We start from the raw sequence: 72089 nt of genomic DNA, 5'->3' as shown, positions 1-72089 counted from the left end.
TAATCAGAGAACAGACTTAATCGCTGTAAGACTTTTACATGAAGTAAATCTGGTATTCGCTAAGAATTGTGTTTAGTTTTATTGCCATTATTCAGATACTCCAAATCACAGCACAAATGATGAACTCTCATACAGTAGTTGTGTTACTGGCCACTGTTTTAATCTACTTCCATCAAATGCAAAACACATTTATATGGATGTATTGAATTTTTTGGTGCCTAAGTGCCTAAAACGTCTTCATTTTGATGTTTTCGACTATCAATATACTCCATTACATTCATGTCACGAAACGTTGTCAACATGAACTCAGTTTCTTCAGCACGCCAAAAATGTGATGCCTTCTTTATCACTGTGTTTACAAATCTGCATTCAAAATCACACACTCTCTTGAGTAGGTAAATATTTTGAATCAAGTAATTACTTGGTGACCACTAAAAAAGTACATTCTATATAGCATGAATCTGTTGTATGAATGTAATCTAGGACATAGGGAATCATTTGTTTCGAACCAGCGATATGGAGTGTGTATTCAACTAGCAAAGTCACATGACTTCAGTAAACAAAGCTTCATAACGCCAACAACTGCCTCGAAATGTTGCAAAACTTCAATGGTTTGCTGCTAGAGGTGATCTCTGTGAACCCATGAACCAGTGTCTACATATGATTTTTACCTGATCACGGATCAATTTAATAAGTTTGTTGTTGTTTGTTGTAATAATGTTGACATTTAATGACGCATATGCATAATATAAAAGAAGAGTTGTAGTTAAAAAGTATCTTATTGATCTGATTAACCAAGCTTTCCATAAAACAAACAAAACAGACCCTACAATTTAATAAAATAACACATATTATAAAGACACTTCATATTTAATATTATTAGATAATTCGTTAATTGTATGTAATAGGACTTTGAAAAAAACATTTGCAGTTGGTTTGTAAAAGGTTTTTTTATGCATGTTTGGGCTAGGTTTTCACTGTATTAATGCTGTTCTGATCCGCTGTCACCAACATGTTGCATTTTGAGAGCTCCGAAACAAACAGTGAATAATTTTGTATAGCAATTGACCTATCGGTAAGCCCCGTCCCCCTTAGTTACTGCTGCGAACTCGGACAAACAAATGGAGTTGTTAACTGTCATTCAATGACAGCTGTCAGTGTGAAAACCTTGTCCCAAGATGTTTTTGATAAATTTTGGACACAGAAGGACTACCTCTCGTCGAGGACCATTCATGTGGGACTTAAATATGCCATGGAGGGACATATAAAAGATTCTAAAATAAATGTGGTGGGTAACAAGATTCATTTGGAAGCGAGGGTTTACAGATCACAATGCAAGAGGGAGAAGCCTCATGTTACGGTCGTCACGATCGCAGATGACAACATCCAGGATCAACACTGTTCATATACCGCAAGGTAAGATTAAATTAATTTACATTTAATCAGTTTAATTAGCCTGGATGCCAGCCGAACTTAGCCCCGACCACAAAATGTTTAGGTCGGGAAGTTCGGTCTGGACTCGATCCGTTGAGGAGCTATTATGCCCGAACAAAAATTGTTCGGACCAAGCAAATTGTCAGGCGCGGGCTTTATACGATGATGGACAGATGAGCAACGGTAACATAATCATCCACGTCATCAACGAGCGCTTGGGTTGAATTCAAATGACTGCCGCTGGAGAATTGAGATTTCACGAGTTCACGCTTACAAATAAGTCAGATAGAATAAATGCATATTTGGCGTATTTGCCTGTCCGAGGAGATGGAGGAGGTATTTGGCCCGAACCCTAGGCTACTCCCCCCGTATTCCAGGCTGTGGAAGAACAAGCCGAGAGTGAGTGGAGGGATGCTGAAAACTGTCAAGGAATGTTAGGTGAGTTGACAGTGAATAAATATATGCTTCCTCTCATGCTGATAGTGTAGACCGTAGACGGTAATTGTTTGATGACAAGTTGATTGGATTGATTATTTGAACGTGCTCCGACCGAACTTTGTTTATAAAACATCATGTGTAGATTCATCGCGTCTGCCATCGCGTCTGTTATAGAAGATATCGACAGCGCATTAATTTTAAAAGAGGGACAGACAACTGCGATCAAGGCATTTGTTGATCGGAAACATGAATGAAAAACATATGTCACTTACTCCGTTGCACTGATTGGTTGTAGGTCTATCCAATTGAGTGCAGAGGCATTTTCCTTCCTGGTTCGGTTGAAACACGCCCCATAATCACAGCCCAATGGAGCAGTATCAGACTCATATTCTGACTAGAATCTGAGTATGACGACGTCAGGCTACAGTTTAATATGAAGAGACACTGAATTGTAGACCAGTCTGTACATGACGTGAGAACAGTTAGATATGTTTGTACGTTAGCATGGACTCACTAACTTTAATTGTAACTTAATGAGAATATGACAACCAGAAAATGAACATATTCATCTTCATTGGGATTGGGGTTGAATCCTTAGGGAACCAGGTTACTGCACCTACATCAAAAGCAGACATTTTGCTTATATGGGTTTAGGAAATGGAATAAAATAAATTCCATTACCAATCATCTCAGCATAGGGAATCAGTGTTACAAGTATAATGGATGCCAGCTAGTTGTTGCTGTGCGAGTAAACCTCATTCCTCTGATCTCAAGAGGTGCTCTAGTGACTGACGCTAGAGGCTGTAGTCTTTAGCCTCCTACATTGGTTACATTGGTGCCATGACCCTGATGGGAGTGAGGTTTAGGGGTGAGTGTAATGGAGGGTACAGTCTTTATCCTCCTTGTTAGAGCGCCAGAGACCCGGGTTTGAGGCCCGCGCAGAGCGGGGTGAGTAGGACCTGGGTGAGGGGTTACATTGGTGCCGTGACCCAGATGGGAGTGAGGTTTAGGGGCATGAGTGTAACGAAGGCTGCAGTCTTTATCCTCATTGTTAGAGTGCCAGAGAACGGGGTTCAAGGCCCTCGCAGAGCGGGGCAAGTACGACCTGGGTGAGGGGTTACACAAGTAGCAAATCGTTTTACCATTTTTGTAGCATAAACACCATCAAACCGATAAGAGCTTTGGATCTTCCAATGTTTCTCTATGGCGCTGAAACCTAAAGATTTCCAAGTTCCGGTCCTCGTGCAACTGATACTCAACTGCCAGTGGCTCATCTGCATTCGAGTGGAGGGGCTTACTGATAGGTCAGTTGGTTTAATTTATTCAAAGTTTCAAAAAGCTTTGTTTCTCCCATTCCTATTGTGATTTAAAATGTTTATATGTCTGTTTATGAATAAAATAGCCACATATTTTACTACTAATATGATTACTAAGATGTTGAGCTTAAATCAATTTGATCGAAGTTTTGCGCTTACATGAGGTAAAATTAAATTTCAAAATTGCCAAAATCTCGTTATAATCACATTATGAGGATGCATGTAAATGTAGTCAATGATTTTGTTATCATCGTTAACATAGCTAACATTGGCAGAAGCTCAATGCTTATCTATCAAGACTTTCTGGGCTTTAAAGTCTCCATCTCTCAAACACAAGTATTCATCCGCATTTTAATATTCCTCTGGGTCAATGAGCTTTTATGATGGATGCTGAGGTTTTTAGATCGGATAAAATCTACGATCTCTGAACCAGTTCGTTTCCTGCCATCCATCGCTGTAATACACTGTCTTTTCCACCGTTTCCATACTATTGGGTAAATTGGCAGTAGGCGGCATCACACAGACCAAAACAAAAAGAAACATTCCGATCCGGAACGGATTCAAAAGTAGGATACAAAAAACTGAAGGTTGTGAAGATGTGCAACATATACATAAAATATATATTCACCATTCTTTACAGTTACTTCTGTAAGTTTGTCCAGGTTTGTATATTATTCCATTGTGGATGCAGGGACACTGATTATTGGCAATACAGCCTCTACCAGTGAGGTCATCAAGCAGGTATCCTATAACACAACATATCATGCTGCCATTTGCTTAATGTGGAAATAATTTTGCATTTGCATGAAAAAATTGTAAAAGCTGACAACTGTACATTTAAAATCAGATTATACCTGCAGGACAGAAACACCCATCGATACAATGGTCCTTACAAATATGACCTCTGTCAGGGTTTGAACAAGTGTTAATACAAGGGTTTCCACATTCTTGGTGCACCATATTGTGGTAAGGACATGATTTACCTAAAGAGATATATAATGTTAATGCCATTCACACTTCAACTTAAAACAGAGTTGGAACAGGCTGCTGAAAAGTTTTAACTTACCACAGAACTGCTGAGTCCTCCACGAGTCAAGCTTTCCACCTGCCTGTTTACATTGGCGAGAGTATTCTGAGATGGTTCTGCAAAAACAAAAGGATCTGGTCCTGTTGGTGCAGTAGCACATGTCCAATTCACAGGCTTTGATGAAGACATCGAGAGATACAAGGTCCTTACAGCTATTGAAAGATGGGCCTGAGAGCAGCTGCTCACATACTGATGTCTAGAAAAAGCATGAAGCAAGATATGTTGAAATACATAATAAGCAACATAAACACCTGGGCTAAGCATTTGGTAAAGACTGGGTATCAGAAATAGTGATGCTCAACTTCATAGAGATTAATTGTGCTTATCTACAACACAATTTCATCCTTTCAATTAACATTTTTTAGATGTTATTACATACTTCTTGTTTCAGACCGTTCAGAGAACATTCAAAAGTAACACTCCCATAATGTTGGCAAAATGTTCAAACAAAACATTCCCTTATTGTCTCTAACGTTCACATAACTAAGAAAAAATATTTTTAAACATTAAATAAGAGAATGGGAGGCTCTTATTTTACACACTTTTAATCCTTGTTGTCAAACACATGTTGTCAAAGTGTTGGCCAAACATAGAAAATTAGGCTTTTAACATTTCTCATTGCTAAACATGCAAAATCATCTCTTTATGTTTTAATAAGTTCCTCAAACAAAACTCTTGAATGTCTCCAATTGTTTATAACGCGCTTCGCATTAGCAATGGTAGATAACTGAATTTCAAATTTGTGAGATACAGCACTCGTTTTGGGTCACTATCGTTCCGTTTGCAATGTATGGAAGCTTGTGTCTGCCACAGAATAATAAATAAAAAAGGTAATTGCTACTTTTTATCTCATAATTCATAATTCTCATAAAAGATATAAACTTGCAATTGCAAGTTATAAAGTCAGAATTGCAAGATATAAAGTCAGAATTGTGAGATATAAATTTGCAATTGAGAGTTATAAAGCCAGTAGTGTGAGATATAAACTCACAATTGTGAATTATAAAGTCAGAATTTAGGTATAAATGTAACAGATGTAAGCCAGTAAGAGCTGTGTGTGTAAACATCACTTCCCTGGCCTCAAGATGTGCGCTAGCAACTGATGCTAGCTGCTGCTGTCTTTAGCATCCTTGTTAGCGCACCCACCTCCCACGCTCAGAACGGGTCAAGTAGGACCGGTTCCATTTAGTGCTGTGACCCAGATGGGAGTGAGGAATAGGGGGGTGAGTGTAACAGACGTAGGCCAGTGAGAGCAGTGCATGTAAACCTCACTCCCCTGGCCTCAAGAGGCAATCTAGTGGCTGTGTTGTCCTTGTTAGCGCGCCTGCCTCCCACTCCAGAGACCCCGGTTCGAATCCTGCTCAGAGCAGGTCAAGTAGGACCAGTTACATTAACTCGCATTTCTGAGATAAAAGTATTTTTTCCCTCAGAATTTAACTTTATATCTTACAATTCTGACTTTATAACTCTCACAATTGTGACTTTTTATCATGCATTTCTGACTTTATAACTCACCATACCGGCCTGATGACTCCAATCTTCAACCAGATGGAACTAGATAATTATCCAGTCTGACTTCTGACCTGTAATACTGCCTAAATCATAATCATACACTGTTCGTTCGTTCGCCAGAGGAGAACTGGCGCCCCGACAGAGCCTGGTTTCTTCTGTCACCTGATGGAGTTTTGGTTCCTTGCTACTGTCACCTTATAATCAGCCAATAATACCTTGGTTTGCTTAGTTGGGGACACTTAAAGGCAGGGTAGGCAGGATTTTTCTAAAAAACTTTTTCCCAAATTTGTTTAAACTGTCTTTATATACCAATACATAATTAAAATGTAAGTACTCTGAAAAAGAGAGTATAAAAAAAGTGTCTCTAGAATCGTGAGATAAAAAGTCTCAATTACCGTTTTGATTTTTTATTCAGTGGTGGAAACAAGCTTCCATAGCAATGCCATAAGTTCTAAACAACAGCAAAAATCTAAATTCTGTTCTGTGTGGCTTGGTCTGGAAATTATCTGAGCCACTGACCAGATTTGCAGGAAAAACTTGAAGAAAAAATATTAATGTCAGATTCAAATGCTGTGGACAGTGTAACGGGCAAAGTTTAAATATAATAAAATAAATCTAGATTTTGCATCTAGCTTTGCTTGAAATTATTAACAATTATAACCAGAATAAAAGTGTTTTTTTTGTTTGTTTTTTTTTTTTTTTTTACTGGTGCTATAGGGTCACGTTTCAGTATGCCATGTTTCAGTACTTTCCTATGTATGGCAAATATAGCTGCCATTGGGGAAGAAAAAATGGCATGAACAAAGACAATAACGAAACAAAAATAAAGTAACAAAAAAACATTACGTTTTCTAATAGTGAAGACACACACACAAAGAACTTACCATTTTTTTGCATGCCTTTGTTGAACTGATCTGTTCCATACAACTCTCTGTTGAACTATCCATCTTTACGAAGTGTCCATAGTCATTTACAGATCTGTCTGAGTTTCATATAATTATGCATATAAAACATATTTTAGGCTTGTTGTTTTGTGATGAATATATATATATATATATATATATATATATATATATATATATATATATATATATATATATATATATATATATATATATACATAACTAAATAAGTATGTATGTATTTATTAGTTACCATATTTTATGAACTCATTGTGTATCTGGATGCCATTGAAGTCTCCACACAAACCGCAGGTCTTATTTTGGTACATCATGTCCAGTTCAACCTGAAAATAAGCAATTACAGCTTCTTTCTTGCTAAACATCTGGAATTTTGCATATTGATATTCTACTCACTGTGAAAGAGTCATCCTCATTCCATTTGGCCACTAGTCCGAGCTTAGCAGTGACTTTGATGTAAGAGGAACTCTTATCAATAAGAACACCAGAGTGGCTAAAGGGTAGAGTCATCCTAACACAAAACATATATTGAATCACAGCCTTTCAAAAAAGTTGCTGTAACTTTCACCCTCATAAATAACTTTTACTTACATTGATCCATTTATTCTGACAGAGTTTTTGGTGAGCTCCACTACGGTGCTGTTCAACTTCATTGTGATGTTAGTGATAGTTGGTTGGTCATTTACCACTTTTCGTCTCAGCTGAATGTTGAAATCCTCATAGGTGCTCCCACACATTGCACACATGATATAATTACAAGTGGATGGTAGGTGGAAAATGTCTCCATCAAATTTCTTGATGTGGTAGTTACCCCATGTGCTACAGACTTGTTTGTCTAAGAGGTGGGATGACACATTTGTTTTGTGTTTAGCAGTTACATTGAATAACCATTCCTGTGTTAATATGTTTATGTATATTAGGGTTGGGAATCTTTTGGAATCTCACAATTCAATTTTTAATTTTTAACTTGTTTTTTATTTTTTTATTATTGTCCTTGAGGCCTCCCTCCAAGAAAACCTGCCCCAATTGATTGGTATTGAATATAACTCATAGGTGTAATTAAACTTTAATTGACGTTTTGTTGAATTGTTATTTTTCAACCTCATGTTATTGTTTTACTTCATCCAATCAATTTATAGGCTAATATCTAGTAAATATGTTATATTGAACTATTTTATTTATAATAAATTACATGTCCTGTCTATATGGTAATACTAGGCTACTTTATATTGTTTACATTTGTTACCCTGGTACAGTTTGGCCATGTCTAGGTTTTTTTTTTTTTTTTTTTTAAGGAGCTTTTGCTTTTTTGTGATATCAACCAAACTGGAGCTTTAATGAAGAGAGGAAAAAGTTCTGAACAAACACACCTTGTAACCACATTATTATTATTTTACTCAAGCCCGGTGGATACTGAGATGCCGTCGCTGCTCAGCCTTTCATATTCGCCTCTGACGGCCTGAGAACACACGCGTCTTTTGCATTAGCAAAATGTGTGATCAGCTGGTTCCGATCATTGACCGATCGTTTGGAGTTAGAAAAATATAATATGCGTTGTTGCATTCTCAACATTTAGTGATTTAGCCTCAGACAGGATATGTTCTTTTACGAGCAGGTATTGCACCTGCACGTCCATGTTGAACGTGCTTCTCGTGTGTAAAAAGCACAAACTTGTGCCGGATATTATTGAATTATTTAATATTATACATTATTTAAGGCTATTTACTATTCGTTAAAATATTGATATGGAACTGTTTTAAGGCCTTTCTGCTGTCTGTGCGCTCTCTGTCCAGGATAGGGTTGCACCGGCCGTTCATAAGTTCTTTCTTAAATTGGAATGTAAAGTAAAGGCTTAGTAACTACTAGCTAGTTTGTAACTAACGCTGTACTTTATTCAGTTGCATTATTTGTTCTTTAGGCAGTAGCTACCCAGCAAACACAGAACTTTGGCACATCGTACCCAACCTTCAAACAACGTTTTAACAACATGGCCAAAAGGTTGCTATAACTACGTTCGTGTGGTGAAGGTTGTTACAGCGTTGTCACAGTGTTGACATTAAACCCCGTTCAGGGCCATTGCTTAAGGTTGTGCCTAGGGTGTCTGGACAACCACTGGACGACATATGTACTCGTCACTGCCTTGAAGCGCGAAAATCCAGGGCTGCCAACTCTCACGCATTGAGCGTGAGACTCACGCAATTGACACTTTTCACACGCTCTCACGCCACACATCCATTTTCTCACGCACAGAAAAATTGCGGAGCAAAGAGGTACTTTTAATATTAAACTAATTCTCAGCTCTTAGATTCCGTCAATTTTATTACGAAATTCAGACAAAAATACGTTTGGCGCTTGGAAATGTGACGTGACGGATCGCTGAGCGCCTCAGTTCAAGTGCACGTTGAAGTCAAGTGCTCGGTTCGATCATCTGTTACTTTTTTATTTAAAGATGCAGTACAACTTACCGAAAGTATACATAATATCGACCAATTAGTGTTTTTCAACCACGGAAAGAGGTCAATATAACAGCAGGAGAACAATTATCTCACATAACGTTACATTTAGCTCAGGAAAGCCATTTAATGACCATAGCATGTTAATTGAATAGAAAAAAATAGCTAGAGAGGAGATTTTGCTGAGCACTATATTACATATTTATTATATTTTTACTTATGTCATTAAATAATGGTTATTATAACAAAAACTGCATTATATTTAATTTAATTTGTTATTTTTAACCTTTAATAATACCAGCAGATTGGGCCCTCTATGTTTACAGCATTAGGTGAGATTATTTTTTTTTATTAATTTTAGATTAATTTTTGTCAAGCAATAATAAAAACTGTATCCTACCAGTCATTGTACAATGTAAACATTGTAACATGTTGTCACTAAACTTCATAAAATTCTATTTAGTTACCAAATGTTTTGACAATCACAATTACACTTATTGTGATGCAATATTTGTTTTTACATACCCCCCCCCCCCCCCCCCCCCCCCCCCCCCGCCAAAAAAAAAAAAAAAAAAAATCTCACTCCAAGCTAAACTCAAAAGTTGGCAGCCCTGAAATCAGCCTTTTAAATTTCAACTGGCCGTTGGGCTGTCTCATTCTTCATCAAGCAAGGATACATGAGAATTGCGTTTAATTTTCCTCAGCTAAATAAGATACGTAATTGTTCAAACACAACCTACAACTTCCTTGTCTAATGTGACATTTATTTGAACATCTTCTGGTCAGGTATGACAAATATTTAACTTTATGCCAAAAGTATGAAGCCAAAATGACTTAGGGGAGAGCTGGAACGATTGTAACATGGGACGGATGAACCATTGAGATTTCCTTGAAAACCACTCACCTCATGTACATCAAATTTTAAGAAATTTCAAAAAACCTTTAAGAATTGAAGGATATCTTAATACTAAAAGAAATATAGCTAACGTTAGCATACACTGGTAGGTTACTGTAATTTACACAAGATCGCAAACTCCATGAATTATCAGCCAACGTTATTCTGTCCCTTCAGTTAGACTGACTGAACAAATACATGTCACATTAGACAAGGGAGTTGTAGGTTGTTTGAATAATTACGTATCTTATTTATCTGAGGTCAGTTAAATGAAATACTCAAGTATCCTTGCTCCATGAAGAATGAGACGGTCCAATGATCGGTTGAAATTTAAAAGGCTGATATTCGCGCTTCAGGGCAGTGACGAGTACATATGTCGTCCAGTGGTTGTCCAGACCATAGACATAATATATACGTAGACGCATATATTATTCTACGAAGACGTAGAAACTTGCTGCGATACGTCAACGCGTCCGCCATATTGCTGAGGGCAAGACTGCGCTGTAAACAAATGCAAGAAAACAGGTGAGCTGCGGTTTTTCAGGATAAAAACAAAAATAACGTTTATATTTATCAACCAGTTTCAGTGGTTTGTGTGTGGTGTACAAAAAGTTCCATCTCTAGTTATTTAAAATCTCGATAGATAGACTTATAAAATATTTTTTAATAAGGAATTGTCAAAGCTCAGGCTTTTCATGTATTTGGCTTTTTATTCTTGGATAAGAATTGTGAAGACCCCATACTGAGATATAATTAAATTTTCACATTAAATGAAATTAAAGTTTTCTTATTGTGGAAAAAGCATTTTCTGTCTTTAACCCGATTTTAGCTTTCCTTTTGCTTAGAATTGACCGCCATTGAGAAAATGAAACAAATCGGCAAATACAAATTACACCGGCAAGCTACTTTCTGTATTTTTATAGCACCAAAATGATAGATATTTATAGATAGATACTCCAAATATACAATAACAAAGATAACTGATGGATCCTTTATGGCAGGGGTGTCAAACTGTTCCTGGAGGGCCACAACCTTGCAGAGTTTAGCTTCAACCCTAATTAAAATCACCTGATCCAGCTAATCAAGGTCTTCAGGATTACTAGAAACTTCCAGGCAAGTGTTTTTGGAGCTGGTTGGAGCTAAACTCTACAGTGGCCCTCCAGGAACTGAGTTTGCCACCCCTACCATAAAGGATCCATCAGTTATCTTTGTTATTGTATATTTGGAGTATCTATCTGTAAATATGTTTGACACCCCTGCTTTATGGTAATACATATGATATGGTACAACTACAGTGCAATGCAAATAGTAAATATAAGATAAAGTGAGAAGTAATAGTAAATAGTTTAGTGATAGTCAATAAAATAAACAAACAGTATACAGCAAATAAAATAGTAATGAATAGCATAATTATATAATATCATAAGTAAAATAATATAATAATATAATAATATACTGATAATAACATATAGTTTATGTATAAACTATAATAATAGCAATATAATATGAAATATCAATTACATATAGACAATAAAAAATAATAAGTTAAATAGTGACTAGTGAATAGTACAATAATTTAACTGCATAACGTCTCGGTTACGTATGTAACCCTCGTTCCCTTTCAATGAGGTCTCTCCTATTGCATAGCTATACGCTATGGGAAAATCCTTATCTCGAGAATATTGAAAGCTAACTTTTAAAACGCAGTGCAGCTGCACGGCTAGCACAGTGAACACGAGCGTGGTCATTGGCTGTGCTGCGGCAACTGCATGAACCTATGGCGTGGCGGCACGGGCGCACCAGCCAATCAGCGTCATAACCCGCCAAGATGGGCGTGGCTTACGGCTATATTAGCCCATGACTCGCCATAGGAAATCAGATCAAATTCCTTTCAGCGAGGACTTCACTTCTCTTCGCTGGACTCCGGAACAGAAAGCTTTACCGTCGTAGAAAAGCACCATCAGCAGGACGAGCCACAGTTCTGAGGACGCTGGCCCCCGCCGCCTTCAGCCTGCCATCTTGCTGCGCCATCCGGTGTGCTATAAATATCCTTTCTAAACGCACAACTAGCATGTTCGCCGTCGTGTTCACGTTTGTTTTTTCTCTAAAGAGCAAATTGAGGCGTTGTAATGCCTTGCTCCACCTGCGCCTCGTGTAGAGGCCCGTCGTCGCCGAGGATCGTCACATCCTGTGCTCCTCCTGCCTTGGTCGCGACCACGCGGAGGCCGCGCTGACCATCACGTGCTGGCCCGTACGGACAATAGAGCTGTGGTGTCGTACTTGAATCGCCAGGGCGGTGTCAGGTCCAGAAACCTGCGCTCGCTCAGGGCAGCTCACGTACCTGGCATCCTGAACCAGGGCGCGGACATGCTGTCCAGAGACAAAGTACTCCCAGGGGAGTGGTCTCTCCACCCGCAGGGCAGGGCAGAGGTCGACCTCTTCGCCTCAGAAGACAACGCTCAGTGCCCAGTGTACTTCATGAAGAGCAGGGATGCGTTCGCCCACGTATGGCCAGAATGCCCGCTCTATGCTTTTCCGCCGGTGTCTATGATACCGCAGGCCATCGAGCGAATCAGGGAACACCAGAGTATGGTGCTGTTCATAGCTCCGCTCTGGAAAAATCAGTCATGGTTTCCCGAGCTGATTCAGATGGCGGCCTCAGCCCCCCGGCCGATTCCGCTGAGGAGGGATCTCCTCTCTCAGGCGAACGGCACGATTTGGCACCCTCGTCCTGATTTGTGGGCCCTGCATGCATGGCCACTGAACAGATATCAGGGGATCTTTCCAACAGGGTGTTGAGGACCTTAACTGAGACCAGAGCGCCGTCGACCAGGCGCCTATATGCCCAGAAATGGGCTACGTTTTCTAGCTGGTGCACAGCACGGGAGCTAGACCCACAGTCATGCGAGGTACCATCGGTGCTCGCCTTCCTACAAGATCTGCTGGACGCGGGACACACCCCGTCCACGCTCAAAGTGTATACGGCAGCCATAGCGGCTTTTCATGCTGGGGTAGCTGGTAAATCACTGGAAAGGAACGACCTGGTAGTTCGATTTCTAAAGGGCGCTAGGAGGTTGAACCCTCCACAGCCCCCCTCTGTCCCTAGTTGGGACCTGTCACTGGTACTAGAGGCTCTGAAAGGCCCCCCATTTGAGCCACTTCAGTCTGCGGACTTAAAGTCGCTTTCGCTCAAGACCGCTTTGCTTATGGCAATCGCGTCAGTCAAGCGTGTGGGTGACCTACAAGCATTATCTACCAATGCTTCTTGCCTTGAGTTCAGACCTAATGACTCCAGGGTCGTCCTTAGACCGAGGCATGGCTATGTTCCCAAAGTGGATTATCTCCTTAACGGCCCTTCCTTCGCCGGACGGAGAAAGTGATGTGAGTCTGCTCTGTCCTGTCAGGGCACTCAGAACCTATCTGGAACGTTCCGCTTCATTCAGACGATTGGAACAGCTATTTGTGTGCTTTGGCGGCCGCTCAAAAGGGTTAGCCTTCTCTAAGCATAGTCTGTCACGTTGGATAGTGGACGCTATCGCGCTGGCTTACGAATCAAGGGGCATGCAGTGCCCTTTGGGGGTTAGAGCGCACTCCACGAGAGGCATGGCCTCTTCCTGGGCATGGTCTAGTGGAGTCCCCCTTGAAGATATTTGTGCGGCGGCAGGCTGGGCCTCACCGTCCACATTTATGAAATTTTACAAGTTGGAAGTTCCCGCTTTGCAAACTAAGGTTCTTTCCGTCTAAGTGCAAGCACTACCCTATTCTTAGATCCAACCTAGATTGATCTGCCATACTTGGCTTATTCTGCCCCACATAAAGCCTGTCAGTGACTGGCTGTGAATATATACACTAGGGATGGTAAGATTCACCGATTCGCATCGGTGCATCGGCATAAAAGCTAACGATGCGATGCATCGATTTAAATAAGTGTGCATCGGATAAGTTGGCATTTGTATCGCGATGCATCGTTTCTAACATATTTGCATCTGTAAAAAACAATTTATTCATTTATATTTATTAGTAGATGCGCTATACTTCTACTATTTAGAAAGTGATCAATCATTTGTGACCAATATTTTATTATGTAACTGCTGCGTCCACCACAACGAACACGAATAGAGCGTCTGGAGCTAGTGGTTTCCATGTTAAAAAGACGCGTTGACGCGCGTCTGGTGGTCTTGCGGCAGGATGGACACGTTTAGCACGGCGCGATGGACGCGAATTCCCCTCATTCGCGTCTCATCACCATCACTCAACTGTTGCTCAAGCGCGTTCTCTCATCACCACTGCTGCAGCTGCTACGTGAATATGACGCATCACAACACTACGGAGTGCGAGGCGCGTCATGAGAGTCACCTACAACCTTAAAGTAGGATATATATATATTTGCATTTGAATACAGTTATGAACGTTTATTTTTTATTATTGTTTGTTAAAACAGAATCTTCTTTCAGCTGAAAAAAAAAAAATTTTTTTTTTTTTGTGAAAACCAAATCTTTTGTTTGTGAAAGAGCCATTAAAAGTCAGGCACTTAAGCTACTTTATGATTTGCTGTATGTCTGATATTTATTTTAAAATAAATAAAAGTTAACTATCTATAATTTCATAGCATCATATTACATTGAATCGCATCGCGCTGAATCGCATCGAAATCGTATCGCACTGCATCGTAATAGTAGTGAATCGTATCGCATCGCATCGGTAGCTGCTATGTATCTTTAATGTATCGTATCGTTGGCTATGCATCGAGATACGTATCGTAACGGCCTTAGTTATGGAGATGCCCATCCCTAATATACACATATATACCATACCATACCATATATATATACATGTGTGTACACATATGGGCTTATTCTCTCCTATCGGGTATCAAGCTTTGCTTTGGGCTGCACAGGAGCGAAGAGAGCACGCACGGCGTTTTGCAGGGGTTATCCCATAACGTATAGCTACGCAATAGGAGAGACCTCATTGAAAGGGAACTACTCGGTTACTCGCGTAACCTTAGTTCCCGTAAATGAGGGAACGAGTATTGCGTACTATGCCGTGCTTGTGCTGCGATCAGTGGTCGCTTCAGGAATTTCTAATCTGATTTCCTATGGCGAGTCTTGGGCTAATATAGCCGTAAGCCACGCCCATCTTGGCGGGTTATGGCCCTGATTGGCTGGTGCGCCCGCGCCGCCACGCCATAGGTTCATGCAGTTGCTGCAGCACAGCCAATGACCGCGCTCGCGTTCACTGTGCTAGCCGTGCAGCTGCACTGCGTTTTAAAAGTTAGCTTTCAATATTCTCGAGAAAAGGATTTTCCCATAGCGTATAGCTACGCAATACTCGTTCCCTCATTTCAGGGAACTGAGGTTACGTTAGTAACCGAGTAGTTTCCTGAGTAGCGAATGGGGTTTCGCTTAGAAAGCCTCTCACCTTCGAGAATACAAAATGAGCCAATGGCAAGAAAATGAAATGGGTCTGCGGAATTTGCATAGCGTAACTCCGCCCCACCTCGTGGGTATATAAGGAAGTACGCTGGCAACATGCAGATATGTTTCTTCGCTGAGGAACCGAGACTGAACTCCGGCGTTCCAGTGGTACAGCGGAAGTGGTAGGGAGACGTAACCTCTCTGTTCCCTACTCAGGGAACAAGGGTTACATACGTAACCGAGACGTTCCCTTTCGTGGTCACTATGAGCTACGTCCTGACGATGAATGGGGTTCCCAGTCTAATCACGCCACCTCGGCTGTCTTCCAGTGCCCTGCGTAAGTCTGAGCTCCCTGTCATGATACTGGCACGGACGAAGGACTCCTACTTAACACAGGAATACCAAGGTACACTGGGAAGCATATCTCAGTGGAAATATGCAATTATTGCCTGCCCGAAGGCGGGGGATTTACAAAATACACATATGACCCGAGAGGGGGCTGCATATGGAGAAACACTGTGGTGTCCAGCCCCCAGGGTGGGATGTTTCAACCCCGGGGGGGCAAGGTGGCTTGCCAAGGGAAAGACACATGCTCGGAGAGGCTTACAGTGGAAATACACATGTGGGGGTCGCCCAGAGGGGGAACCATGCACATGGTGGCACCTAGCCAATCGCGAAAGCTGCCGGTGGCATAACTCTGGCATTGACGTCAACAGTGCTGGAGGAACTCAGGGCCTCTCGGGAAGGCTCACCTGAGGAGAAAATCGCACGTATCCAGTCCGTGGAGTGGAATGGCGAGCAAGCGAAGACACCTGAGCAGATCCTAGTACCGGCTGGTTGAAGCGAGTACATGAGAGGACAGTGGCTCCACTCGGAGATTGTAGAATCTCGCGAAAGTGTTGCGTGTCGCCCAGCCTTCAGCTCTGCAAATGTCTGTTAGCGAGGCGCCATGCGCTAGAGCCCAAGAGGAGGCCACACTCCGGGTGGAGTGGTCCTTCACACCAAGGGGGCACGGTCGACCTTGCTGCTGGTATGCCAAAGCAATGGCGTCCACTATCCAGTGAGACAACCTTTGCTTGGAGAGAGCCTTTCCCTTCAGCTTCCCACCATAACAGACAAAGAGCTGGTCTGAGGTCCTGAAACACTGTGTTCTGTCTACGTAAGCACGGAGGGCTGTACTGGACAGAGCAGTGCCAAGGCTGGGTCTGCCTCCTCCAAGGGCAGCGCTTACAGGTTCACCACCTGATCTCGAAAGGGAGTGGTGGGAACCTTGGGCACATATCCAGCACTCTGCAGGGCAGTTAAAACCACTGAGAGGTCCCAAGAGAGAACAAGAGGAGGGCGAGGAGGATTCAGAGAATCCTCCTCGCTCCTCTCAGGAACCTGATGACCAGGTCGTGCTTTCCCACGGACTTACCCTCGACTGCGTCGTGATGTGCGGCAATAGCGGCAACATACACTTTCAAGGTGGAGGGAGACAGCCTTCGCTCCAACCCTTCTTGCAGGAAGGAAAGCACGACACTGATCAGGCATTTTCTGGGGTCTTCTCGGCAAGAAAAGCACCAGGTGACGAAGAGGTTCCACTTCAACGCATAGGCATGTCTCATGGACGATGCTCTAGCGGAAGTGATGGTAGCCACCACCGCTAGTGGTAGGGTACTCAAACCTGCCCTGTCCCGTCCAGGAGCCACACATGGAGGTTCCAAAGATCGGGACGAGGGTGCCATAGGGTGCCCCGTCTCTGAGAAAGGAGTTCCTTCCTCAGAGAAATTGGCTAGGGAGGTGCTGTCGCGAGGAGTAAAAGTTCGGAGAACCAGGTCCGGTTGTGCCAATGAGGGGCAACTAAAATGACCTGCTCCTCGTCCTCCCTGGGGGAAATGCATACTTGCGGAGGCCAGTTGTGTGTCAGGGAGTAAAACAGGTCGCAATGGGACGAGTCATGGGAGGCAAACAGGTCTACCTGCGCATCCCCGAACTGATCCCAAATCAGCTGAACCGTCTGGGGATGGAGTCTCCATTCTCCAGGGAGAGGCTGAAGCCATGAGAGCTCGTCGGCTGCACAGTTTAGGTCTCCCGGGATATAAATGGCTCGAAGCGACCTCAGATGCTTCTGACTCCATAGGAGGAGGTGGTGAGCGAGTTGCGACATACGGCGGGAGCATAGACCACCTTGTCGGTTGATGTACGCTACTGTCGCGGTATTTTCTGATCGGACTAGTACGTGCTGGTTCTTGAGCAATGCATGGAAGCGGTGCAGAGCGAGACGTACTGCCAGCAACTCGAGGCAATTTACATGCCAAAGTCGCTGGGGTCCTGTCCAGGAGCCCGCAGCAGCATGTCCATTGCACATGGCACCCCAGCCCATGGTGGAGACATCTATTGAGACAACAACATGCCTGGAAACTCGTTCTAAGGGCAACTGGTACTCAGAGCGTGCTGTGTTGCCATGCCCACCTCAGGACTCGATCGCAAAGCCAGAGCTGAAGCGGTCTCATGTGAAGCAGTCCGAGCGGCGTTACTGCGGATGCGGATGCCATATGCCCCAGGAGCCTCTGAAATAACTTCAGTGGAGCCGCACTCTTGCCCTTGAACTGTCTCAGGCAAGTCAGCAGTGACTGCGCGCACTCGCTCGTAAGCTGCGCGCACATGGCGACCGAGTTGATTTCTATACCGAGAAAGAGATCCTCTGCACGGGGCAAAGTTTTCTCTTCTCCCGGTTGACCCGAAGGCCCAGATGGGCTAGGTGCCGGAGCACTAAGTCCCTGTGTTCGCAAACCTGGTCTCGAGAGTGAGCTAGGATCAGCCAGTCGTCGAGATAATTCAGGATGCGAACCCCGTGTTGCCGTAGCGGAACAAGGGCTGCCTCGATGACCTTCGTGAAGACGCGAGGAGACAGGGCTAGACCGAACGGGAGAACCGCATACTGATATGCCTGCCCTTTGAAAGCAAACCGTAGGAACGGTTTGTGTCGAGGAGAATGGAGACATGAAAGTAGGCGTCCTTCAAGTCGATCGCTGCAAACCAATCCTGTGGCCGCACACATTCGAGAATGCGTTTAGCCGTGAGCATCTTGAACGAAAGCCTGTGGAGGGATCAGTTCAAGACGCGCAGGTCCAGGATTGGCCGTAACCCACTGGTTTTCTACGGTACAATGAAGTAGGGGCTGTAGAATCCGGACTTCATTTCAGCTGGAGGGACAATCTCGACCGCACCTTTCACCAGTAAGGTAGCGACCTCCGTACGCATGACAGGGGCATTGCCACCAACGATACTGTAACGGACTCCTCAGAAGCGGGGGGGAGTTTGTGCGAACTGAGTCGCATAGCCGAGCTTGATGTTTCTCTCGACCCAGTGGGACAGGTTGGGAAGCTCTAGCCAGGCTCCCAAGAACTGAACCAGCAGGGTACCACATGGGAACCACAGACATACCCTCGGTGGGGCAGCGAAGCGGAATGACCGACCCAGACATGGGCGGCGTAGCGACCTGGTGTGGGGGCACGGTCATTTGCCACGTCCTGACAGAGGAGGCCAGGGAAGGACCAGCGTTCCTGGGGCCTGCTCTGACAGGGGTCTGGCAACAGAGGGGGATGAGAGTGGCAAGGCAGAGCGTCGCACATTGCCATCCACGGCCTCTTGGGGCTCGGAGGAAGGGGCATCAGTTCTTAGAAAAAAGATTCTCCCCTGGCCCTCCACCGGGGGAAGGAGTGGTCCTGCTACCAGCTCCTGAGAAGAACTGAGTCCTAACTCCAAGCTGCCCGTCTCAGAAGCGGTGCCGCCCTCCTGCGACCTCCTCCTGCTCGGGGCCGGTGAAGGCTTCGCCACAGGGAGGCGGCCTCGGTGGGAAGCAGACTAAGGAAACTGCACGTACGGATGACTGTCGGTGCAGAAGGCCTCAGTCTGCTTCTGGCAAGGTTGAAGACTGTTGGGCGCAGTCCTCAACCACACCGCCGAAGAGCCCAGCCTGGGACATGGAGAAGCTGAGAATATGAGTTCCCAGACACCCTCACATCAACATGGCTGAGCCCATTCCTGGACCACACTTGTGGACATCACCTGGCCAAGGGATCACGCAGGTACCGATGTCGCCCGTAGAGCGAGGTCAGTAGTGTGCATGGCGGATCGTCCAGCCCGGACATGTGAGGCATAGCATCCCTGCGTGGGGGCGTGGTCTAGTTTCTGCGTTTATCAGTGTTGGCCAGGGAAGGACCAGCGTTCCATGGCGGCCTGGTCTGATAGAACTCCCAGGTCAGCACTGCCTCGAAGGCGAAGACGACACACAGCACTACATGGCGGAGAAAATACAGACCATGATCACCGCACCAACGAGGGCAGTGAAGGCGGAGGATGCCCGCGGGCCGCGATAAGTCACGGGAACTCTCGCAACCCGGAGGCATCCTGATGCACGTCCAGGAAGAAAGGCACTGGGGGCGAGTGCTGGTAGTGCAGCACGCGCCGCGCCCAGGAACCAATCGTCCAGCCTACAGCACTCGGGGGAGGGTGGCGCCACCGATGCTTTCAGCTGCCCGGGAATGCATGGCCGTCAGCTCTGGATCTGACTCGGCTAACGATGGCACTCCTGAGGGAGGCAACGCAGCCGAATCCTCATTTCCAGAGTAATCAAGCCCGCCTTGTGATGCTGTGAGTGACATGACATCATCTGCTGGAGCCCCAAATGAAACACTGGGTCCCCGAGAGGAACCAGGCACACACGGAAGCTCCAGGGTTTGCGATGTGGAGGGGGGCGTGGCCCGAGGAATGACTCGTCGGTTATTGTGCCACACCGTAACCCTCAGATCACCCTGGCCACCAGCCAAATTATCCCCTCTCGAGGAAGAGATAGATTGAGGTGTGGCAGAGGGGACTCTACCCACACAGAGATCATCGAGTCTCGATCTAAACATCGCATTGGTCATGTTCCTGCAAAGAAAACATGACTCATCCACGAGCACTGCCGAGCGTGATTAAGCCCAACATGCCAAACAGCGCTTGTGACCGTTAGGCAGATGAATCACGCACCCACATCCAGAAAACACACGGGCGAGTTGTCTTGAAAAAGACGTGCCACATGCAGCTCTTTTAGAGAGAGGAAAAAGCTTAGCAGAGTGCTGAAGCGCCCAGGGAGAAGCACACACACTGTCAACAGATCACTGCACAGATCAGCAGCAGGCAATGTGATCAAGCCGCTTGTCTCGTAGAGTGAAGATAATTCAGAATGGCATGTGGGAGTGAAGAAAACTCCTGGCTCTGAAGCGAAAACATATCTGCATGTTGCCAGCGTACTTCCTTATATACCCTCGAGGTGGGGCGGAGTTACGCTATGCAAATTCCGCAGACCCATGGCATTTTCTTGCCATTGGCTCGTTTTGTATTCTCGAAGGTGAGAGGCTTTCTAAGCGAAACCTCATTCGTCGTCACGACATAACTCGTAGTGACCACGAAAGTAAACTATAATAGATTGATAATTGCAACTGGTATAATATAATAATAATAATAATAATAATAATAGCAAATACAATGTAATATCAATTGCATAATAATATAGACAATAATAAAAATAGTACATTAAATAGTGAGTAGTAGGCCTACCTACCCGAAACGAGTACTTGTCGTAAAAGTCGGTTTTAAGACAATATAGATGAATAATTAGATTTCAGGAAATTTACTTAATATAAAATATAATATAAACTAAAACTATAATATAAATCATGTCAATGTCTCATGTCTCAACTTTCACAGCTAAGTCTGACTGACCACGGTGGCCAACTAACGTTACTATTACTAATTATATAATGACCAAATACAACCAGAAACAAATGTTCAGTCTTGCTTGTGAAAGGTAATTCCCCGAGACCTGTTTTCAATTGTGTGGCAATTTGTACAGCCCCAAGCAGCACACGAAGCAGGCATTTTTCTCAATTACCGCTATGAGTTGCCCTCCATATGGCGGCGCCGTTGACGTACGATCCAGCAGCCTATAGGGCGTCTGTATTTATTATATGGTTTATGGTCCAGATACCCTTACGCATGGCCCTGAACCGTGTCAACATTGTGACCATGCTGTTACAACCTTCACCACACAATGTAGTTATAGCAACCTTTTGGCCATGTTGTTAAAATGTTGTTAGAAGGTTGGGTAGGCTACGTTGTGCCAACGTCCTGTGTTTGCTGGGAAGTAACTTCTAACTTTTTTTGCCTCGCGTAACTAACGGTAAAAATAAGTTTCCCTTAAATACTATACTTAATCATGAATAACATAAGTGTTTTTGTATGCAAATAACAGTCAGAAACTGTATTTGAAACTAAATTAATATGTATTATGACTTATTTTATTTGACATGCAAAACACGTGTTGGTTCGTGTTGAAGAGCCTCTAACAAAGGAATATATTCACATGTTTTCTCTCTTAAAATGTAAGCGAGTGGCAATATAAGCATTATCATATGTCTAAAAGATTGAAGTCTGTCTGGTAAAACAAGAGCTTATCGATACAGTTAAGTCTATCTGCTATTTTATTCCAACATTTAGTTTATACGTAGAGTTACACTTCAACTAAGTTGAATGGTGCAATGCAAAAATATTTTGTAGTGCGTAAGTTGTAACTTAGTCCCCATTTACATCAAAACTAGCTGGTGCTGGTGCAACCGACCCCAGGTGCTGCACAGTTCTTTGTCCGTCAACATCGCGTTATTAAAGGGATAGTTCACACATAAATTCCTACCAGTAAATATGAAATGCATTTGTATTTTATTTTTAAACACCTTAATCTAGAAATAAATTTAAAAAAATATGAGTAAATAATTAATGAATAATAATATAATTAATAACCTTTTTATAATTTGAGACCATATATTGTGGTCATTTGATGAATTATGTCACGCTGACATCATTGATCAATGTCAAACTAAGATTATGTACCACAATGCCTTCTAACTATTTCATAGAAATACTAATGCCTTTCTTAAGGATTGCTTAAATATGAATTGTATCTCTGGCTTATAGTGTCACAATAGAAGAAGACAATAGAAAAAACTGGAAAAGCAGGGCAGGGTATTTAACTGATTAAGCAATCAAAGTCACATAAGAGAATATGTACTTTCATTTACTTCACTTAACATGTAATATTTATAAAATATATATATATATATTTTTACCTGTCTGTGAGGCACTTAGTCCAATGTACAGTACTATCCATTGAAGCATCCATATCACTTTTCTGGTACATCTCTCCATGCTTACCCTGTGGATTTGTGGATCCCTCCACAGGTGTTTGAGAATGTTTGAGAAACTGCTTGTGTTTTCCATTTTATACCACCCGCTTTTGTGTGAAGGTCTAGGAGGGGCTGAACATGGTTATGTGTCAAAATGTCAATAATCCTCAGAATAAAGGAATGTATGAAATGTATAATATAACATTTTAAAGAAAACATTACAAGTTCTTGTGCTTTATGGCATTTAAAAAAAAAAGTTAAATCAAACCGTTTCAAACGAAGTAGATTGGTTATGTTGTTTATATAAAAAATGAACATAATTGTGACTCTGGATCACAAAAACAGTCACAAGTCGCACTGGTAAATTTGTGGCAATAACCAACATTAGGATAATATCATTAGGATATTAATAAAGATCATGTTCCATGTAGATATTTTGTAAATTTCCTACTGTAAATATATACAACTTTTTATTTTTGAGAGTGAATGCAGCATAATCGCGAACATAAATGGACAACTTTAAAGGCGATTTTCTCAATGTTTCGATTTTTTTTGCACCCTCAGATTCCAGATATTTTAAATAGTTGTAACTCAGCCAAATATTGTCCTATCCTAACAAACCATACATCATCTGAAAGCTGAATAAATAAGCGTGCCATTGGTGTATAAATCTCAATTTCATAAAATTGACCCATGTGACTGGTTTTATGGTCCAGGGTCACAATTAGTATACAATGGTAGAAAAGTATTTTATTAATCTCCTGAGGGGAATTAGCAGATGTCAAAAGTGTACACTGAAAAAAAAAAGAGAAATAAACGGCCAGTAACGCATTGAAATGTGAAATTTTGTAGAAGAAAAACTGAAATAGTATTTTATAACAATAATAATTTACAACTGTGAAAAAAATATTTTATTGTAGTTACAATGTGATATAACCAAAATTATGACTTTTATGTTAATGGAAGGTAAACATTTTAGAATTTGAAACTTGAACGTTTTGACTCTTGAAAGAATTCAGGTGTTCTTAATATTTAAGCTCTTTTAAAATGTTTAGGTGTTTTAACTTGACACGCTTACCTCATTTTTAGGTGACATTCTTGCAAATCTCTGCTATATATTAATAAAAAAAGGATAGATTGGCAATAATACTTCTGACTAAACACTTTTGCTTCTATTTTCTATTGTGTTTCTTATCAACAGCAACCCATTTAGATCAACGAGAATAGCATTAGAAGTTTGTAAATTACTAAAATTTACATTTACCCCTGTAATGTGCCCTATAACATAATGGATGCATAAAGTATATATGGCCAAAGTATATATGGAATAGTTTGGCCAAAAATTAAAATTCTATATTCATTTATTCACATTCATGTGGTTTCAAACCTGTATGGCTTTCTTTCTTGTTTCAGCTGTTTTCTGTTTTATTTTTCCTTTTTTCAATGAAATGGTAGCTTTACGAGAGTTCACAAAGCATGGAGAAAGTGTGAAATTAATCCATGTGACTTGACTGATATATTTTAGGCCTTTAGAAGAAACAAAATAGATTTGTATTATGACCAGATTGAAATTTAAGCACAGAAATTTGAGAGTAACACTGATCCACCCAATCAAACCTGCCTGCCATCATATACTGAAAGTTTGGAAATTAAACAAACCTGCAAAATAATCATAGCTCGCAAGCATGTATATGTTATACATAGTTTGAATAAAATGATTTGTCTATAAACAGATCTGCTGATCTAAATAGAGTCACGACGGCTATTCTGTTGTTGTCATGTGTTGCACTGTCCAATGATCAGCACAGATAATTGGTCCACATTGTGTGGTTCTGTCTCAGTTTTAGACATTCTGTCACATTAACAATGACATGCAAGATACAAGATATGGATTTTACCATGGGAAGGTGGTGGTTTTGTCAGCTGTGTATTTTGTTTTTAATTAACGTTAGTCCTTCTTCTTCAAGCTGTGGGTAAAATATTTTTACAGAACAAAATTATGACCAGGAGATTAGACAAAGTGAGAGACTCCCAAAAATAATTCAATTAAAATTGTAAAATGTCACCTGTCATTAAAAAATGCTATGTTTAGACAAAGCTGATCAAGCAGGCAGACACAATGTTCCAGCAAGCGTGTATGGATTTCACAAGCCAGGGAAAAATATTTAGCAATTAATGAAGTAAAATGGCTGCATAAACTATGACGAAAGAATAGGTGGAGGTGTTTTTCAGCGGCAGGGACTGGGGTATGGTCAGGGTAGGAAAGCTGAATGCAGCAAAATACAGAGATAATGAAAGCCTGGCCCAAAGAGTCCAAGGGCCTATACCATGAAGCCGGTTTAGGAGCTAGCCAGGTATGTTTCAGTTTAGTTTGCACCAACCCTGGGTTTTAGGCACCATGAAAGTGGTTTGGCTTTTAGCAGTGTTCATCGCCATAGTTACTTACGCTCCACGGCTAACCTGGTCCGGGCAGGTTATATGGCCAAAAGTAAGATGAAGTTCTGATAGCTTGTAATGTAAATCAGCGAGACCTTTATAACAGTATATTTAAATGCTTATTTTTATGATCAAAGCGCTGTAGTTTTAAAACATATAATGCAATGCAATACATTGATTCAACTTCCTCAAAAGCCTGATGGATCATATTTGATACTCATATTTTAACATGTTTTTTTTCATAAAAAATGATGTATGCATAATCAAGTAAACTTCAAGTAATGTAAAGTTGTAAAGTGTTCATCTTGAAATATTACTAACAATATAAAAGTCATTCTTATGTGTTAACCCAGTAAAGATTTCACAGACACGTGAATCACAAGCTGAATGTGGACGTTTTTACAATTATACTAAAAAGGCTTTTTACTCGCTAAAAAGTATAAACTATCAATCAGACGACAGAAGGCATGTAGTAGATTGTGTGCAACAGGTTTTTCAAGCAAAGTTTTGATCATGGTGATAATTTAAAGACCATAAATGTGTCTATCAAATATAATACAGTAGGCTTTATAGTGTTAAAGCATAAACAAGAAAATGGATGCATTGTCAAAGATGCAGAGATCTACCAGAGTATATGTGTGACTTGTGCACAAAATATACACACACAAAGCCCAGCAAAAGGTCTACAAAAGGTCTACCACTGGCCAGCCTCTTCTGGTTTTGAGAGGTGAGATTAATGCACTCAGAAGGCTTCCCCAGCTGAATTTCGGTCCCTCCCTCCCTCCCTCCCCTCCCCTCCCTTTTATATTTGAATTTGTTTTTTGCCACATAAAAAAAGCCAAATTAAATACCTTCCAGAGTAATTTTATTAGCATCTTTCTCACACATTGAGGAAGTGCCTAGATAAATGCAAAAATAGATTGGGTTGACAGTTCGATTGTTTACAAAAAAAAAACATTAAAAAAAAACATTAAATGCATCACATTTACAAGCAATTTTTATAGGAAATAACTTCAATACACAAAATAACTTCAATACACAATGAATAAAATGTAAATAATACTATAGTGCCACTATCTTGTTGATTTGTGGATGGTGTTTAATTTTGTGTATTGAAAATAACCACCAAATAATAATAAAAAGTCTATACAGAAAACTGCTTCAGAAATATTTTTTGTGGCCCATAAGGGATGATTTTATTTGATGGAGTTACTAAAATACAGTCTCTGTGTGTAAAATACACACAGTTATTAAAATACAGACAGTCTTCCCCACTTCCACTTACATTTGTAAAGAAACATTGTGTTAAGAGAATCAATGTCATTACCATTACAGAGATTTTTATTTTTTTATTTTTTATTTTACTATTTGTATTAACTGATAAGTAAACCAATAAGACTAAATGTAAAGATAAAAAGATTGACAATATGGTTAAATATCCATACATATTGTATACATACATTTTTTAAATTGTATTTTTGATTGTGATTAGTGACATTACATAAAAACAATTTGGAATTAAAATGAATTCTCTACATTTTCTTTGGAAAATTCATTGAAAAGGAAGGCATGTTTGATGTGAATGTTCCAGACATGGGTGGACTCATAGTATTGTAAAACTGACAATGAATTGTCAGCCCTAAAATATTTACCAACGCAATTAGACGTCAGTATGTCAATATTTATGCAGCCTTTTCTTTAGCAAATATTTGACACGTTGAAAACTCCTATAAATAAATTGCGTAGAAACAAACCCAAATGTTCTGGTTTTCTCAATAGTATGTTTTCCTGAGTTTTCCTAAGCCAATTCAGATGCTGTGACAAGAATTACTGATAAACTGAAACAGATTTGTGGTGAGGTTTAATGGTCCAAAATTGGTTAAAAGTCTTAAAAGCAGCTACAGAAAACATTTGGTGGAGGCTTGGTTGTTATTAAATTCATGTTTTCTCACTTTCTCCATCCTGCACTGATTTTTTTTTTTTTTTTTTTGCAATAAAAAAGTACAATTATTTTTGTTATTAGTCAGATTGTGTCCACATTTGTGCGTTAAACTGATATTAAACCACATTTTCTGCACTCAAAGCATTTATTTTCAAAGGGCTCACAAACGTATTCTTACCACAGTGACTCCAAACGGGACTGATATAAAATAAAAATAAAAATCCAATAATATTCTGTATTCATTCATTCATTCATTCACATTGGTATAGACATGAAAGAAGTGCACATAAATGAAGTAAACAAATGACTGCAGTTTATTCTGACTTTTATTGGCCTCTGTGTTTTGAACTCCAAGTAAAATCTTTACATGCAAAACACTTCCCTGCTGTGCAAGTACATGCACTATATATATATACACAATTGCATCATGAATGAAAGACTAAATTTATACAATAATCATTCACAAACTAAACTGGCAAATATGGTTTTAAGTATTAGACTGGTGTGCTCTATTTTGTTTGTTTTTTGAAAATGTCATTGATACAATCATAGATAGCTCTGTATATGAATAAGATGTCATGAAAAATACAGCAAGATTACATTCATTTTGAAAACCTAATTGACTCATCTGGACTACAAAAGGTTAGACTTTGTGTTCAACTCGATCTCACAGGAAAACGCAACTATTTTACAAGGTGGCAATTTCAGATGAATTTGTATGATATGTATCATACGAATGAGATCATGTGTAAACATACGAATGAGATCGTACAAATTTGCGACCAATTCGACAAAATGTAAAATAGTTACAAATTGCCATGAGATTGTGTTGGTCATGTCACGTTTTTTATTTTATTTTATTTTTTATATGATATTCATTGAGGTTCACTTATAATACTTGCTCTAAATTTATTAATAAGTGAGCATTTTTCACCAGTCTCTGACCCTACAACCAAATCACTCCACTTTGAGGACGCTTACCCTTTGAGACTTCAATATCAACAACCACTGTTATACTTAAATATCCTAATTTCACAAAGTGCTGATTTTGCCGAGTAGTAACAATAAATGTTTGTTTTTGGAGGATGTTTTAAATTCTGAAACTTTGAGTGCTTTTATAGTACAGTGACCTCTTATATATCAAAATATCAAGGAAAACTTGATTCCACATGACATGACCCTTTCAAATTTTCTGTGATGTCAAACAACAGGCAACCACACTTCTGGGTTCTTCACACAAGCAGCTTATAGTGATTGACATGAGCAGTGTTGCGGTTCTAATGATCTGTTTTGGCATTATACTGTATAGTCGGAGCTGTGGCACAGATGGTGGTGCGGCCCATATTATAAACAACTGGCGTGCTCATGGGGCCCCAGGTTTGAGTCTATTTTCTCCCCAAAAAATAGCTTTAACTTTATTCATTATTTAATTTGTTGGATGTACAACAGGATGTTCTAAAGCCTAAGGCATGTCATAAAAGTAAAATCAGATAAGCAATGCATCTTTATTGCTTGAATACACATTTGAAAATTTGAAAACATTCTGGAGCTTTAGTTGTGGACATTATGGGTGGGTGACATACTGGTTGACAAAATATTTGGACTATCGCGGTATCGACTATATGTCTGAGAGATGGTTTTTGAGTGCTGTCTAAGGGGCCGTTTACATGACACCATTTTCAACTAAAAATGGCCTTTCATTTACATGACAACAGTGTTTTGGGGAGCTGAAAAAGCGAACTTTTGAAAATGGGTTTCAAAGTGCACGTTTTTGAAAATGATACTGTAATCGTCTCCGTCTAAACTACAAAAACATGAATCTGTGAAAATGGTGACGCATGCACATGCGTATTACGTGTTCAGTCTATAGATTTACATCGCCAACTACTGGCCTGGCATGCATAATACAGCGTTTTTAGTCATTTTCGCTGATCCGTGTGAGTGGAGATCTTTTTTGACAACATTTGTCATCTGTACAAAGAACTTTTTTTCTGTTTTTAATACATCGTTGCTGTGTAAACATGAAGCCGCTGCTTATAGAGCATGCAGGTACTGAGTTCTTTTTGCCGCCTAATTGGGCTTCAACGATTAAATACACACACTTGTCAAAATCCCAGTCTTTGCCAGTGTCCTCATAAACAAAGTAATTTATGTTTTAAGTGAATGTAAACAGTTGAGAAAAAACTCATGTGTAACAGTATACTGGATAAGTGCATTAGGTCTTAAAGTGACAGCAGCCTAATAAACCTGCTGTCATCTGTGTCATTAATGCAAAAAAAAGAGAAAATCTCTCAATGCTCTTGACTAATTCACTTTTGTCTCACTTTAACAAAAATAAATGTATATTTTTTACGAAGGCTAGTGTTTGTTTGTTGTGATTGAAATTGCTGAAAAGAATTCTGAAATTTCTATGTTTTTTTATTATTTTTGATGATAGAAAAACCTCATTTAAAGCAAAAATAATTACATTGTGATATATATCGTTATCGTGAAATAACATTACTTGTGATATAAGATTTTTGTCATATCACCCACCCCTTTTTTTGTTTAAATACACATATTTGATCACATAAATAATAATATTTGATATTGATTAGGATTAATAAACACTGTTTTTGATTGTACAGTTACTTCGAGCATAACAAAAACCAACTACAACATTTTCGCATTTTTCTGCTTTGAAAAGTTTTCATTCTCATATCTTTTCATAAAAAGCCAATACGTGCCACAGTAGTGCCAAGATCGGGTCCTGTTAGATCACTGATGGTCCTTTGGTGATTTAGAATGAAACGTATTATACAAAGCATACTATCACCACAATTATGGTTTAAAATGTTAAATCAGCTGTTTGTGTGATGCCTTGGTGAAATGCAAATCTACCAAGAGCAGCAGTGGGGCAATTGGTCATACTAAAGCAGAGGTTTTGTCCAGGACCAGTGAATTCTCATAATTTGTGTAAATTCCAGAGTTTGCCTTGATCCAGCAATCTTGATGAAAAACTTCAAAGCTCCAAAAATCTTTTGGAAACATGTTTTAGCTCTTCAATTTAGATTTTTAAGCTCAAAATGAAGCGCAACAGCTCTGTTTCTGGGATCCTGAACAGCCCGGAAGTGTCGCTGTGAAGCGTTTGTTGGTAAACAGTAATGTCATCAACAGGGAGTAAATTATACAAAGAAAACGAATTGCATTCACAATGATCACAGACACTCTCGTGCATTAGAGCTGGTTATAATAGCAAAGAATGGAAATGCTGAGGTCATTCCATTGTAAATGTGCTTTCCTGATGCAATCCTGTAATTAGACTGCAGTCACAAGACAAACAGGCTGCAGGTGACTAATTAAAGTAATATTGGCTTTCTTCACAGCCATTAAACTATTTTAGTCTATTCTTTTATTAAATCATTTAATTTGTCCATGGAAGTTGTTGTCTTCACACAAGGGCATTTGTATTTTCAGCATATTATAGACCACAAATAAGATGCATTTTTGAAATGGTTTTGAGGAATAGTGTGCTTACATAGAAGTGTTGTTATAAACCAGGCATACAGAGCAATGTGTTACAAAATTGTATTCATTAGAAGATTATCTAACCTAAGTCACATTAAATGTATCCTTGTCAAACAGATCACATAAAATGATTTGTAATGGTTTAAAATTCTTAAACATTCTTTGGATTTAGTCTTATCTGTGCTGTGTAAACATCCCTACATGCTGTTTGCCTATTGGTTTGAAATAATTATTTAAATTTGATGTTGAAGGTGTTTAAATAAGTCAATAAAGTGTTAGTTTTGTTAAAGTGTAAATTTTAAATTTGACCTGACATTCTAAATGGCCTGTAAACATTCATAGACTGGGTAAAACTGGTTAAAATAGGGCTTATATATTCTGTATCTGCCTTTTTTTTTAAGGAGAAAGACTTTAATAATTCTTTTTAATAAGAGGTTGCTAAGAGACATGATATTAACGCATTCCCACAACAAGGTAAATATTTGGAGTTTTTACAACTTAAACTTTAACTTAAAAAAACACAATGCTACTTTGGCCAGATAAGAGAACATGGCATGACATAACAGTGCAGTTCTTTTACTTTTCAAATGCTAACCGATGGTCATTTGTATGTAAGTCACAGTGAACAGTAGAGCTCCAGACATCACATTTTGTTCTTTGAAAGCATATTGTGTGTCAGCCGGACAAGAACAATATCGGTACAGCCCAAAATATGCATTAGTGGAGGGGAATTGAGTTGGCAAATGGGCCAAGTACAACTTAAGGAAGTGAAACTGTCAAAGGCATGCACAAAGCTTAAAGAGCCTAATCACTTGAGATGTGATTCTCGTTATGAAGAGTGTGCCAACGCTCAATCTTCTTGTCTTTGTTCTTTAGGCATTCATACCAGTGCTTCAAACGCTCACCTTTGGCAGTGATTCCAAGCTGGCAGCCCCCTGATCATGAAATATTAGTAGTATTAAAACATACCAATGCAATGTTTATTTTCAATAGAGGAATGAAATGAAAGTCAGTGGTGAATGGTCAATTTGAAACATAATGACAACTGTTCACACCTAGTATCAACATGTTTTCTGGTTCACAAGTAGACATTGCTAAATATATGTGCAAATGGGATCAAGATGACGTAGACTAAAACCCAAAAATGGTTCGGTTCCATCACCCTGAATTCAATGTTTTTGTGTGTGTTTTTTAAAGTGTTTTTGGTTAAATGCTTGAAATAAGGTCTGTGGATAACACGAGCTCAAGCTATTTTCATGTTCTATGACATAAAATACATCAATATTACCCTCTTGTCATATTTTTTAAAAGATTTACTGGTCTTGAAAAAGGCAGTTGCTAACAAGTGTCTAAATGGGACTACAGAGGTTCAGGGAAACTTTCAGGGAATTTTTTTTTTTTTTTAAATAAAGATTGGAAAAGTTATCAGAAGCTTAATGGTGGAGACATTGAAGTCATATGACCGTGGTGTAGTTCGTTTATATGTTACACTTTTTACTTCTTCCGAATGTATTATTCTGAATTTCAAAATTAATAAGTTGTGTTAGTTTGTGAAGATAACCATGATAAACATAATGTGCAAGAATTTGTTGTTAGTCACAAAGCTTATTTTCTCTAATAATCCAAAAGCCAACTGAAAAATCATATTGGTTAAAAAAAAAAAAATTCTAAATTGACACACTTTCAAATATTATTACAAATTTGTTAAAGAGCTCCCTCCCCATCTGTCAGTCACTACAATGTTTGTTACAAATGTTACAAATGGGGTCTCACTTGGGAGGCCCAATCACCTCTGAGTTTAAAAAAAAAACGGCCAATGAAGTTGGCGAGTGGAATTTGCATGCCGAGCCACTCCCCCAAACAAACGGGTATATAAGATGCCGGCCCACATCCACTCATTCAGATTTTGCTTCGGAGCTGAGTGGTTGCAGACAGTGGTCACTCTTTCCAGTAACAAAGCAATGATAAGAGTGTGCAATGGAGGAGATCTCTCTCGGTGGTGGAGAGGGCACATTCAGTGGGTTTTGCCATTCACAAAGAGAGCAGTGCACAGTAAAGTGCAGCGAAATCCCCCTGTGCGCTTTAGCACAAAAGAGCAGATTTTCCTAAAAGAGCAAGCAGGTGAGCGTCTTTTTAAAGATGCCTTTCCGTCCATGTGTTTCTGGATGCGGTCGTTTCCTGTCTTCATCTGATGGCCACGATCGCTGTCTCACATGCCTGGGGCGAGAGCATGCTGAGACAGGCACTACAAGGGCATGACCATGTCGACATTGCGGTTGCGACTCTCCTTCCTCGTGAAGGCTCAAAGCAGAGCCACGAGTATGGTTAACATTCTGGGAGACCTGAGGGTTCCAGTGGGAGCGTTTTACCCATGCCAGTCCCCACGGACCTCCCGCTCCTCTGCAGTGCTGTGTGCCATTGAGCTGCCGAGTGATGGCGCGGGGGACCCAGCATGTCATTCTGCACTCCAGGTGAGAATTAGATGTCGATAATTGCATCGGAGTGCGGGATAATTGTCCTCTGCAGAGGAAGATAAGGCTGAGCTTCCCTCTTTGGCCGTGGTCGTTCATGCCGAGTCGGATGCAGAGTTGATGGCCATGCTTGGACACAATTGGAACCCTCCACCTTGTCCTGAGCGCTCGAGGCTGGATGATTGGTTCCTTGGTGCAGTGTGCGGTTCACAGCCACGTTCTGCCTCAGTACCTTTGTTCCCGGAAATGCATGAGGAGGTTCTGAAGTCCTGGAAGGCACCTTTTACTGCCCGAAGCCACTTCGCAGCCTCCTCCACTTTCACTACCCTTGAAGGTGGGGCTGCCAGGAGATTCCCCAGGTGGAGCGTGCAATTGGCAAAGTGCGCTTTCTTGACGCCCCCATCTCATAAGGTGGCCTCTTCGGGGAGACTGTCGAGGACTACGTCCAGCAACCACGGGCTGTCCCCCAGTCTGCTCGTCGCTGATGGCGTCTACATCTGCTCTGGCGCGACCGGAAACTACATTCCAGCTGCCCCGATGAGCCTCCAGGGCCCTTCACAAGCTCCCGTTCAAGATGCTAATGCTGAAGTGCATTGTCACATGCGCTCGTCCCCAATATTGCTTCGCAGCAATCAACCGGAAGGACATGTATTTGGATTCTGCTTCGCCCCTGACCGTTTCTGTGGTTTGCCTTCGAGGGTCGGTCATACCAGTACAAGGTCCTCCCCTTTGGGCTGTCCCTGTCTCCCCAAATCTTTACCAATGTCGCAGAGGCTGCCTTTGCCCCACTAAGGGAAGTGGGCATTCGCATTCTATATTATCTCGACAAATAATTAAGTTCACTCTCAGGATCTGTTGTGCAAACACAGGGACCTGGTGCTCAGGCACCTCAGCCATCTCGGGCTTCGAGTCAACAATAACTGCCTAGAGTTGTTCGCAGTGCTGCTCACCCTGTTCCAGTTTCGGCCAAGGCATTGTATGCTTACGTTGCATGTCACAACTCGTCCGCCATCTCCTCCTCTTGAGTTAGCAGCGGCTTAGGTCGCTCTGCACCATTTATATTCCAAGAAAGCTCAATTGTGCGGCCAACGTGCTCTCATGACAGCTCACATTCCCGGGAGAATGGAGACTCCATCCCCAGGAGGTCCAACTGATCTGGAGTCAATTCAGGAATGCACAGGTAGACCTGTTTGCCTTCCAGGAGTCCTCCCACTGCTAGCACTTTTACTCCCTGATCGAGGCCCCCCTCAGCACGGACGCATTGGCACACAGCTGCCCCAGGGTCCTACACAAATATGCGTTTCCCCCAGAGAGCATGCTCGCACAGACACTGCGCAAGGTCAGGGAGGATGAGGAGCAGATATTGACGGTTGCGCCTTACTGGCCCACCTAGTTCCTGGTTCCTGGTCTCTGGACCTGAGGCATCCCGGCCTAGGCAGGACCTACCGCAGAGATCTTTCCATATGTAACACTGCCCCACGGGTCAGTCCATATGTGTATTTCCACATGCTCCTCCCTACGGGTAGGATGTGGCCTCCCTTTCCATTGGAATAGGTGCACTTCCCCAGCGTTAACACAATGATGAAACAAAAACACAAGGACAGCAGCTACGACCATCTCCATGGAAAGCCCCATTGGCATGGATAGCTATCGCTTGGGCTTACGTGGGGAGCTGGGGGAATCGGAGATGTTATGTCCCCCCTGCCACAACCCTGAACCACCCACTGAATGGCCGGGACACAGTCTTGGCTCCACAGCATAAACCTGGATGTATGCCGCATCTTATAAACCTGTATGTACGAAGAGTGTGGCTCGGCATGCAAATTCCACTCGCCAATTCCATTGGCCGAGGTGATTGGGGATTCCAAGTGAGACCCCATTTGTCAGTCAACATAATGACTCCGTTCTCTCCATCAGGGAACGAGGGTTACGTCAGTAACCAAGAGGTTTTGAGGCATAGTTGTGCTTGGAGTTAATTGTTTTATTTGTGATAATGCAATGAAACATGCCAAATTGTGCAGAAAAATGTTTTGGCCAGGCTGTCATACAAAGAAATTATGAACACATGCAAATCAATTTATGCAAATAAATGAATATGTTGTAGTCCATGTATGCTTTTTCCTGCAAGCTTTTTTTGCTTTTCTATGCCTTTTTTTGCATAGTAAAATAAAACCTGTAGTTGTAGATTGACTTTTTTGCCAAATCATTTTGTCAGATAAATATCTTAAACAGGTTAAGTGTTTTGATCTTCCCTCATATTTAAAATATTTAGGAAATATAAAATATTTCCATCATATTTTGATGGTTTAATCAAACTTTTAGGGTCATTTAAAACAAATATCACTTCCTAATGTTATCTCCATATCTCCAAACCTGACCAGATCAGCCAAGACAGATGTTAATACCAGGTGTAAACATAGCTTAAGAAAAAGTGAATACAATGACATATAATAATATATATTACAAAATAAAAGTAAATACCTATATAATCATTGGATTTGCCAATGTCGTAGTCCCATACTGAGATGTCAAGAGTCTTTTTAGCCAGCTCTGCATGCTTAATTTCATAGCTGAATTCCTGTAAAAGAACAGTTCACATGGCAAACAAGGGGAATCTTAGAAACATGGTAAAATATCAAAGCAGCAGGAAAATAGCAAGCACAAAGAAGAACCCTCAGAATTGCAACAGAACACTAACAAGGCTTCACATTGTTAAAATGTTGGACCAGATTATTCATACACAACTACAGGAAAGAGATTACAAATGGAAATTATTGTCAGCATTGCAGTTGTGTTGCAGGCTTATTTACTCAATTAGGGTCATAAACTTAAACATAAACTAATGTTTACCTAAAATTACCAGTAGATTGAAAATATTTAATCATGATTAATTGCACAATTTTTTAGACTTAAATCACAGATTTCACACAGGCAGAAATTCGACTATACATACTTCATTTCCTATAAAAATGCAATATGTAATTAACATGTTGCACATAATTATAGACACGCATTAAAATACCCCAAGTTTAAAATAAAATCAAGGGGAAAAAAATTCCAAAGTCAGGGATTCCCAAAAATGTTTTGTCAGAGTTCATTTTATGTTCTTTGGCATAAAATATTAACTTTAAGTACCCCTGATTTTAAGTTAATATTTCAATAATTAAGTTAATATTAATCCTCTCTTTAATAGGATCACCATGTTTAACTTGAACATTTATAATTACTAGTTCAGTCAGTAGATTAAAATATTTAATCAATTATTTACACGATTTTTCAAAGTGAATCACAATTAATCACAGATTTTGTTATGAAGTGCAGAAATGTGTCTATATATACTTTAAAAAAAAAAACATCTAGGGTTACTTGACTGTAACCCTGTTCCCTGACAAAGCGGGAACGAGATGCTGCGCTGATTTAAGTGCTATGGGAAAATATCTTTGTTTGACCGGTTATGAACACGTGTGGCAAACACACCTAGAATTTGCCTTAAATAACCTTTGATGATGACGTATATCAGAATGCACACGTCAGAGGCTATAAATAGATGTGAAATAGGTGCGCTTTCAGGTCACTTTGTCTGAAGAACGTCCTGAACACACCCTCAGTGTGGCAGTGCATCCCGTTTCCACTTTTTCAGGGAGCAGGTTTACGGTCAAGTAACCCAAGACATTCCCTTTCAAAAGCTACTCTAAATGCTGCACTGATTTAAGCATTATGGGAACGAGAATACTAATCCTGCCACACTGGAAGTGTCTGGACCCCTCAAGGTGGTGTAGTGTGTGCACGCAAACAAGAGAAAGGCATCAGACATGAGCTTGGGATGTTGACTCAAGGACGTGTGAGCCCGGAGTAACATGAACATCCAAACTATAGAATCGAATAAATGTGTGCGGAGAGGACCAGCCTGGCATATCACATCCTTGCTGCAAGTCTCTCAAGCCTCTTGCTAAAGCCCTGGAGGAAGCATCACCCCTGGTAGAATGAGCCGTAACGCCCAGAGGCAAAGCTTGACAATGCGCCTCATAGGCTAGGATGATGGCATCCCTAACCCAATGGTTACGGCTACTCTAGCACTGAAACAAGCTGGCAGTGGACTGGGTCTGCATGAGGGGTCTGCATGAGAGAATACATACATTTAATACATTTAGTTAATACACATACATTTAAAAGAATACGTCTTTTAAAAATGTAACGCTTTGACGCTTTGAGAACCCCTCGCTTTATTTTTGCCTCCCGGAACCTACTGACAACGGCGTTGCCGAATAGGCAACTCCTTATCCAAAATTCCTTCTCCTTGATGCCAGTGAGGTTGATCCACAGATGTATTTCCATGGCGACCAGAGCACCCATGGTACGGGCCATTTGCTTGGTTGTGCGCAGAGACAGGTCTGTGGCTAGGTGCAGCTCAGTGAACAAATCCTCACTAACGTTTCTCCCGCTCATGCTCAGTTCTTTGAGCAGGTCAGCCTAGTACGCCTGCAACACTGCCATGGTGTCCAGGGCAGCACCTGCCTGACCTGCCGCCTGGAAAGCTTTCCACACCAACGTGGATGTAACTCTGCATGGTCTGGAGGGAAGTGCAGGCTTTTTAAGCGATGATGCGCTGCCAGGGGAGAGATATCCCGAGAGCGTCTCTTCAAACTGGGGCATCATCGTATAACTCCGTGCCTTCGAATAAGTGCCTTCGATAGTCGAATAAACCGATGTCGGGGGCACAAAGACACAGAAAGAATATGGTTTACTCCATGACTTTGATAGTTCGTCATGGAGATCAGAGACCGTCTCTCTGGTGCCTTCCCTTGGCCACCCGACAGAAATCTGTTGTCTAACTTCGATCGTCTGGGGGTCTTTTGTTCCTGTGGCCAATCTAACTAAAGACTGTCCACAGCGCAAGTGACTAGCTCGAGTAGCTCATCGTATGATCTGTCATCACGAGAGGAGCGCTCAGAGGCAGCGCACTCGAAATCCATTTCCCCAAGAGAACAAGTGTGCCAGAGTGTGCTCCAGAAGCGTGCTCAAGGACCTCACGATCTGGTTAAAGAGCAAAAGAAAGGGGAGGACCCGTCTCCTGCTCTTCAGCCAGATCGACACGCGAGCCCCATGATCTTCTCACACGCAGGCTCGCTCTTCCCTAAAGAAGGCAAGTCTGGAGCGGAGCACTTTGATGGGAAATGACTCACAGTCCTGACACTCTGATATAGTGTGCTTCTCCCCTAGACAATCAATACAAAAGATCATCCTCCGATATGGGCTGTGAGCAGGGTGGCACACATCTCTTTGTGGATTCTCGCCACATGATTCTCTTTTTTTTTCAACTCTTTTCTTTCCGTTGCAGAGAAAGAGAACGAGAGTGAGAAAGACTTTATTCCTGCCTGACAAAACTAACTCCTAGCAAAAGGGATAGTTTAAGGAGTAGCACACACTGCACACAATGTGGTTCTGAAGACAAAGGAACCTGAAAGCGCACCTGTCTCACGTCTATTTGTAGCCTCTGACGTGCGCATTCCGATGACGTCATCATCAGGTTATTTAAGCCAAATTCTTGGCATGTTTCCCACAAGTGTTTACCACCGGTCAAACAAAGAAGTTTTCCCAAAGTGCTTAAATCAGCACAGCATTGAGAGTAGCTTTTGAAAGGGAACAAAACAATATGTAATTAACATTTTGCACACATAGCCTTTCATTGAATGATAGAAAAGCATTAAAATAGCCAAAATTAGAAGAAAAATAAATAAATAATAAATTATTGACATAAAATATTTACTTTAAGTATGGCTGCGTTACAGGAGATCTGTGTTCTTTGTATGTTGGGGTGGGTTTTCACTAGGTTAGTTCAGTTTCTAGTGTTTTCAGTTGGTTACTCATTGTTTTTACATTAATTTTGCTGAGTAAGTTTTGCCAATCAGGTTTGTTATGTATATTTAAGCCTTGTGATTATTTTTGTTCTTTCTCAGTTCTCATTGTGAAATTACAGTTGTTCTTCTCCTGTTTTTGAGTATTTTGAGTCTTGTTTAATAAACATATTGACACACTGCTGCAAACAGATCCTTTCCCTCACGTTTGTACAACCGTTTGTGACACCCTGAGATTTTATGTTAATATTTCAATAATTAATTTAATACTGATCCTGCCTTTATTTAATGAACGAGCAATGTTCCAATGTTAAACATGAACATATAATTACTAGTGCTGTCAGTAGATTAAAATATTTAATCAATCGGTTGATCGCACTTGATCACATATTTTTAAAGTGCTAAAATTTGACAGTGTATATACATTTTTATGTTTTTCCTGTCAGATTGCATTTAGTTCATTCTGAAGGAAAGAAAACAAAATAATATAATTAGCATTTTCCAAACAAAGCCTTCCACATAAAGATAGAAAAAGCATTAAAATAGCCCAAATAACATTTCCCTAAGTCAGGGATTCCCAATTTTAAAGAACGTCTTTAACATAAAATATTTAATTTAAGCATCCCTGATTTTAAGTTAATATTTCAATAATTTAACAACAAATTTTCATGTTCACAGTTCTCTGATGTCGGTTAATGTCACATGACGGTAAATACAATTTTTAATTTTTTCTTTGTAAGTGTTTTATTTTTATTGTTTTTATTTTGAAATTGTTGAATTTATTGAACATATGGAATTTTAACAAAAGAACGCACAGTATATCAGACAACGCAATCCAGAGATTTAATCAAATCCACAAATGCATTTGAATACCCAAATAAGCCACAGATGAATTATCACAATTAGAAAATCTTGGCATATGTCATAATCTCAGATGTATTAAGCAAGGTACAGTGAACAGGCTCCTGCTCCTGAACTTAAATAGTTAGTTCACACCCAGAAATGAAAATTCTGTCAGTATTCGCTACGTCAGAACGTAGGTTCACTATTGGCCGACGCTGGTCATGTGTGTGATGCTGGCCAATAGTAAGCCTACGTTCTGACGTTGCGCTGTTAGACTACGTGAACTCACGTCAGAAGCCCACACAGAAGAAAATGAATAGTTGAATAAAGTCGTTATTTTACGACTGGGGGGGGGGGGGGGGGGGGGTTGCACACAAAAAGTATTCTCGTCACTTGATAAACTTATGGTTGAGCCACTGTAGTCACTTGGACTATTTTAAACATTGTCTTTACTAACTTTCTGGGCCGGCAACTTTCAATAACATAGAAGCCTATGGAGGAGTGAGACAGCTCTCAGATTTTATCAAACATATAATTTGTGTTCCGAAGATGAACGAAAGTCTTACGGGGTTGGGACAACATGAGGGTGAGTAATTACTGACAGAATTTAAATTTTTGGGTGAACTTACCCTTTAAATAATTAGTAGTTGGGTATGAATAACCTGGTGAAACTTTTGTATTTGTGTCTGCATTTCTCTGGATCACTGTACTCTGATCCAGAGTATAGACACCTAGAAATAAACAACTATTTGATTCATTAATAAAGAACTATGTGCATAAATGCATTACAAGTGGACAACATACCTCATTAAACTCTGGGTTGAGTGTCTTCTTCTTGATCTGCGTCTTGTTCTTCGCTTTCTTCCCCATATCAGGTTTTAGACATCTATTCATATAAATATGCACATAATTCAAAATTTATTGGTTTAATTTTTAGAACAGATTTAATATGAATGATATATTTTAATGTTGTGTAATGCCTTAACTTATACAAGTGTTTCCTAAGCATATAATAAATACTGTATCATGTATACAAACATTGAGCAGAGAAAGACTTACATTTTGACAAAGGGATCAGAGTAGCCATTTGCATCCATTGCTGCTAAGTGAACACAGCGTACAACACCTACAATGAGACGACTCAGCTGGGTGTTGTACATTAGGGAAATCAGGATACGTCCTCTCTCTTCCAGCTCAGTGCCATCCTTCCCAGTCTACACAGGTACAAAAATAGAAGCGTGGATGATAATGATAGCACAGGAGTGTTCATTGTAAATGTAGTTATTGTAGAAACACCTCATGCTACAAATAGCATGGATGTTAATTCATTCTGCTACTGCTGGTATTTGCAGTTGACATACAAATACACAGGATGCACTAAATAATGGAATCAGTAAATGAAAATCAGTGTAAAAAGACTAGGGTTGGGCTTCTGTGTCATCTGGTCAAATCTGCAAACCTCTGTTAATGATACCCTTGAGAAAAAGAACTGCACTTAAAGGACAACTCCGGTGAAAAATGAACCTAGGGGTAATTAGCACATGGTTACCGAGTCGATCTTTCCCTGGGATGCGTTTTCATGATAATCGAATGTAAAGAGTTTTATCTCTAAAAACAGTTTGGCTTATAACGCTAGTATATGGGGCACAGAGTAAGTAAAAGTAAATCGCTAGTTAATACCACTAACAAGGCTCAAAATAGCCTCACACTAACACGGTAGGATAATGAGGGTCCCTACATGCAAACCGAAGCATTGAGAACTTTGTAAGTGTACATACAGTTTAATAAGAAGATAGTTTATAAAGACAGTACATTACGCGTTTACAGACAGGATCCATCTTGGAAAACGAATCGAGTCACGAACGCCGTGCTAAGTGAGCTGGTCGATAGGAATTACATTTGTGAAATCTAACTCGTTCGTGACTCGATTAGTTGAGACTGTTTTCCAAGATGGATCCTGTCTGTAAACGCGTAATGTACTGTCTTTATAAACTATCTTCTTATTAAACTGTCTGTACACTAACAAAGTTCTCAATGCTTCGGTTTGCATGTAGGGACCTTCATTATGCTACCATGTTAGTGTGAGGCTATTTTGAGCCTTGTTAGTGGTATTAACTAGTGATTTACTTTTACTTACTCTGTGCCCCATATACTAGTGTTATGAGCTAATCTGTTTTTAAAGATAAAACTCTTTACATTCGATTTTCATGAAAACGCATCCCAAGGAACGATCGACTCAGTAACCATGTGTTAATTACCCCTAGGTTCATTTTTCACTGGAGTTGTCCTTTAATTGTAGTGAATGTGTACTTGTGTAAATTTCAAAAGCATGTTTTTAAAAAGCTTTACTTGCAGATGATATAATATTAATGAATTAAAAGGCCACTTCTAAGAGTATATTTTCCAACCTCAAATTAAAAGTTTTCCAGTAAAGTTCATTTTAATTTTTTTGAAAGCATATGTAACGTACTTGATTATAATTTTAACTCTAGAATGCTATACGATATTACATTTAAAGTTAATATATTTTAAATATACTAAACAACAAATTAATAATTACAAATATATGACATACACGTTTCAATAGAAATGACATTAAGGTGTATTTTAGTTTACCATACATGCTTGTCAGTATAATCAGCAGTAACTTTAACCATATTTCAAAGATAATACTACTAATTATGTAATTACATATAAAGATGTACTGAAGTCCTACTTAATTGGGTCAAAAAAGCACTCTAAATTTCAGTGAATTGCATTTAATATAATTTTAAACTATAATATATTTTGATTTAATTGTAACTAACGTGCAATTGAGTGTCCAAAAACATTACATTCAGTTTGCACTCAAGTATATTGTTTTAAAGTATATTATTTGTGTGATAAGTTCCTCTTTTAAAAGTATGCTAAAGTGTAGCCTGTATAATAATAGTATAACTGCAAGCTGAATGTGACCTTAACCCTCAGGGTTAACCTTAACCTTAACCCTCATTAAGGGTAGACCTTAACCCTCATTTGGCTGTAGCTCTTGTTATCGTCCCGGTCAGAAAATAAATAAAAATAAAAATAAATTTTGATGTGAAGTGTACACGTTTTTGCATTATTACTACTACAGTCAAAACTGAATACAGAGAAATTCAGTTACAGGTAACATTACAATTCAATAAAAAAATTACAAAAATAAACAGTAATGCTTTATCACAGCTTATTATTATTTATATTATTATTATTTTGAATAATTATATCATTATATATATATATATATATATATATATATATACACTCACCTAAAGGATTATTAGGAACACCATACTAATACTGTGTTTGACCCCCTTTCGCCTTCAGAACTGCCTTAATTCTACGTGGCATTGATTCAACAAGGTGCTGAAAGCATTCTTTAGAAATGTTGGCTCATATTGATAGGATAGCATCTTGCAGTTGATGGAGATTTGTGGGATGCACATCCAGGGCACGAAGCTCCCGTTCCACCACATCCCAAAGATGCTCTATTGGGTTGAGATCTGGTGACTGTGGGGGCCATTTTAGTACAGTGAACTCATTGTCATGTTCAAGAAACCAATTTGAAATGATTCGAGCTATGTGACATGGTGCATTATCCTGCTGGAAGTAGCCATCAGAGGATGGGTACATGGTGGTCATAAAGGGATGGACATGGTCAGAAACAATGCTCAGGTAGGCCGTGGCATTTAAACAATGCCCAGTTGGCACTAAGGGGCCTAAAGTGTGCCAAGAAAACATCCCCCACACCATTACACCACCACCACCAGCCTGCACAGTGGTAACAAGGCATGATGGATCCATGTTCTCATTCTGTTTACGTCAAATTCTGACTCTACCATCTGAATGTCTCAACAGAAATCGAGACTCATCAGACCAGGCAACATTTTTCCAGTCTTCAACTGTCCAATTTTGGTGAGCTCGTGCAAATTGTAGCCTCTTTTTCCTATTTGTAGTGGAGATGAGTGGTACCCGGTGGGGTCTTCTGCTGTTGTAGCCCATCCGCCTCAAGGTTGTGCGTGTTGTGGCTTCACAAATTCTTTGCTGCATACCTCGGTTGTAACGAGTGGTTATTTCAGTCAAAGTTGCTCTTCTATCAGCTTGAATCAGTCGGCCCATTCTCCTCTGACCTCTAGCATCAACAAGGCATTTTCGCCCACAGGACTGCCGCATACTGGATGTTTTTCCCTTTTCACACCATTCTTTGTAAACCCTAGAAATGGTTGTGCGTGAAAATCCCAGTAACTGAGCAGATTGTGAAATATTCAGACCGGCCCGTCTGGCACCAACAACCATGCCACACTCAAAATTGCTTAAATCACCTTTCTTTCCCATTCTGACATTCAGTTTGGAGTTCAGGAGATTGTCTTGACCAGGACCACACCCCTAAATGCATTGAAGCAACTGCCATGTGATTGGTTGATTAGATAATTGCATTAATGAGAAATTGAACAGGTGTTCCTAATAATCCTTTAGGTGAGTGTATATATATATATATATATATATATATATATATATATATATATATAAATGTATATATAATTATTATTATTATATATAATATAATTATATTATATATAATTATAATTATTAATTATGTTATGTTTTTCACTATTGATGTTTTAGAGTTTCACCCCTCCATTGCTGAGCACTTTTCTTTCTGCATTGTGGCCGATTTGTAGAGAATTTATGTGTTTTTGTCCATTTCCCATTCATTTCCTATGGTCGGTCATTTTTGACCGAAGAGCACAAAAGGGACTATTTTTTTTACGACCACTCAGCCTGCTCGAATCATTCCCTCACTTTTTTTTGTGTGTTCACATTCCTAATGCCATAAATGTCACCAAGTTTCGTACCATTCCGATTAAGCTGTGATTTTAAAAAATTCAAAACAGAAAATTTTCCGGTCAGAAGTGACCGAAGAGTCACTTAATGTAAATACATTGTTAGGTGTTTTCAATAATTTAATATACCTCTATAAATATGAGTATAAATATTTACCTCATCCTCATAGAGGGCGATTCCTCGTGCACCACCTGCAGTTGATGTTCTTTTTGTCTATGCAAAGAGAGGCAAAAAAAAAATTCATTACGTATTTAAAAGTAATATATATTCAGCTAATTCATCAATGGTTGTCAATAATAAGCATGTCTGTTACAGGTATATGAGTATGAAGTATGAAGCACTCACTTGGACAACCCTCTCTAGACACACATTAAAGTTTTTCTTCTGATTGAACTTGAGTTTTTTCAGTGCAACTCTGGTTTCTCCGATAAACTCATTGTGGCCGAACTTGTCTTCATCACAGACAGATATTCTGCATAGACATAAGTAAAATCCCTTAAATAGTTAAACATGTATCCATGATTACTGAATGTCCAATACATAAAAATAAAAATAAAACATCACTTTCAAAACACAAGAACAAAATACTTTTATAGTCTATGATTAGCTAATTAACTGGCAGTGTTGTTATGGTTAACTAAAACTATTAAAAATAGTTTTTAGCCATTTAAATAAAGTTGCAATAAAATAAAATATAAATATAAGATGAAAAACTTAAACAACAAATTTGTAATGTTGCAGTGGCAACTGGTGAAGAACTAAAATTACTAAACCGAAAATTGAAATCAAAATAAATTAAAGCTAGATTGAAATATAAAAAAAATACAAAAACAAAAAACAAATAATAAATAAAAGCGAATTAAAAATATCTATAACTGGTATACATATTTAGTAATGATATTTGATGTTGTCTTAGAGTAAAAAAAAGAAAAAACTGTTACATCATCAAATTAATTTACTGTAAGTGATGTGCATTGCATTTAAGTTTCACATTTTATCACTTCTTGCTTTCCCTGGGAATCAAACCCATGACCTTGGTGTTGTTAGCGCTATGCTCTACTATTTGAGCTAAATCTTTCCACATCTTCCACGCAATTAGAAAATATGTCAATTTATTTTGAATGTGGCCAACATGGCAGAACTATGGCAACTGTAAAAGAGCACTGTGTGTGACTGTAACAAAGTAGACTTAAACCTGAGGGTCTTGCGCTGCATATCGTCATCTGTCAGCCCGTGGTACACCAGCGTCTCATTCCAGTTTGGGTTGCGAGTGTTGCGTAGGGTCTTGGTACGTAATTTAGTTGACTGCATTGACAACAAAGATGCTCTGTTTAACCATCATTGCTTGACCAGTACTAAGTATAACTTGCATAATTGAGGCCTTTCTCATGAAGCTAGTGGTTCTGAGTTGACAAAACCAAACGGGATCAGTGATCTCAAAACACCACTGTACATGCAATAAAGTTACCCTGTAGAGTGTACACATGAATGTAGTGTTAACAGCGAACAGTCAATCATGTGAAACATGAAGAGTCCTTTCTTTGCTGGAGATGTAGAGATTTATGCTAGTACCAATGGAAGTGAGGTTATTTAGTTTATAATTAGCATAACGTGCAGTACATCGAGTTTAAGAGAAAACATAAGCTCAGTCATTTGAAATGCTTAAAAAACTCTTTGTAGATTAATTCTATAGCCATGGCCAAAAGTATTGGCAGTGACAAAAATGTTTTGCAATGTTTGCAGCTTCAGTATTTGTAGATTATTATTTGGTATACTTGAAAACAATAATAAGCATTTCATAAGTTTTAATGGCTTTTTTGTTAAAAACATTCAATATTTGCAAAGAGTCAATAGAGTGTTGACCCTTCTTCTACATAACCTCTTCAATTTGCTCTTGCATGCTGGATATCAGCTTCTGGGCCAAATCCTGACTGATGCCGATCCATTCTTTCCTTAGTGCTCAGAGTTGATCACAATTTGTGGACTTCTGCTCGTCCACATGCCTTTTGAGGATTGACCACAGGTTCTCTATGAGATCATGATTGGGGGAATTGCCTGGCCACAGATCCAAGATTTCAATGTAATGATCTCTAAGTCACTTCATTATCACACTTTCCTTGCTCCATCATGTTGGAAAATGCAGGGATCATCACCAAATTGCTCCTGGATCAATGGGAGAAGTTGCACTCGTAGGACGTTTTGATACAATTCTTTATTCCTTTCAGAGTTTTTGGGAAGAATTGTGAGAGCCCACTCCCTTAAAAAGCAACCCCACACATGGATGGTCTCAGGATGCTTCACTGTTGGCATGACACGTAGCATTCACCTTTACTTCTCTGGACAATTGATTTTGAAGATGTACCAAACAGTTAGAAGGTAGCTTCATCAGAGAAAAGAACTTTGCAGCAGTCTTCTGTTGTCCAATCCTTGCACTCCCTGCAGGATTTCAGTCCATCCTTGATGTTTTTCCTGGAGAAAAGTAGCTTCTTTGCTGCCCTTCTTGAAACCTGGCCATTGTCCAAAAGTCTTAGCCTTACTGTGCATGCAGAAGCACTCGAAACCATCTGCTGCCAATACTGAACAAGCTCTGCACTGGTAGTGACAATACTGAAGCTGAATTCTAATGAAGGGACAGTCCTGATCCTTGCTGGACACTCTGGGACATCCTGAAGCCTTCTTCACTGCAATTGAAATTCTCTCATTGAAGTTCTTAATGATCCTGTAAATTGTTCTTTTACAGGTGCAATATTCTTTGCAGCAATTTCCTTGCATGTGAGGCCATTTTGATGCAAAGCGATGATGGCTGACTGTCTTTCTTAAGAGGTAACCATTGCTAACAGAACAACATAACTGGAAGCACTTCATTCATTCCTTTTATAGCAATCAGTCTGCTCTTATAATTCAATCAGAATTATCGAGTGATTTCACTAGCACTTGTTCACACTTTCCTATATGCTGATGATATGATTAGTAAAATTATGTTAGCTGGTCATTTTGTGGCAGGGCCAAAAAACAGTGAAATTTGGGTTGTGTTGGCCAATGAAGATTTTTGCAATTTTTTCAAATCAATCTCATCACTCTGCACAATAATCTAGAAACAATGTGAATCAGCACCACAACAACTGAAGCCGCAAACTTTGCAAAGCAAAATTTATATCACTGCCAATAATTTTTAGAGACAATAACAGCTATAAAGCCTATTTAGGTTACACTTTATTTCAATAGTCCATTTATGACATTATTGTCACAGAACAGAAGATTGCAAACACAGGCAAAATATGAACAGAGTTTATTGTATGACACAAAGGAATTTAGCAGGTGAGTCTCTGGATTTCAGATCATGATGGTGATACTGGTATATAAATGATAAGTCTTATCTTTTGCAGGTAGTGAAGAGAATTGGCTGGAGGACTGAAGACTGGCAGACAATGACACACAGAGGACAAATGATGGGACAGTTTGATGCACAGGTAGGTATTCAGATAGAAGTTCAGTGATGAACTATGAGACCAGATGCTGATGTGTGTGAAGCAGGCTTATATGGAGTGGAGCTGATGAGGGTGAATGATGGCAGGTGTGGATGATGTGAAGTGTGTGCAGGTGTGAGCCAGAAGGGGTTATGGGAAATGTAGTGTGAAGTGACTGGTCTGGTGACTGAGATTGTGACAATTATACGAACTATAGGAATTTTGCAACCACATGTCAACTAACTCATTAATTTGCAACTACATGTCAACTAACTCATTAATTTGCAACTACACGTCAAATAACTCTCATTAGACTATTAGTAGACTGTTAGATTAGGGTTAGGGTTAGTAGAAGTTAACATGTATAGTACTTTTATAGTTACTTATAGTCAGTAGAATGTCTGTTGAGCATCAAAATAAATCTTTAGCAGATATATTACGCAGACAGTCTACTAATACTCTAAAGACTGGTAGTTGATATGTGGTTGCAATTGCAAAGATAGGCCTACTTATAGTTAATAGAATGTCGAAAGTGGACTTTGAATAATGTGTTACCCTTATTTGTATTATTCTTTATATTTATATTAATTTAAATATTAAGTTTAATATTATTGTTCAAATATAATTGCTCATGGTTAATGCATTATAGGTTTGTAGACTAGCATGTTGTTCTCAACATTTAACTTGAAAATGAACACAATAATAGACCAGCAATAATAATAAAAAAATTACCAAAAAACGACTGGTCCAACTACAATCAAACTTAACCAGGTAGCTTCTTAAACCTGCTTGGTGAGACTGGCCTCTATAGTATTAGAATGTTTTAAATATAATTTGAATAATGAACACCAGACAAATTCTGTAACTTTAGTAATACAAGTACTCTTCTATTACTTTAATAAACAATACAGACATTGTTCAAAATGATTAATATTTGAGAATACCAATTGCAAAGGTAAAGGGCTACAAGCAGCACATTAAAAAGCCCACCATCTCACCTTACTTGCACCTGGCAGTAGATGAAGCTTAATATATGGATCTGCCAGTCCATTTGAATCCATTGGCTTTAAACCCTACAAAAAATATTAAAACAAATAAAAAATCAAGCACAGTGCAATATTACTGATACAACATTTCAAATTCTGATCAAGATTGTCATTCTTGTCTAAGAAGTTTAGACTCGTAAATACATAAGAAGCAAACAGTGAAAAGCCCCAGTACAAGACTATATATCAGCACAATACTGCTCAGGCAATCAGATTCAAGGTCCGGAATTACTGCTGCATGATGATAACATAATCACAATAATATTACAACATAATTAACCCACATGAATTTTATAGTTCTTTTTGTTTGTGTGCAATAATTTGACTTTTAATATTAATATGTGAAAATACTGAAGATACCTTTGCTTTAATAATGTTGCAATGGAGGCTGCTGTTCCCTTGGTCATATAGTAAAGTGAACTCCAGAGCTCCCAGAGTTGCTGAAACAAACAAAATATATTGCATTAGACATAAGCATTTCATTAGGTTTGAATGCATGAGGAAAATCTCACAGGTCAACATTTAAGTGTATGCCATAAATAATTGTGTTGCCTTTTTCCTGTTGCATTTCATTTGATTGAAATGTGCGCGCTGTGGGGACCCTCCATAGACGTAATGGTTTTTATACTGTACAAACTGTATATTCTATCCCCTTACACTAACCCTACCCCTAAACCTACCCATCACACAAAACTTTCTGCACTTTTACATTTTCCAAAAATCTCATTCTGAATGATTTATAAGCTTGTTTCCTTATGGAGACATGGTGGCACGAGTCCCTGTGAGCCTGTGTGTATTCAGGTTATGGAGACATGGTGACACGAGTCCCTGTGAGTGTGTGTGTAATCAGGTTGAAGTCCCCACCGGGACAGAAAAACATGAACACACACACACACACACACACGCACATAATATTTAAATTTTAATGCAACAGCGACATCTAATGGTGTAAAGACAAGCTGTTTTGGCAAATCCAACAGATCCAACAGAAGTCTTGTTAAAAATCATTTCAAGCACATAAAAGTGCAGCAACATTTTCTCAATTGACTTCCACTGAATTTTATACCAACGACACAACTTAAAATTAAAGTTAGACATAGATCGACACATTCTGATTATTAGTTACTTAATTATTTTTGGTGCTACACACACTTAGTGATTAATGTGAGGATATAATAAATCCAACAGGTGATTATTATTAACTTCCTATAACAAAATCCCACAAAGGCCTCTTTCCACCAAAAATGAGAAAATGGACAGCAACAGTCTCACAATGATTTGATGTATCATAATTTTAAAATATGTTTCTTCCAGACAGAGACCAGGAAGAACAAGAAGTCAGTGAAAATCTGCTTACTTGCTTCATCTGAGTCATAGCTGTTGGCCTCTTCCTCGTCGTCCACTGAGGGAGCCGCCTGATGCTGGCCGGGTCGAGGGATGACAGCAGACTTTTGCTCCTCCCTCTCTGCAGGATGAGCTCTTTCCTGAACATTAGATGCATTGCTAATGGTTTGGTAGGCTCCTCTCTCTGCTTCCTGAGCAACTGGTAGGGATAAAATTCTCTTTAGATTATTTCAAGCATATTAATAAATACTCCTTGAGTAGGTGTTTAAAGACTATTTCTTGTTTAACATGTTGCTACCCTTGTGAAAAAGACGTGTGTTTAAATGTATTGAATGTGCATTGTATTGTACTTCAAATCCCAAAAGTATATTTTTTTGTAATGAAAATGTAATGAAATAAAAGGCCATTTATAATTAACTTAAAGAGAGAACACTTTCATGACTGTTTCTTAACACACTTAAATATGTCCTTGATTATGATTGTTTGAGCCGCATTCGAAGGCGTTGTAAATTTCTCTACAAACATACACCTGTGACCGACTGCATTACATCAGTATTACTGTGCCATTGCAACTGTGTGTTGCTTGGCAACCATTCCGCATCAGAAGAACTACATTGCTTGGCGGAAGAATGATATTTTTTATAGCATTACATTTTTGTGTCTGTGTATTTATTTTATGAAACCTTGTCAGGTAAGCACAGTGAAGCCATGATTTGAGTGAATTTAGAACAGCTAAGGGGGTTAAAGTCAATGTTTGTTCTTACCTGGCTGGAATGTGCTGGATGAGTTTGGTCTGGCAGCATGGACATTCACAGTCTTTTTCATCATCACTGGAGTAGTTTGGGGGCTTGCAGCCTCTCCATCTGCTTCTGAGTAACTCTGACTTTTAAGATAAGCAGGTTTTGGAGCCACGGGTGGTTTTTGGGTGATTGGTGGATCCGTTGTTGGTTCTGGAGCATATACAACAAATATACACATTCAGCAGTATACATCTGAGAAGCACTGATGTAGCTGCATTTATATCACACAGTAACATTTCAAAGTCAAGTCACATTTCAGTGCTCTACATTGCGACCATTTCAGTCACATTTGAGACTGAAAATGACTGTGTGCGACTGTGAAAAAATTTTTTAGGTGCACCGATGGAAGTGACCTGATTGAACCTCATGAATATGAGTACAATACAATTGGCTGTTTTTTTTCATGACTTCAGTCAACAGATCAAGCGTGGAAAAAGTTCAGAGATCAGTTCAGGTTTTTTTGTAATTATGTTTGTGAAACAGGTTAACATGAGCTGCTGTTGTCGGTAAATTAACTGAAAATATTACATTACATGTCACATGAGCAAAACTATTGCTATTTTCCCAAATATCAGAACAATTGTTTTATAGAACAACATTTATACAACAAACACAAGTTAAGTGATTTACATTTTAGACATTTCAATCTTTTTTGCTTTATTTCGCCAATGAAAATACACTATAGCCTATGGACAAAAGTACTGGGACACAACTTTTTCTTGAAATTCTTGAATTCAGGTGTTTCAATCAGACCCATTGCCACAGATGTATAAAATCAAGCACCTGGCCTTGCAGTCTGCATCTACAAACATTTGTGAAAAAAAGGTTTGTTCTGAAGTGCTCAGTGGATTCAAGTGTGGTACTGTGACAGGATGCCACCTTAGCAATAAGTCAGTTTATGAAATTTCATCCCTGCTAGATATTCATCGGTCAACTGTAAGTGGTATTTTTGGAAAGTGAAGGCATTTAGGAACAGCAGCAACTCAGCCAAGAAGTGAAAGACCAAAAGTTAGTGAGCAGGGTCAACGAGTGCTGCAGCACATGGTGTGTAAAAGATGCCAACTCTCTGCTGATTCCATATCTGAGCCACTGGCATTATTATCAGCACAAAAACTGTGCGGCGGGAGCTTTATGGAATGGGTTTCCATGGCCAAGCAACTGTATGCAAGCCTCATGTCCCCAATTACAATGCCAAGCTTGGATGGAGTGGTGTAAAGGATGCCACCACTGGTCTCTGAAGCACTCTGATGGGTGAGTCTGAGTTTGGAGGATGCCAGGAGAATGTTACCTACCTGACTGCATTGTGCCAACTGTAATGTTTGGTGGTGGAGGGACAATGGTGCAGCACTGTTTTTCAGGGGTTGGATTAGGTCCCTTACTTCCAGTGAAAGGAAAGCGTCGGCATACCAAGACATTTTGGACAACACTATGCTTCCAAATTTGTTGGAACAGTTTGGGAAAGGCATTTTTCTATTCCAGCATGACTGTGCCCCAGTGCACAAGGCAAGGTCCATAAAGACATGGTTGGATTAGTTAGGTGTGGAGGAAATTGACTGGCTCGCACAGACCCCTGGAAGGGACTGGAATGGAGATTGCCAGGCTTTCTCATCCAACATCAGTTCCTGACCTCACAAATGCTCTACTGGATGAATGGGCAAAAATTCCCACAGAAACGCTCCCAAATCTTGTGGAAAGCCTTCCAAGAAGAGTGGAAGCTATAGCTGTAAAGGGGGGACCAACTCCATATTAATGTCTACTGTATGTATTTAGAATGCAATGTCATTACTGTCCCTTTTCAAGGTCAAGGTACTGTTTATTGTCTCCCATAGGAGAAATTTGAAACAACTGCTGCATGTCACAGTGTCTGGTTTGTGTTTTCTCTGGGTGTCCACTAGAGGTCCTCTTCCCCACGGTGTCATTCACATTAGGAACTGCATTCCCCACAATCCTTGTCTGCACTCATCACTGTTCATTGCACCCAGCTGTTCCCCATCATGATTGTTAGTTTCTGTGTGTATAAATCCCTGTCTGTTTCTGTGATTGTTCTGGAGTCCTTGTATTATGTCACCCGCTTCCCAGAGTTTGTATTGCTTTGTTTATTTGTTTGTTCTTGTTTTGGACTGCTTACATGGATATCGACCTTTTGCCTGTTTCTGGATTATGATTTACGGATTACCCAAATAAAGCTGCTTTTGGATCTAACCCCTGTTTCCCGTGTGTGGATCGTGACAGAAGGACTCCAGCATAGTATAGATCCAGCAGTATGGGGTTTCGTATCCTTCCCCCCAAGACGGAGAATGAGAGGAGGGGACGGGTCCAAAACTTAATGGACCTACGCCAGCAGGGCCAGCCGGTGGGATGTCTGGCCCAAATGTTTTGGACCCTCTCTAGAGGGTTGGGGTACAACGACACGGCATTAAAGGAATTCTTCAATGTCTGTCTGGATAACCCATTGCCTGGGTGGGAGATAAAGGGGCTGGAGATCCTGGATTTTTGGGGATTTACCAGCTACTTTCAGCATCGGAGCCAGTGGGACACACCAATCGTACCTGTGTCTCATGACGGAATGGCTGACCCTGCACCGGTGTCTCGGGACAAAATGGTCGCCATGCCAGTTCCAGAGGTGTTAACGCCTCCTGAGACGACGGATTCGATACCACAATCCGACCATCGTAAGAGGAGGAGGAGGAAGACTTCCCGTCTCCCTAACGTCCCGGAAATCGTCCCTGTGCAGCCCGCCGTCGTCCCGGAGATCGTCCTCGTGCAAGCCGCTGTCATCCCGGAGGTCGTCCCCGTGCAGCACACTGTCATCTCGGAGGTCGTCCTCGTGCAGCACGCTGTCATCCCAGAGATCGTCCCGGAGATACCCACCATCAGTCCTGCCACGGCAAAGAAGGCTGTCTTCCTCTTTTATGCAGTGGCGGTACTGCATGCGTGGAGGAGACACAGCACGTCTGCCGATCCAGAGACTGTTCACGTCACGTCTGCCGATCCAGAGACTGTTCACGTCACGTCTGCCAATCCAGAGACTGTTCACGTCACGTCTGCCGATCCAGAGACTGTTCACGTCACGTCTGCCATGCCTGTGTCTCCGGACAAGATGGCCGAGCCTGTGTCTCCGGACAAGATGGCCACCGACGAGCTTGTGTCTGTTCCTGAGCAGGTGCCTGTTCCTGAGCACGTGCCTGTTCCTGAGCCGGTGTCTGTGCCTGTTCCTGAGCCGGTGCCTGTTCCTGAGCGGGTGCCTGTTCCTGTTCTGTGGCCGCCCGAGGGGTCGTGTCCGCCCTGGCCGCCCGATGGACTGTCTGCTCCGCCCTGGCCGCCTGAGGGAAAGTCTCCGCCCTGGCAGCCTGAGGGAAAGTCTCCGCCCTGGCCGCCCAATGGACTGTCTGCTCCGGCCTGGCCGCCCGAAGGGTCGTCTCCGCCCTGGCCGCCCGGTGGACTGTCTGCTCTGTCCTGGCCGCCTGAGGGAGGATCTCCGCCCTGGCTGCCCGATGGATCATCTGCTTCGCCCTGGCCGCCCGATGGGTCGTCTGCTTCGCCCTGGCCGCCGGCTAAGCCGTCACCCCCTATTCATGTTCCCCTTCATGGACCTGGCCCCCCATCCCTCCCCCTGATCCTCCACCATTCCACCTCCCTCCTGGACTCCTGGTCTGGTAGCCGCTCCGTAGAGGGGGGGTTATGTCACAGTGTCTGGTTTGTGTTTTCTCTGGGTGTGTTTTCACTAGAGGTCCTCTTCCCCACGGTGTCAATCACATTAGGAACTGCATTCCCCACAATCCTTGTCTGCACTCATCACTGTTCATTGCACCCAGCTGTTCCCCATCATGATTGTTAGTTTCTGTGTGTATAAATCCCTGTCTGTTTCTGTGATTGTTCTGGAGTCCTTGTATTATGTCACCCGCTTCCCAGAGTTTGTATTGCTTTGTTTATTTGTTTGTTCTTGTTTTGGACTGCTTACATGGATATCGACCTTTTGCCTGTTTCTGGATTATGATTTACGGATTACCCAAATAAAGCTGCTTTTGGATCTAACCCCTGTTTCCCGTGTGTGGATTGTGACACTGCAACATCAACCCAAAAATATACATCATTCAAACATTAATATCCATTCCACATAAAACACTCTTCCCTAAAATAAAATAAAATAAAAAATAAAATAAAAAAAAAGCATGCAACTCCTATCTTTATATTACCTCTAATCTGCCAACAATACATGCACTTGTATCACTGGAGTTGTTTATTAATCACGTTTATTAATCATAAGGGGACCCTATCTCCTACCAGAGTTCATCAACACATGTGAAGGGTCCAATAAAATCTTATTGGCCTGCTGTATCATAGACATCTCAAAAATATCTTGTAATAACATGTTGAGTGTCTGTATTCCCAAAATGTTTTGGTGTAATGGTCAGGTGTCCCAATACTTTTGTCCATACAGTGTAGTTCTAAACAAAGTCTCTGTTGCGCATCTCCGAGCAACAGCTGTGTTTTATTACTGAATGAATCAGCATTTTTGAATGAACTGAGCGAGTCAATGATTAAGTGACCCACTCATAAACACAGTCACTTGCTTCACTCCTGAAATAATCAGTTGTTTTAATGAATCAACTGAATCAATGACTCACTCATTGAGACAGTGACTTGCCGCCTGGCGATTTTAGTTTCATATTTAAAAGTATTTATTCATATTTCATATTTAAAAATTTCATTTTTCACATCATTTCATATTTCTATATCCAAAATATTGAAATTAAAATATTAACCTTATAACATTAGTTATGCAATTGTAACAGGAGTGTAAATTTATTCATATCACCTCTCAGCTGCATTAAAAGTCTGTGTAAATAAATCTAAAGGCCACTGCAAAGATGGATTTTGTTGATACAGAAATCTCAGCTTGTCCACCTCACCTGTGACCGGTGCTTGAGATTTCTTAGTAACTGGAGGTGTTGCGGGGGTCTGCCGAGGACTGGGATCTTTAGGTCTGGAAACGGGCATAGGTGAGGGTAAGAACTGCTTAGGGAGACCTTTGAAGAACCAGGCTCCAGATCGTTTCCATACCTTTAATGGAAAAATATGCAAGCAACATTTACAGACAGTTGTACTTTAGATTACTTCCTTATGATATTGTTATTTCCCTCACCTCTCTTTGTTCACCGCAGATCTTGCAGAGCCATACAGACCGTGGCCGAGTGTTAGTCTGCACTCCACACTTGGTGCACATGTTCTGATGGGAATAACAGGACATAGTTTTATAAAAACAGACTAGAAGTAACATGCATTTCATTAAAACAGTTAACAACTGTTTAGAACTAGAAGAATAAAACTTCTGCAGTTCTAACTATTCAAAATGTTATTTAATGTTTTAGAATCCTCCTGTATTGCATTAAAGTTGGCATGAAAAAGAAATTTCGAAAGACTAATTCTTCCCTATTGTGACAAAGTCCGAGTGAAACGGCTTCTCGAATAAGAAAGAATGAACGGCGGGACTTGATTTTGTACATCAAAAATGTGAATTGACTGGATAGTTGGATGGTTGTAGTTTGCTATTGGTCGATCTCATGTGAGTGACAGGTTGTCCCGCACTTGCGTTAGTAAACACGTCATCAGAGAAGAGAAGAGAAGAGAAGAGAAGAGAAGAGAAGAGAAGAGAAGAGAAGAGAAGAGAAGAGAAGAGAAGAGAAGAGAAGAGAAGAGAAGAGAAGAAATTGCAAATGGGAGGGGAAGTTATTTTAATTAAAGAGGGATGGATAATTTAAAATAAATACTGCAATATTCTATTTAAAAAAAAAAATTAATTAATGGTGACTTTAACAAAAATGTGTTGCTATACTTGCTGTAAGTTATTTAGGATTTTGCATGTATAAAAACAGTATATATACAATCCCATTAGAATTTAAATGATTTAAATATGAGGTTTCATTTAAATAATAATTATTTTGATTAGTTTCTCACCTTTTTACAGTCCTCACAGACCACTGATCTATCACCTCCTGCACCCAGCTGTTCGCCACATAAAAGACAGCGTGACACTCCATCCCCACAAACTGCTTTTTTCATGGTGTCCAGACGATTCACCAGACGTCTATCATAAATAACAGTATTTACATGTCAACTGCATACATATGTATTGGTCAGTATGTTAACATATAAATATAACATACTGTATCTGTACTGTAACATGCTGTATCTATCATTTTGAGTATGTACAATAATCAAACCTTTATTTAAAGCTATATATATGCCACACTTATTGGTACTGCCTCCCTTTGTCTTCTCTATACTTAATAAGTAATACTTCATATAATGTAGTACTTCCTATAGACAACATTGAAAGTCCTCCAAATTTAATCTCTTCAAGTGTATAAAAATTAAAGTTTAGATGTTTTGTGAATGAAAGACCAACAGAATAAACTGCAAAGACATTTTCACAGCCTGTTTTGATGCCAATATTAGTGGAGGGTGCAGCATGTAATCTCACATCATATATTAAATCTATCACACTTTAGATTTTTCTCAGGCTGTCCACACATGATAAACACTAAACTGTTCACATTGAAAATATTCAACCGAAAGCCATGTTGAACCTTAATGTATAATTCACAAGGTGGCAGTGACAACAATGTTTTGCTGTTCATCATTGAACTCTTTCTTACCCAATCCTCTCTTGCTCCATTGCCTCCATCTTTTCTGCCCGGACAATTACGCTGTTGATGATCTCCTTCTCTTCATCAGTCAGCTCAGCGCCAAGAGGCCCAGACTTCACGTGGACACCCTTTGTGCCCATCACAGCATCTGTCATTGTGAAATCACTGGAAACTGTGACACAAAGACAGTGATGAAGATAATGAAATAATCAAAAAGTACTGTAAAAAAATAAATGGGCAACTCAGCAGTTTTAATTGGGAATTGTTTGCAATTTAAATGAGTGCAAAAATCCATCTTGTCTCCACTTTACCCAAGCACACCTTAATAAACCTATAATAATGATTTATATTTTAGAGCTGTTGGGATGTTTTTTGTTTTTATTTTTTTGTGGAAAATTGCATACAGTACATACGTCATTCACCATGCCTGTCACATTTATTTTCATAGTAACATCACGAGAAACCCTAATTCAGTTTAGGGCTCTCAAATATGACACATTATAGGCTACTCAATCAATTTATAATAAATATTTAAATAAGGCACATGGATGTGTGTGTGTGTGTGTGTGTGTGTGTGTGTGTGTGTGTGTGTGTGTGTGTGTGTGTGTGTGTCTGTGTAAGCATGTGTAAGCATGGTCATTTATTTGCATTTATTTATTTATTTAACCAGGAAGGTCCTGTTGAGATACTGTATCTTTTCAACCAGGGAGTCCTGGCCAAAACCACAAGCAAAAAACAAAAAATCACAAAGAGGTACATAAAACCACAGAATAAACAAACACACCAAAATCTAATTACCAATGCAAAACACACACAGCTAATTAAAATATTGAAATTGTTCTTTAAAAACAGATTTTAAAATATTTTTAAACATTTTATTTACAGAAGAATTATATTTACTTTATATTTATGTAATCTTAACTCAAACTCTAATACTGTATGCAGACTCAAATTTCATCTGTGTGATGACATTGCAGGGTTTTTGAATGAACACATTTTGTCAAGTGAAGAGAATCACAGCAGATATCGCCTGCGCAGTGAGTAGGGAGCAGTGAACACTGCGCAGGTGAATCGGAATGCAGCTCAGGTCTTGAAGTCTCTGCTGATGAGTTGAATCAGATGTGCTAGATGTGGGAGAATTACAAAATGTGCAGAGGTGCGGAGCCTCACTGACAATTTTAAGAAGAGCTAGAGGCTTGAAACTTGGTGGGATGATGGTGCTACTGGATACTCAGGTGCAAAGACTCATCCCACACGACCAATAGAGGGCACTACAACAAAGGCAAATGCGTTTTGGGCTGTAACTCAAATGTGTACCAAAATAATTCACTAATTTCTGAGATTAGATAGATAGATAGATAGATAGATAGATAGATAGATAGATAGATAGATAGATAGATAGATAGATAGATAGATAGATAGATAGATAGATAGATAGATAGATCTAAACTAGTGCAGAAATATTCTCATTATCAAAAAAAAAGAATAATGTTGAACTGTAGGCTAATTCAGCTTGTTCATGAATTTGAACTTGTTTGTGCTTTTAACAATCAATGTGTCCCTTTTCAAATGCTAAAAGCTGAAAGGTGGCCAGTAAAACATTAAAATAATAGTTGACAGTAGATTTACATTTTAACCTAAAAAAATAAAATAAAAAGTTTAAGATTAAAAATGTTTTTGTAATGGATGGTAAAAATGCCATATAGTTTTTACATGTAGCCTACCTAATAAGCCCAGTCCAGACTTTTCATATTTTCAATGTAAAAAAAATAAATAATAATTTCTTTTGACAAACATAAGGATTTATAAGAAAGTGTAATAAGGATAAATTTATTTTTTTATTTATTACCCAGTTTATCAGAGGGCTATTCAGATATGAATAAGAAAACATGGAAAATGTGCGGCTTAATAAGGTCATCTGCACTAATGTAGATTAGTAAATCTAGACTTAGATATCATTGAAACTCTACAAACACAGTTTTTGTTCTTAAAAAATAATTATTTTCAAACTGAGAACAGTTATAACAGCAACACTATATTTCACCTCTCACAAAATTTTTTAACCTATTCACATTAGCATGCTCTCCCTATATTTGGAAAATTTCAAGAGCATAGTCCACTTTCCTGCAAATATATTGTACATTGTATATTGTAGCCTACATGTTGGTTTAATATCTAATTTAGCTCATTTTATTTTATTATGATTATTATTATATGGACTTATATGGACAGCATACAGCATAGCAGGACACCATTATGCATTCCAGCAAAAAGCAAAAAATGTTACAACTTTACTCGGTCTACCCTCTACGCAATGAATCAATCTAAAAAGCCAACAATGTAACTTTACTTGGTCTACCCTGAATGCAATGAATCAATGAATCAATCCATGTCTAAACATAGCCTACATATTTAATACCCTTTCCTCATGTCTTTCCACATCACTGCTCTATGCCACATTAATGCATCTTATAAATCATTTACCATGCTATTTCCTGATAATTTTCCTGGAAATGTACAACATAAAGTTTATTTTGAGAATAGGTAAGTACATTACTAAAGATAACTTGCATGTATAATTAATAGCAGTCAAATTATCTCATCAAACTACAGCAGTATATTTTTGTATAGTCATTTGACTGCAATAATCCACGCCTTCTGTGCACATTGAGTGTTACTGTAAGGAAAATACTTAAATTATCATTCTCAAACATAAAATAGAAGCAGAGGAAATTATTTTAAAACTCCACCTGCAAACAAGCAGAATGATTAAATATATTTATGCGATAAGTCTAGGTCATATCAGCAGAAATCATACAGAAAACACTTATTTGGAGACGCCTGAAAGCAAGTGCCTGGTCATATAGCCTACTCCCATTGAGGGGGAGGAGGGGGGAACGATGGTATAGTAGTATTAATTTAATTCTCTAAAATGCACGATGGAAAATTGACTGCTGCCTTGCTGCGCAATAGGAGTCGAAGCGCTCGCGGATCATGTCTTTATTACCATTAGAGCTGCTTCGAGTGAAAGCACCTGCATCTCACAACGTAAAACAGAAGCAAACCCGCATCGAGATGACACACCTTACGCTTATCTTATAGAATACAAAATGCATGTAGGTTCTTACAGTCATACAGGATACGCATCCATCGATCTAATTTCTTACATAAATTCACATTTTTACAGCAAACCATTGTTCAGCCATCATGTCGATATAATTGTATATAGCCTATGGTTACGGATGACTGTGGGCAGAACACATTCGTACAGACTTTACCGGCGGTAATATAGCTCAATTGCCATCTCATCCATGTAAAATCAAAAGATATCATTGCATTTTTGTCATGCAGGATTTTTCTGTATTTTAAATAAATCGCCAAAAAGTCATCAGGATTTAGGCGAGACCCAAATGCACATAATGTGCATGTTTGTCGATTAGAAAATGCTGTCATTGTTTTAACATGTCTGAAATAGAGCTAAGTGAGAAAAATATAATTTCGAAAATTTCTTGATATCCTTACCTGATAATAACCGCCCACTCTTGAAGGAAGGCGACTGCAAACAATGCGGACTATAGTGCGGTCAGTAGTGAGAGGAATCAGCGGCTGCGCATAGAGAAGAGAGCGGGTCTAAACCAGAGGCATTAAAAACGCTTGTGCACATCGAAATCCACATACTCTTTTCCTGATTTTCTTTTCAGCAGACGCTTCTGAGCTTTGCATGGAGCTCTCTTTACTTATTTTAACGCCCGTGATACCTTGCGGTGGAAACCCCAGTACTGACAAATGTGTTGAGAAGAGAAAGATCTGTCCCAGCTAACAAAAATAGGCTATGCCATAGGCTGTAGAACGTTTGCCTAACGTTCTCATTAAGTTATAAAAACATTATTTCTGAATGTTCTCTGGAAAGTTTTAAAACACGTTTTAAAAAGTTTTTTTTTATTTTTATCATGGTTATGCGAACGTTAAAGTTCACCTAAAAATGAAAATTCTGTCATAATTTACTCACCCTCAAGTTGTTCCAACCCTGAATGAATTTCTTTCTTCTACTGAACATTAACAAATATATTTTGAAGAATGTTTGTAACTAAACCGTTGTGGGGCACCATTGACTTCCATAGCATGGAAAAAAAATAAACTAGGCTACTGTGGAAGTTTGGTTACCGACCGACATTCTTCAAAATATCTTCTTTCGTGTTCAACAGAAGAAGGAAACCCGCATAGGTTTAGAACAACTTGAGGGTGAGTAAATTATGACAGAATTTTTGGGGGTTTTTTTTTGTTTTTTTTGTCAATTTTGCAAACATTATGGAGTGTTTCTTTTGAATGTTCTCTGAACATTTTTTTAAAAAGTAGTAGGCTAACATTTAAAAAAATGTTAGATGAACATCCAATTAAAATGTTTTAGAAAAAAATAATTTTCATTCCATGAACAATGTATTATGTGTTAACGTTTTGAGGTCATTATTAAAGACCAGATAACTTTGAACAAATGTTACTGGAAGAATGTTTGTTCATAACTTTAAGACAACCTTGCCAGAACATTAGGGAGCTTCTGGAGAACTTCCCCTGTTAGCTGGGATTTGTCTTCAGAATAGTTTCTCTCAGCTAACCCTCCTTAATGTCTACAATAAAAATAATGCACAAAAATTCTGTAAGTCTGCTGAGTTATCTTGCACAATGATGGGGAGAATCTTCAGCCAGATCTTTTGAGTATAGCTTGAAGGCCTGTGGGAAAAGCTGTTCTTGAGTATTTTATCCTTGCACAGATGCTTCTGAGAGCTCCGTGCAAAACAAGGAATGGATGTTGTCCTTTACAATGCTTTTTTTTTCATTGTGATGGGGAAACCTGATGACGTGGAACCATTTTCTGGCTTTCTGCACTGGAGAAGATTAACATCATACAAGATAGTGGCATTTTTAGTTTAAGTGTGCTATGAAATGAAAAGCAGTTTTTAAGCATTCTGTTCAATTCATGCTTTAGCCGACATGCTTACAGCAGTGAAAGAGTGTGTATGCATGATCCAACGCAGAGGAAAGAAAGATCAGAAATTAGATCTCTTTAACACCTCAAAAGTTTGTCCTCGACGGAAATTAGCATAAATATCAAATGTAGATGTTTGCTTACGTCTCCTCTTCTCAGAGTTTCCTCCTGAAAAAAATACTCTACCCTCTCACATTTGTCTCCTCTAAGGTTTTAGAAGAGAACTCAACATTTTTCTAACTCTGATGCTCCCATGTTTTGTTTTGTTTTTCACTTAAAGAATTTTCAACAAAAAAAAAATTCTGTCATCATTTACTCACCCCCATGTCATTCAAACCCGGTATGACTTTCTTTCTGTGTGTGGAACATAAAAGTGTGGAATATTTTGAAGAATGTTGATAACCAACAATAACAATAAAATTCAATAATAATGATTACAAACACAACTAATTGCAATTTCAGCTGAAATCCTTCCCAGGTGTCCTATTTTTAGTCTCTATTTACAGTAGTATTTTATTTTATATATATATATATATATATATATATATATATATATATATATATTTTTTTTTTTTTTTTTTTTTTTTTTTTTTTTTTTGCCAAATCGGGATGGCTTCAGAATAATTTTGTTTGAAAACCTGGATCAAGGAAGACACATTAGTGGGGAAAGAAGAGTGGCAGAGAGAGGGAGGACTAGAACCCTCACAGTACTTTATAGCCAGCCATCCATCCATCCATCCCATCTATTCCATCCATCCATTTTCCAAAGCATTTGTCCTATATAGGGTCTATGGGAGGCTGGAGTCTTTCCCAGCGTCTCGGGTCGTAGACAGGAAAACACCCTGAACAGATGGCCGGTCCATCACAGGGATGACACACTCGCACACATTCATATTCACACTCACACCTATAGGCAAACTTACAGTCTCCATTTCACCTGTTCTGTATGTCTTTGGATTGTGGGGAAACCCAGAGGAAACCAGCGTCAACGTTTTTTTTGTCAGTGTGTAATGAATGACATGTATTTTTTCTGAATGAGAATTGTTGCCAGTGTTATGGTGGAACGAGCTTATTTTGAGACATATGAAGTGTTTTGTTGGTCTGAGTGAGTTTTGGGGTGAGGTTAACTGTTTGGCCAAGATTCATCTTGGCACTGCAGACTGTATGAAGAGTTCTGAAAATGTGGCTTCAGTACTGAACAATGCTTGTTAGCAATTGAAAAAAAAACTGTAAATGTAAGCCAAATGAGATTTAAAAGAGAAAAACTTTTGTATGTAAACAAAGACAGAAAAAGTCTATGCAACTGCCATGGTACACACTGGTATACTAGTGTAACATTTATTAATGAGAAATTCTCATAGACTTATTTAATCCCTTTGTAGTGCATAGAAAATGTGCTGTATATACAGTGCAGAGCTGCTTTATAGATTAAACAAACCAATTTAATAATTGATGATCTTTATCGACCTGAATCAACACTGAACTGACTTCAGCTGAACAATGACACTACACTTTTTAGAGCTGCTGTACAGCTGAAATGAACTGGATCATTGAATAATTTATCACAGTAAAGCTACTTTGAAACAATCTGTATTGTATAAAGCATGATATAAATAAGGTGACTTGACATGGAATTGAAGATAAATTTAACCCTTGATATTCAGATATGCAAAATGCAATTTAAAGGATAGTTTCAGTATTTACAGTATTTCTCCTAAAGCACAGAGAACCTCTGTGACCCCCTGACTCAGTGGCGCCCCCAGAACATTTTAATAGGGGTGGCCAGAGGAGGTCACAGCAAATTATTGGGGTGGCACCAAAAAAAACCAAAAAAAATTCAGTGTAATGTGTGTTGTACTTGTTTACGTTTGTTTCTGGTTAATGTAACAATATGACTTTAAAGCTGCAGTCCGTAACTTTTTTTGGTTAAAAATTTTCCACAGTCAATTTGTTGCATGTGAAGATGCAGCCGGTGGCGTATCATTTGTAGCCTCTTCTCTATTCCAGCAGCTGGAATGTAATTAAACTTGTCATTTTGATGGCGGTTTGTAATCCAGCAAGTTCAAAACAACAATCATCGACAACTGGTGTGTTGATTGACAACCCACACGTACACCTCAAAACACTAGATTCTTCTGTGCTGAGGAGCCGTGCCGATGCACAAACCACGTAGAGAAGATAACACTGCAAATAACTGCAATTTCAGGGTTCAGACAGAGATGGAGACAAAGAGGTAAAACTTACAGACTGTAGCTTTAATTGGCAATTAATTATTCTTTACATAGTGTAGTTCTTGTCCTTAAAAATAATTCTACATCAGCAAATATGTGCAGACCAAATAAAATGACAATATTTAGTTAAAAAACACTTTACAGCTTCCCTTTATTATACACAAATATAGCATATGCCATGTCTAAAATTAATACAAGAAAAATGCATTAATATATAGACAATGTACATTTTAACAGAGCCTACTCACAACCAATTCATATCCCTGTTTTATTAGGCCACAATCTTATCAATACAGCTTTATTCTCCTATTGCCGTGTCTTTTTGCAAACACATCCACAAAATCATCAAGATTTATGGCCCTTGCCCTTCTTGACTCTATACTTAACACCCCCAAATTGCTCAATTGTTCCTCACTCATTGTATTTCTCAAGACAGTCTTGATCAACTTTAGCACAGAAAAACTGTGCTCACATGCTACAGTGCTCACAGGTAATGCAAGAGCAATTTTGCAAAGTTTAAATATCTCGTGGAAAATCTCCCTATACGGCTCAAGGAAGACTGTGAGGTCTACTAAATTGGATGGCACTTCCTCACCGCTGGTTTGCTTCCTTTCAAGAACTCGTTTAAGTTGGGGAATTTCATAATCTAGATCCTCAGTGCTATAGTTGTATTGTGAGGCAAATGGAAACAATACATTTTTCTCACAAAATGTGGGACTTCCAGGATTCAATGCCTGTATCCCTTCCAATTCTCTTTAGAAAACCTTCTCTTAATCTCAGAGAGAAGTACATCAACAATTGGAATGAAGGAGCCTGTCCTAAATGATTCCTTATCTGTGCTGACCTGTCTCTGAGCTATTGGTGTGGAAATGTAATACCCTTCAAGTCTAGAGCTTGGTGTGACCTGACGTCCTAAAGATACAACACTGACACTGCATTGCTCGGCAAGAGTCATTGTGTTATCCCAAATTTCACTGAAGACAGAGTCCTCTCGATATCCATTCAATGTGTCAACAAGCGAATCAACAAGGGTAACAGCTATGCCCAAATTCAGCTGTGAGGACTGTAAAATGTCAGACAGCTTGATCTCACCAAAAATGTTGGTGAGTGTAATAAGGAGACAAATGAACTTGAGATCTATTTGTGCTAAAAGACCTCTTGCTTCAACAGCTCTGTCAGCATTGCTTTCTTCAGAGATTTGTTTGAGTAGATGTATGATGGCTGGCAGTCTATCCTTTACTGTTTTGCATGCATTATGCCCAGTGGCGTAACGAGCCAACACCGGGCCCTTAAGCAGGATTATCAAAGCGGGCCCCCCTACTACAACACGTGATAACGCTACGCGCACCAAAAAAAACAAAACAAAAAAAAAACCTGCTGGTGACGGCGCACCATAATAACACATTGTTACTGTTACTGTCACTGCTATACATAGGCCTATGTCCAAATACATAAAAAAAGATGCTCACTTACTTTATAGCTGCATTTTCCGGGCTTTCCTCTGTGCGAAGTTGTCGATCATATCATTAAGATCCAGATAGCGCGCACGGGCATTCTCAATCGCTTCAGGTGCTTTACTCGCTTCACTCTCTTGCTCCATCTCAATCTCGATCTCCCCCTGTGTCATCTTTTTAAAGAAGCTTCCTATTATTGGTAATTTATTAATTAATTTATCAAATTCCTCTTTTCGTTTGCGCTTTTGAAAGCCACTTTTGTGTTTAAAATTTGACGACTCCATATCTGTCTCAAGTTCAACGTTTTTTACTGTTTTGCACGCAATGCGCATGTTCACCCGGGGATTCCCCAGTCCCAGTTCGAAACAAATTACACCAAATTCATCATTGTTCGTTTCAAACATTTATTTAATGATCAGTCAAATATGTTGTTGTCATTATTTATTCAAATCAATTCGCAAAAAATTAAAATGCGATCAGACTAAAAGTAGTAAAATGCGATGGGGGACTCGGCTGTCAATCAATATTCCAGTAACGCGGGCGGGCCCCTGATTGGTCCGGGCCCGTAAGCAACCGCTTACCCTGCTTACCGATAGTTACGCCTGTGATTATGCCTACATGCCCACCGTGTCTCTATCAACCTTTGTAATTCTCTTGTCACCCTCTGATACATGTCTTTCTGCACCTCTATCCACCTTTGGTGTACATAGGACCCTGACATAAAAACATACAGTTTCTGTAACAAAGAAAAAAAGCAGCTGGCTTCAGGAAGGCACTTCACACTGTCAACCAATACCAAATTTAAGCAGTGTGCATTACAGTGTATACAGAAAGCTAACGGGGCCTCTAATTTAATGCGTGCCTGCACACCTGTGTTTTTTCCGCTCATGACAGAGGCCCCATCATATGATTGGCCTACTAAATTGTTTCTGTAGTCAAGGCCATACTTCTGCATTATCTGTATGATTTTCTGAGAAAGTGCTGCAGCGTCCAGGCGTTCTGCAACTTCAAATGAAAGGAAACTTTCTAATATAGAGCCATTATAATAATAACTTATTACAAAGGACATCTGTTCCTTCTTACTGATGTCTTTGGTCTCATCAACCATAATGCTGAAGGCCTCACTTTGAGTAACTTCGCCAATTATTGAGGTTTGCACCATTTCAGCCAGGCAATTAATCATTTAATTTTGTGTTCTATGGCCAAGGTATGTTGCATTTCTTTGACTAGTCATTTTCTTCTTGACTGTGTTATCATGCTTAGCAAGTAACTCCATAATAGATAGAAAAAGGGTCAGAGAGAGAACATTTGCTTTCTACCAATTTTTCATAGTCTTTCCAGGCTAACATAGCATTGGTATGGAATTCTGATTTTGCATGGCTAGCAAATCCTCCATCGCTAAAGGTTGCTTTCTTCCAGTGCCGGAATCCTTCAGATGTAAATGCTGAATCACGTGAAGAAGGGAGACTGAAGTGCCGACAGGCATAGCAGAAAGCAGCATCTTTACCTTGAGAATATTCCAGCCATTTATGGGTCCCACTCTTTCATGAAGCACCGTCTTCGATCGCCTATGAGGGTCCGAGGGAAAACCTTCAGAAGTGGCTGTTTGGGTCTCTCGGCTCTTGACTGGGATATATCTATAATAAATCAAGAAGAGAACACAAAGCTTGATTTTAAAATGAACTACTACAATAACTACTACTAATAACAACAATAATATAACAATAGCCCCTCTCTACAGTAATTATTAATAACATTTGAAATTTAGGTCTGTAGACATTTCTATTTAGTAACTAAAAACTAAAAAGTAACTAATTAATAAAACATTTTTTCATTAATTGCGATTAATCACAATTAAAAACATCTGTGTTTTTAATATTTTTATATTGTAATGATTTTACAGTTACACTCCAAATTAATGTAGAAACAGTTTAAAGACAGTATTTTTTTTAAATATTTGTAGTAATGACTTTTTTATGAATGAAAGATATTAATACAGATACTGATGTCTCTATGAAACTGCTTTTTTAACATTAATGATAGACATTCCACATTACAGTATAATTGAAAGCTATATAAATTACAACATTTATTAGGCAATGGAAAATAACAACTTTTAATTTAAGTGAACCTAAAACAATCTTCACATAACCCATTATAATTAATGTCGTATTTACCTGTGGCCGTCCTACCTGTCGAACAGATATTGAATAAAGTTATCAAACGGTCTGCCCTGCATAAATAAATTAAATATAGATTAATCCTTATTAAAGCTACAATTTTCTGATAAGTTTGTTCTTTTATTAACATAAAACTTTTATGTATGTGTGTGTGTGTGTGTGTGTGTCACATCAGGACATAGCATCCATTTAATTAACATGGGTAACCTTAACCTAAACAGTCTTGTCTATTTAAAGGGACACTCCACCCATTTGCACTAAGCTTTGCATTGTTAGAAACCCAGTCATACTATTGAATGGTCGTGCAACACTCTCTCATTTTCCCCTGAGACGGGAGAAATCCGTTATTTACCTCTTACACTTCCTCCCACAATGACGCAAAAATCGTCATTTTGCGTCATTGTCGGAGGAAGTGTAAGAGGGGGGGATTTCTGTTGAGACTACAAGCACTAGTTCCTCATCTCTCCAATCTTTCCCAGGGGCGGGACCCGCTCACGCTACAGACCTATTACAGATCAGTGGGTGGGACTTTACTCTCTGAAACTGAAAGCAATATCCTCCATCTTGTTTGAAGCTAAGCTAACAAGCGCTGTGGAGACAGATGTAAAGTTATGACAATAGCGGAGGAGAGTACTCAATATCAGAATCAGAATCAGAATCAGAATGAGCTTTATTCGCCAAGTGTGCACAAACACACAAGGAATTTTTTGTGGTTTTTACAGGAGCTCTTGGTACATACATACATATATGACATTAGAACAGGCATTTAAATGAGAACATAAATAAATAGAATAAACAATAATAATAGTTATAGTATACATCTGAAACAGTTATGTGCAGATTTGTGCATTGTGTGTACAGCTCTATAAATAAAATTTGTATATGTATTTACACAAAAAAAACCTCTTGCTTCTCTCTCAAGTACTGAATGAATTATACAGCAGGTGTTAATTGCTGTTTTAGCTGTTTAAGCTGGAGATAGCATGGGGGAAAAAACTGTTTTTGTGCCTAGATGTTCTAGTGCGCAGAGATCTGTAACGTCTGCCTGACGGCAGAAGTGCAAACAGGTTTTGGCCGGGGTGGGAGGGGTCTGTGATGATGTTCCCTGCCCGTTTCTTCACTCTGGCATTGTACAAGTCCTGAAGGTTGGGGAGGTGTACACCAATGATCCTTTCAGCTGTCCTAACAGTCCGTTGTAGTCTTCTTATATCTGATTTGCTGGCTGACCCAAACCAGACAGTTATAGAAGTGCACAGAACCGACTCAATAACAGCTGAGTAAAACTGAGTCATCTGCGCTTGTGGTAGGTTGAACTTTTTCAGTTGACGAAGGAAGTACAACCTCTGTTGGGCCTTTTTGACAATGGAGTCAATGTGATTGTCCCACTTCAGGTCCTGAGAGATGGTAGTGCCCAGGAACCTGAATGACTCCACTGCTGTCACAGTGCTGTCCATGATGGTGAGAGGGGGGAGTGCAGGGGGGTTTCTCCTAAAGTCCACTATCATCTCCACAGTTTTGAGCGTGTTCAGCTCCAGGTTGTTATGACTGCACCAGACAGCCAGCTGTTCAACCTCTTGTCTGTAAGCAGACTCGTCACCGTCCTGGATGAGGCCAATGACTGTGGTGTCGTCTGCAAACTTCAGGAGCTTGACGGAGGAGTCTTTGGAGGTACAGTCATTTGTGTAGAGGGAGAAGAGCAGTGGGGAGAGAACGCACCCCTGGGGGGCACCAGTGCTGATGGTAAGGGTCCGAGATGTGACTTTTCCCAGCCTCACTAGCTGCTGCCGGCCTGTCAGGAAGCTGATGATCCACTGACAGATGGAGGAGGGCACAGAGAGCTGGGTTAGTTTATTCAGGAGGGTATCCGGGACGATGGTGTTGAAAGCGGAGCTGAAGTCCACAAACAGGATCCTTGCATAAGTCCCTGGTTTGTCCAGATGTTGGAGGATGTAGTGCAGTCCCATGTTGACTGCATCATCCACAGACCTGTTTGCTCGATAAGCAAACTGCAGGGGGTCCAGCAAGGGTCCAGTGAGGTCCTTCAGGTAGGCCAGCACCAGTCTCTCAAATGACTTCATGACCACAGATGTCAAAGCAACAGGTCTGTAATCGTTAAGTCCAGAGATTTTAGGTTTCTTGGGTACCGGGATGATGGTGGAGTGTTTGAAGCAGGAGGGGACTTCACACAGCTCCAGTGATCTGTTGAAAATCAGTGTGAAGATGGATGACAGCTGGACAGCGCAGGCTTTGAGACAGGCTGGTGAGACACCGTCTGGGCCTTTGGCTTTCCTTATCTTCTGTTTCCTGAAGACTCTGCATACATCCTCCTCACTGATCTGAGGTGCAGGCTGAGAAGCAGTATGGGGGAGGGAGGGGGGTGTTGATGGTTGTGTGTAGAGACGGTCAGAGCGGGTGTGGGGTGTGAGAGCAGGCTTTTCAAATCTACTGTAAAATACATTGAGATCGTCGGCCAGTCGTTGATTCTCAACAGTGTTGGGGGATGGTGTTTTGTAGCTGGTGATGGCTTTCAGGCCTTTCCACACTGATGCAGGGTCGTTAGCTGAAAACTGGCTTTTCAGCTTTTCAGAGAAGCTCCTCTTAGCTTCTCTGATCTCCTTTGTCAGTGTGTATTTGGCCTGTTTGTACAAGGCTCTGTCCCCACTCCTGTAGGCATCCTCTTTGGCCTGACGAAGATGTTTTAGTTTTGCAGTGAACCATGGCTTATCGTTGTTATATGTTAAAAAAGTCCTAGTGGGGACACACATGTCCTCACAGAAGCTGATGTAAGATGTCACAGTGTCAGTGAGCTCATCCAGATCAGTGGCTGCAGCCTCAAAAACACTCCAATCAGTGCAGTCAAAACAACCTTGTAAGACCTGCTCTGTTTCGCTGGTCCATCTCTTTACAGTTCTTACAACTGCCTTAGCAGATTTAAGTTTCTGCTTGTAGGCTGGGAGAAGATGAACCAAACAATGATCAGAGAGTCCCAAAGCTGCTCTGGGGACAGAGTGGTATGCGTCCTTTAAAGCAGTGTAGCAATGGTCCAGTATGTTAGTGTCCCTGGTGGGGCAGGTGATGTGCTGTCTGAATTTAGGCAGTTCACGGGTGAGATTAGCTTTATTAAAATCGCCGAGAATGATAGTGAAAGAGTCCGGGTAACTTTGCTCTGTTTGTGTGATCTGATCAGCCAGCTGTTGCAATGCCGCGCTCACACACGCGTCAGGGGGGATGTACACACTCGCCAGAATAAATGAGGAAAACTCCCGCGGCGAATAAAAAGGCTTACAGTTAATGAAGAGAGCTTCCAAATTAGGGCAGCACATCTTCGTCAACACT

General features: G+C 39.8%; 1 protein-coding gene across 1 annotated transcript; it reads right to left on the bottom strand.

Annotated features, from left to right (window-relative positions):
• Nucleotides 1-29487: 29487 nt before the first annotated feature.
• Nucleotides 29488-61616, bottom strand: rph3ab (rabphilin 3A homolog (mouse), b). The gene is made up of 16 exons (XM_084108196.1): nucleotides 61427-61616; nucleotides 57914-58076; nucleotides 57213-57342; nucleotides 56401-56484; nucleotides 56168-56318; nucleotides 51219-51404; nucleotides 50468-50653; nucleotides 49471-49550; nucleotides 49063-49137; nucleotides 45793-45902; nucleotides 44943-45069; nucleotides 44754-44810; nucleotides 40794-40948; nucleotides 40539-40620; nucleotides 35518-35614; nucleotides 29488-31500 (listed from the first exon to the last, which is right to left on the bottom strand). Exons 2-16 carry the CDS (start codon nucleotides 58057-58059, stop codon nucleotides 31370-31372), a joined length of 1797 nt encoding a protein of 598 aa, XP_083964322.1. The 5' UTR covers nucleotides 58060-58076; nucleotides 61427-61616; the 3' UTR covers nucleotides 29488-31369.
• Between the last annotated feature and the right edge of the window lie 10473 nt (nucleotides 61617-72089).

The sequence above is a fragment of the Abramis brama genome (genome assembly GCF_963993115.1).
Source record: "Abramis brama genome assembly, chromosome: 3".
NCBI lineage: Eukaryota > Metazoa > Chordata > Actinopteri > Cypriniformes > Leuciscidae > Abramis > Abramis brama.
The sequence above is the reverse complement of the archived record's forward strand: the minus strand, read 5'-3'. Positions and strand labels throughout refer to the sequence as shown.

Coding starts and splice junctions, on each gene's coding strand:
- rph3ab (XM_084108196.1), bottom strand. CDS start 58,059: ATGACAGATGCTGTGATGGGCACAAAGGGTGTCCACGTGAAGTCTGGG. Junction 49,551..50,467: donor CTATGACTCAGATGAAGCAA/GTAAGCAGATTT, acceptor TGTTTGTTTCAG/CAACTCTGGGAGCTCTGGAG. Junction 45,903..49,062: donor TACTGCCAGGTGCAAGTAAG/GTGAGATGGTGG, acceptor TTGTCAATGCAG/TCAACTAAATTACGTACCAA.